Source organism: Hypanus sabinus, chromosome 1 (genome assembly GCF_030144855.1).
Source record: "Hypanus sabinus isolate sHypSab1 chromosome 1, sHypSab1.hap1, whole genome shotgun sequence".
In the NCBI taxonomy this organism is placed as follows: Eukaryota; Metazoa; Chordata; class Chondrichthyes; order Myliobatiformes; family Dasyatidae; genus Hypanus; species Hypanus sabinus.
In genome coordinates, this window is record NC_082706.1 from 27,354,332 (window position 1) to 27,426,420 (window position 72,089).

Here is a 72,089-nt window from a genome sequence, read left to right on the forward strand (position 1 = left end):
CGAGGAACTACAAAGAACAATGACACAAACTCATGGAGTGTACTGAATATAAAAAAAACGGGTGAGGGCGCTACTGCTGGCAACATCAATTCCCCACCTCAGCTCAGTTGGGGTCTGTTTTCCCTCCAGCATTCCAGTACACTGCAATTTCAAGATTCTTCAGCAGAGAACAAAGAACATTGTAGACGCTTTTTCCCACGATGGACTCTTAACCTACTCTAAGAACAATCCCTCCAACATAACTGTCCTTTGCATTTCCCCCCATGTTTTCATGAGTCGCCTAAACGTCCCAAGTGTAACTGCTACGACAACTACCCCAGCAGAACTTCCACGAACCGACAACCCTCTGGCATAAAAATATAGCTTTGACATCCATCTCCTCTTTCAATAGACAATAGACAATAGGTACAGAAGTAGACCATTCGGCCCCTCGAGTCTGCACCGCCATTCTGAGATCATGGCTGATCATTCACTATCAATACCCAGTCCCTGCCTTGTCCCCATATCCCTTGATTCCCCTATCCATCAGATAACTATCTAGCTCCTTCTTGAAAGCATCCAGAGAATTGGCCCCCACCGTCTTCCGAGGCAGTGCATTCCACACCTCCACAACTATCTGGGAGAAGAAGTTTTTCCTCAACTCTGTTTTAAATAACTGACCTCTTATTCTCAATCCATGCCCTCTGGTACTGGACTCTCCCAACATCTGGAACATATTTCCTGCCTCAATCCTATCAAATCCTTTAATTATCTTAAACGTTTCAATCAGATCCCCTCTCAATCTCCTCAATTCCAATGTGTACAAGCCCACTCTCTCCAATCTCTCCAATCTCTCTGCGTAAGACAGCCCTGCCATCCCAGGAATCAACCTAGTGAATCTACGCTGCACTTCCTCAATTGCCAGAATGTCCTTCCTTAAACCAGGAGACCAAAACTGTACACAATATTCCAGGTGTGGTCTCACCAGGGCCCTGTACAAATGCAAAAGGACATCCTTGCCTTGATCTTCCTCCAAACACTAACAATTATGCACAAGAGAATGTCTGCAAATGTTCGAAATCCAAAGCAACACACTCAAACCGCAGGAGGAACTCAGCAGGTCGGACATAATTTAAGTTTCAGTTGAAGATTCGAGACTCAGATGAAAGGGCAATATGGCAGAACTGTATTGTGAAGGGGTGGGGAGGAGTCTAGCTCGGGATGATATACGAAGCCAGGTTAGTGCGAATGGACAAATGCTGGAGAAAAAGAGTATCTGATAGGAAATGGGTGGACCACAGGTGAAGGGGTAAGTACGAAGTGTGAGGAACCAGTGGCAGATGAAAAGAGGTAAAATGTCAGAGAGGGGTATAGAGCAAGTGGGGGAGGTCGGAATCGGTAGTCATATCCCGACGAAACAGGTTCTATCTGATTGGGAAGTCTCTGTACTGATTCAAGGAAACTCGCCTGTCTATATATGACGAACTAGTCCATAGAACCATAGAACCATAGAACACAACAGCACAGTAAAGGCTCGTCAGCCCTCCATGTTGTGCTGACCAATATAATCCTTTAAAAACTTTATAATACCACGCTACTCCATAACCCTCTATTTTTCTTTCATCCATGTGCCTGTTCAAGAGGCCCTTAAACATCCCTAATGTTTTAGCCTCCACCATAATCCCGGCAAGTCATTCCAGGCACTCACCACCTTCTGTGTCAAATAAAAACTTACCCCTGATGTCTCCCCTAAACTTCCCTCCTTTAATTTTGTACGTATGCCCTCTGGTGTTTGCTATTGGTAACCTGGAAAACAGGTACTGACTATCCACCCTATCTATGCCTCTCATAATCATGTAGACCTCCATTAGGTCCCCTCTCATTCTTCTACGCTAGAAAGAGCAAAACCCCAGCTCTGCTAACCTTGCTTCATATGACTTTTTCTCCAATCCAGGCACGATCCTGGTAAATCTCCTCTCCACCCTCCCCACAGCTTACACATCCTTCCCACAAGGAAGTGAACAGAATTGAACACAATACCCTAAGTGCGGTCTCACCAGAGATTTTTGCAGTTGCAACATGACCTATCTACTCTTGAACTCAGTCCACCTGTTAGTGAAGCCCAACATTCCATAGGCATTCTTAACTACGCTATCAAACTCTGCAACGACCTTGAGGGATGTATGGATTTGAACACAACGATCCCTTACTTCATCCACACTCTTAAGTAACTGACCATTAATCCTGTACTCAGTCTTCTGTTCTGTCCTTCCAAAATGCATCACCTCACACTTCTCCGGATTGAACTCCATCTGCCATCTTTCTGCCCAACTCTGCAGCCTGTCTATATCCTCTTGTAACCTACGACCACCTATAGCTCCATCCACAACTCCTCCAATCTTCGTGTCATCCACAAACTTACTCTCACATCCTTCCATTTCTACATCACTATTCTACATCTTATAAAAATCACAAATAGCAGGGGTCCGAGGACAGATCCCTGCGGCACTCCACTAGTCATCCAACTCCAGGCAGAATACGTTCCTTCCACAACTACCCTCTGCTTTCTTTCTTTAAGCCCATTATTTATCCAAACAACCAAGGTTCCACATATACCATACCTCATGACTTTCTGGATCAGTCTCTCATGAGGGACTATGTCAAATGCTTTGCTAAAGTCCATGTAGACAACATCCACTATCCTACCTTCATCAAATTATTTTGTTACTCGTTCTGATGATTTCGGTTACTCTGTGATTAAAAAAATGCCCCCATTTCGTCCTTTTCGTCCTTTTCTTATTCGATAGTCCTACTTACTTAGCCTCAGCAGACGAGCTCAGCAGGTTTCCCTAGCTGAACACTGCTAAGACATTTTCCCATATAAATAATGTCACCAATCCACCTATAATCACTGTTGTGATATCACGTCTCTTGCAATAAAACATTGGGAAATTGCGCTGCCTCTCCTGTCACTTCTGCAACCAGGTATCAATCACGATAATAATGTCATACCCTCTTGGTTCTAATCCATGTCCGAAGCTCAAAAGCGTTTCCTACCATAATTTGTTCATTTAAGTATACACAACTATTATACATGCTCAGTCTCTCGACTTCTGATTTTGTAGGTTCGTTTCAGCCTGCAATTTAATTTATTCACCACCAGGTCAACACCGTGCAGCAGTATCAAACTGTTCCTTCCGTATAATCTTCATATTTATTGTCTTACTGGCACGTGTCACGGCGAACAATCCTAAGATCACAACTGTCAGGACGCTGGAGCAGCGAACCAATCGCAGACCCAGAACTGTGCACACAGTGATATTAATTGAGCGACAAGTCCCGAGGTGTAACAAAGTCAGCGCCAAAGTTCAGGCAGAGATCGAAACATGCAGAGAAATCCAAAAACCAGAATCGGGAAACAGGAAGAGTCGATATTCAAGATGCACAGAGAACGGATACTAATGCTGGAAGGCTCAGAGAAAAAAAAAACACTGGCACCATCTTGCAGCAAATATGTGAACACACAGAACTAAAATACACTGAGCAATCAAGCGAGAGGCTGGTGGTACGTAGAGAACTATCAGAGAGAATTGTCAGCAAAAGAGTTACTAATGAGAAACATGAGAGAAGCGGAGTCCTCCGTAATACAGGTGCCAGAATAGAGCACCAGCGGAGACAAGAGCACATGGAGCATGAAAACAAACACGAGCTCATTGCAATAATAAAAACAAAATCACAGACGGCGACTCGGAAGATATCACACACAAAAAAAAAACAAAGTTGTCCTTGAGGTGCTGACGCACAACCCTGGAATTCCTGTCTTTTAACTAATTTCCTAATTCCGTGAGCTCCGTTTGGAGGAAGTGATCACCCTTCTTAACATTACCGACGTGGGCCACAACCTACGGCTCTCCCACTTCCCACTTAATAATTATTCGGAGCTGATCGGAGCTTTCCATGATCCTGTCCTTTGAGAAATGACAATATCTTTCAACTAGACAGAAACATCTGACTGATCACTTAACAAAATGAATCTACTAGCAGTGCAGCACGCATCTTCTTCTCCCTTCCTTTCTAAGCCACAGATCCGCACTAACTGCCAGAGAACTGACCAGTCTACCTTTCCCTTAAATGATCATTCCCGCCGAACGTGTCCAAAGCAGAATAATTGTTGTTCAGGGGAGCAGCCGCGGGGGCACCCTGCAGTGGCTAACCATCCCATTTACTGTGTCCTGTGTCCTGCCCCATAATTGTAACGACCTACATGTAAGTCCTGTCGATCAGCCACTCAGCCTTCCGAACAATCGGGAATTCATCCAGTTTCAGCTCCAGTTCCTTAACACGGTCTGTGGGATACTGCAGCTTGCTGCACTTCTTACAAGTGCATGATCTGCGGACAATAAAGCTCTCTCTGCCTTGCACCATCCCGGAAGAGGAACATTGCACTAATTTACCCGGCCTCCACACTGCTCTAGTTGTGCAAGAAGAAAGAAAGTAAGACGATTTAATTTCTTTTTGAAAACGTAGAGCCTTCTCTTCTCTTCGCCATTATTACCCTGAGCCAGAGTCCGAATTTCCCACTCTGATATTGACCCACACATATATTGTCATCAGGTCTTTATTTCTATATTTCTCTAATGTCCTTTCCTTTCAACTTTGAAGTATCTTTTGGTATCTTGAACTGACAGTTCTCGACTTCTACTGTCGTAATGGGTAGATACAGTCTTTAGCACCTGAAAAGTAAATGAAAGAAGCAAGGCATACCTGAACCGTGTGCATCGTTCAAATTCTTGCTGAAGGGTGTATTCTCAATTTCTTCATAAATTGCTTGGTAAAAAATATCAGATGAAGCTCTGCCTGCAAACTCTGCGTCTGTTGAAGTGAGAATTCCGAAATTCATGTGCATTTAAAGTTACAAACTGAAGAATTAATCTCGTTATTAAAATTAAAATGGGAAATCAGTCATATATGACAGTTGATGTACGGGAACTTTGAAAATTCTGTCAGTATCATTCATAAAATCTGTTTGTAACGCGCTGTTAGGATTCTCTGCTAATATAATGGCTTCTGTGTTATGTTCACTGCTGAGGTAACCGTTTCTCTGTAACAACAATGCTTGGGTTATGGCTGGATATAACAGGTCTGTGGTATCCATCTTATCCAATCGGACATTGTTGCTCTGTATTGTGATTTATCTTTTTCGAGATCTTTTGTTCGGGAGGGATGAAGAGGGAAGACACGTGTGGAGAGAGCTAGTGGACCACCGGACGGAGTGGTCCGAATGTGGCAGAATGTCTACTGAGTGAACTCCAACGAGAATCTTTGACTTTTCTTTGAATTGGGGCCTTTTTTTTATTTTCATTACTAAACCAAATTCAAATTAAGATTCATAAGGTTCGATGATTCAGTTGCATATGGTATACTGTCTTATGTTTTGCACTGTGGGTTTGTAACCGGGCGCTGCATTACACAGCATCCAGACAATAGTGATTTCCCAGTTTGGCGGGGCCAAAGCCTGTTTCCCCGAGACGAACACGAGCTAGGCGAGCCTCAGGGTGGCATGTAAACATAGACTTATTACAGTAACACTAAATACAGGGCTTATTTAGATACATAAAACATATGCCAATTGAAGTTCCACACATTTGGTAAACTACATAGAAACTGATGAGACGCTGATGATTATTGCTATACAGGAGAGGATACCATCCCTATTGTATCGGATAATATCGCGACAGTCTGTAGAAAGACAACAATTACTCAACAAAATTTGAAATATTATTCCGAGCAATAATAATTAAATTTAAAGCTTGAATCTTGCCTCTTCTCCGCTTTATCACTATCATTGAGAATAACTCGCCCACGACAACGATTCCAAACGTCACGCAGACAGCAAAGAAGATGGAGGAGAACCTGTTTTCCAATACTTAAACAGAAATTCAGTAGGTAAATTAAAATTTAATTTTAAGGTTTAGACATTCACAAAGAGAAATGCTTATCTTAATTACGAAGTAAGTCTACATAATACGGAATTACTCATAGAATTAGATTTATATAAAGATGTCAAATACGTCGTGTAAAACAGCAGAAGTAATAATTATGGGTTTTGACGGTAGAGAAGAAAAAGCTTGCAAAAGGACACGATAGAACGGAACAGAGTAAACATTACAAATTACGCCTTCGGCGTTGAACATGGAAAAGTCAAAAGAAGCAAATGCTACAATGAGAGAATTATGGAGAAGATTCTTAAAAATAGAATCCATTTGGTGGATATCTTTGAGGTGGAAGACAACAGTTCTGAAATATATACTAGGAGTCGAACAGGATAATCTGTTTAAAGTCAGAATAATCTGCTCAAAACATGACGGCAATGAGCAGTTACATTATGGGTAATAGAGCTATTGCCAAGGGTTACAGAATTGGAGCTTAAATTTCTGCTGTGAAAAGAAACAGCATGCACACACGGAGTCCGATGGATGGCATGGACAAATGAATAAAGAGAAAAGTTATATCAGCAAGAATGGTATTAATCTTGACAATCATGTCCATTGCTCTAAGGTTGCTCCTGGTTTTGCATTATTCATGCCTATTCCAACACCGTTCAACCACAAACATCCATGTTCGCAACTCGAGATTCTCAGAAACTGAAGACATCAAAGTATTAGAATTACAGCACTGAATTCACAGTACAAAGCACATTATATGGGCTCGAAGCGTTTCCCCCTTTTCCTCATCTGTTGAAATGTCAGTTGCCTCATTAGTAGGTCATGGGCGGTCGATAACTGCTTGTAAACATGATGTTCTGTTAACTCAATGCAGCGAACAATTTGTGTTGAAGGTACGTCTCAAGCCATTCTATCCTCACGACGCTGCGCGCCATTTGTTTCCCCCATAATATTAAACAGTGGAATGACTCTCAATCAATCCTCCAATTGAAAAATTACCTCTCAAAGTCAGTAACGTCCTTTCTAAACTAAAGGAAATATCATCCTATCAGAAAAATCGATGTTTAATGTTCGTCAATCTTTAGTATCACTGTGTTTTCCTACATTTTGAACTATTTGATGTCAAATAGTTAGGAATATCCCTGAGATCAACAAGTCTTGCAATCAAGTTGAATGACTTGAATGATCACAATCAGCCTCCATAATGTACCCGTGAGTTAGAAATACACATATGTAGGCGGGGGTCGGGGGTGTCTCTAGTTTTCAGAGGAATAAGGATTCTTGGAGTAGCATTCAAACTCAGCTTTCGAAGCATTTAATATCTAGTTCGTTTTCATGTCAGTCTTGATCACTGCACTGCAAATATGCGGGCCAAGGTGCTCGATGAAGCACCGACATCTCTCCGTGCTGGAATGCGATAAATACAGGAGATGACTGCAAGCTGCAGATATGCCATAAATGACACATTTTAACCGACAGCGTAAAGCAGTGCTTAATGCAAAATATGCTTCCACACAAGCCAGACTAACAGCCTACCTCGATGATGGGTCAGTCAGACTATGAGGAGTGATTGATAATTTCGTGGCCTAAGGTAGAATGAGTCAATTTTAGAAAACCCTGCATATTTATTTTTTCAACATAGTCCCCTCCTAGATGTACACACTGAGTCCAGCGGCCGTGGTGAATAAAAATCGCTTCTTTGCAGAAGTGGTCCACGGTAGAGGGTGGGGGGTGGGGGGTAGGGGTGTGATTGACACGTTCGTGGCCTAAGGTAGAAGGAGATCAGTTATTAACTTCAAACTGTCTGCATTATCACTAAAAGAGTTGAACTGCACGTGCATGTAACGATAGCAGCTTGGACCCCCAGGTGGTCTGCACAGGTGTGATTGATGTTCGTGGCCTACGTTTGGAGGAATTGATCTATACAGCCCTCGTTACATGCACCTGCAGTTCAACTTTTTGAGTGAAATGCAGATATTTGAATTTAATAACTCACCTCATCTACAGGCCACGAATCTATCAATCACCCATGCTTTTGACCACTTCTGGAGGTCCAAGACGCCGACTTCTACAAGACGCGATCCGTCTGCTCCACGATCGGTTGAGTAAGTGTGCAAATGTAGGAAAAATAAGTGACTATGTTTTCGAAATTTGCCTCTTTCTACCTTAGGCCACGAAATTATCAATCACCCCTCCTATTTCACAGGAAGTGGAAAGGCATGCGCCGATTATTCAATTCATTCGGCACAGGAACTAACTAGCTAAAAGAGAACATTTCGGAATTCGAATGGGAATTTGTTTATTGTTGTCACGTGTATCGAAATATCGTGAAAAGTGTTTATTACATACTGTTCGTGCACTTAACATAATTACGTGGTGAGGGGGAAGATCAAAGAAGAACTGAATGCAGAAAAACAGGTACTGCTGTAGAGAAAATAACGTGCAGTTATACAATAAAGAGCAAGATCATAACGAAGTTAATTGGGAGAACGAAGAGTAGATAGTTTTCTACGAAGCATCAATTTAATAGGCTCATACAAGCGTGCTGGAAGCTATTTTGCATTCTGCTTTCAGGCTTTTGCAACTTCTGTCATTTTGAAAGAATGAATCAGAGAATTCCTGAGCTGGTTCGGGGCTTTGATTATGCAGCCTAATTTACTGTGGCAGTCCGAAGTTAAGTCAATAGGTCATAGAGGGAATGCTGGTTTCCCAGATCTGCTGAGCATTTATAGTTTTTCTATGCCATGGTAGGGCGGTGCCATAGCAAACCCTTATGTATCTGGATAGGATACGTTCTATGGTGCTTCATTAACAACTGGTAAAGGCCGATAGAGATGTGTAAATGTTTTTTTTTACTTCCTGCTAAAATAGTGGTTTCTGAGCTTTCTGATCCGTCCTATCTGCATGGTTAGAGCTTGATACACTACAGACACTTCCCACACACTCATAATCAATATTGTTGAATTAAATAAAACTCATCTCTGCAGTCACAAATACCCTTTTTTGTTTTGCTGAACTTGAGGGAACGGTTTTAATGACCCGATATCACTTAGCCTCCTTTCTCCTTCCTGTACACCTACTCCTGGTTATTGTGATATGGCTTTTTACGGTGGCATGTTGTGCAAACATGTAAAGGGATTAGAGCATTATGTGGCCACGCAGCAGTGAACTTGCAAGGAGTACGATAGGGAAAGAGAAGACAGAGTTGTGGAACATTGGTGGTTCGATTACGAGTCTGTTGGTCGGATTCCAACGATATACTTTTCGAGGGAGGTGTTACCTCGCAACGTCCGGAATATGGTGACGGATTTGCTTGGAAGTGCAATGCTGATATGAAATTCACTGGATATGACTCATCTCGATGATTTCAGCACGAACTTAGAAAATAGCAAATGCTTCAGCATTAACATATCAAGGACTTATATGCGCTTATTCTCCAAGTCGCAGATGATATTCATCCAACAAATTATATGTATTATTTGTAACTATCCACACAAACATCAGCTAAGATTTTCCTAATACATAGTGGAAATTCGTCAACGTTTCAGTTAGAACTCATTTGAAGGTACTTTCTGTATACTCAATAATGAGTCAATTCACCCGATATTCAGATAAGGTAATCTCCCCGATATATTTGGCAGGAGTTGGATATATTAGTTTTAAGAATTTTACAACATCCTGATCCAAACAGTTGCTTGGGCATTTAAGATTACAGCAGAAATGTTAACCGCTCCGGATATCATTTGTAATTAACAAAGGATACCCTGTGGGAAACTTCGTCACATGGTGCAACCAGAATCATCTGAAACTTATGTGAAAAAGACTACGGAGCTAGTGGTGGACCTGAGGAGGGCTAAGGCAACAGTGATCCCTGTTTCCATTCAAGGGGTCAGTGTGGACATGGTGGTGGATTAGAAATACCTGAGGATACGAACGGACAATAACTGGACTGGTCAAAGAACGCTGAGGCTGTCTACAAGAAGGGTCAGAGCCGTCTCTACTTCCTGAGGACACTGAGGTCCTTTAACCTCTGACGGACTATGCTGAGGATGTTCTACGAGGCTGTGGTGGCCATTGCTATCATGTTTGCTGTTGTGTGCTGGGGCAGCAGGCTAAAGGTAGCAGACACCAACAGAAACAACAGACTTATTCAGAAGGCCAGTGATGTTGTGGCAGTGGAACCGGACTCTCTGACGGTGGTGTCTGAAAGGTGGATGCTGTCCAAGTTGCATGCTTTCCTGGACAATGACTCCCATTCAGTCCGTAATGTACTGGTTAGGCACAGGAGTACATTCAGCCAGAGAATCATTCCACCGAGATGTAACACTGAGCGTCATAGGAAGTCATTCCTACCTGTGGCCATCAAACTTAACAACTCCTCCCTCGGAGTGTCAGACATCCTGTGCCAATAGGCTGCTCCTGGATTTAATTCCACATGGCATGATTATCTTATTATTTATTTATCTATGGTTTTATAATGTTATATTTCTTCACTATTCCTGGTTGGTGCCGTTGTAACAGAACCCAATTTCCCTCGGGATCAATAAAGTATCTCTGTCTGTCTGTCTATAAGAACGGAAAATCAGTCCTTTTCAGATCTAAATACCGAATTAAAAATCTAATTAAACAAGATTCGAGATCGAATAAAGGAAAAATGCCATAATATTAAATACCTGAACCGATTGGACCAGTGGGAGGTGCGGACTCTGTTGTGAAAAGAATTTTTGAACAAACATTAACAAATTCGTCTTCTTAAGATTTTCTTTCTCAATTGTTTATGATTACGATGTTTACAAATCAGTTGAATATAACGTGGAAATTGTCCAAGGACACCTACCTGAACAAACAACAAAGACATCTTCCTTATGATCACAGTCATGCTGACCGAGTGGAGAGGAAGGACAACTGGACAGGAAAGATTCACTTCCTTTGCATTTCACTTCGTCCAACCAAAGATCGCCGACGTCCTGGATAATTTTATCCGGCACTCCAGTCAAAAGGGCAGAGCCACAACCCAACTGCCTGCACGCCACATTGGCATCGGCCAGATCCCAGGAATCATCACAGATCGTGCCCCAGATATTATTGAACTTTATCTCCAACCTTCCAGAGCAATTGGTGTTGCCGCCAGAAACGCGCAACGTTGGTTCTAATGCAGAAGAAAACACTGATGTTGCATTAATCATAACTTCGAAATGGAATTTAAAAAAGATATTGCAACTTGTAGTTTAGATTACCTGCTGCATAAACAGGTTGAGATATATTGCGTGCTTTGCAAACCTTTACATTGGACCGGTCCGGTTTTTTGGCCTCTGATGAGAAGAGAAAAATATTGTCTATTTATTTTTAACAACGATGTTTAGAATACAAATCGCCATATAATGTGTTCCATCTTTTACCTTTACATTCAACACCTGCATGTGAGTTATATTGACAGTCGTGTTTCCCCCAAGGTTTTGCATGACACTGCCAAAGAGTCGACTCGTACGAGAGACATTTTATTCCATCCAGCCATATTGGATCAGATCCTTTTTCGTATTTCTGGGAGTAATAGTCGATAGATTCCAAGGTTCCGCAGTTCATTTGCTTGCAGATCACATTCGCAGCTTTACTATCCAGTTCTTCGGAACAAACTGTTCCCCATCTCCCATGGTACCGCACTTCCACTCTCCCTTCGCAGCTGTGTTTTCCTTTCACAAGGCGCATCTCTTTGTGTTCTGAGAACAAAGTAGTTAATGCAAACGTACTAATAATATTTTCGTACGGTAGAAAACTTAACTTGTTTTTATAAATAAAAAAGGCACGAGATAGATATCTGCGATACCTCAAAACAACTGAAATCGCTAGAAACACTCATAAGGGAACGTAACGTGTGGACAGGTAAGGAAATCAGGGAACAACAGACTACAGGGTGTTAAGAAAGACGTTGAGAAGCAGGACCTGAAAGGTATTAATCTCGGGATTACTGTCTGTGCCACGTGACATTGAGAAAATGAATACAATGAGTTGGAGGACAAATGCGTGGCTGAGGGTTTGGAGCAGGGGGCAGGGATTGTGATTTCTAGTTCATTGGGACCTCTTTTCGGACAGGTATGACCTCTAACAAACAGGACGGGTTGCCCCTAAATCCAAGGAGGACCAATAGCCTGGCGGGGAGGTTTGCTAAGGCTTTAGGGGAAAGTTCAAACTAGAAGTGCTAGGGTGAGGGGAACCGAAATGAAGAGACTGAGTAAGAGGAGGTTAGCTGACGAATAGAGAAAGCTTGTAGACAGTGCAAGAGGGAGGATAGGCAGGTGATAGAGAAGGAACGCGCTCAGATCGAAGGTTTGAGATGCGTCTATTTTAACGCAAAGAGTGTTGTGAACAATGCGATGAGATTAGAGTGTGGATCAGTACTTGCAGATATGATGTGGTGTTAATTACAGAGACTTGGATGGCTCAAGGACAGTAATGGGTACTTCAAGTATCAGGTTTAGATGTTTCAGAAAGGACAGGGAGGGAGGCAAAAGAGGTGGGGGCGTGGCACTGTTGGTCAGTTCAGTGCCTCGGTTGCAGAAAAGATGGACACCCTGGAGGGATAGTCTATGGAGTCTCTGTGGGTGGAGGTTAGGAACGGGAAGTGTAAAATAACTTTACTGGGTGTTTCTTATAGGCCGCCCAATAGTGACAGGAGCATCGTGGATCAGATAGAGAAACAGATCCTGAAAAGGTGTAATAATATCAGAACTGATGTGATGGGAGATTTTAAGTTCCCAGAAATCGATTGGCATCTCCCTGGAGCAAGGGGTTTAGATAGGTTGGAGTTTGTTAGGTGTTTTCAGGAAAGTTTATTGACACAAGATGTAGAAATTCCTGCAAGAGGAGAGGCTGTACTTGATTTGGTATTGGGAAAAGAATCTGCTCAGGTGTTAGATCTCTCAGTGGAAGAGCATTTTAGAGATAGTGATCATAATTCTGACTCCCTTACAATAGCATTGGAGTGAGATAGGAACAGATAAGTTGGGAAAAATTTTTAATTGGAGTTAGGAGAATTACGAGACTATCAAGGAGGAAATTGGTAGCTTAAATTGGAAACAGATATTCTCAAGGAAAAGAATGGAAGAAATGTGGCAAACGTTCAGGGGATACCTGTGTCGAGTTCTGCACAGGTACGTTCCAATGAGACAGGGAAGTTATGGTAGGGTACAGGAACCGTGGTGTACAAAGGTTAAAATAATTCTAGACAAGAAGAAAAGAAAAGCTTACAAAAGTTTCAGAGAGCTAGGTAATGTTAGAGATCTATAAGATCTCTAACATTACAAGCCAGTTCTCGATCCACAAAGCAATGTCCCTTTGGAACCCATGCCTCCTAACATAAGGCTAATAGGAAGGATCTTAAGAAGAAAATTAGGAGAGCCAGAAGGGGCCATGAGAAGACCTGGATGGGCAGTATTATGGAAAATCCCAAAGCATTCCACCAGTATGTGAAGAGCAAGAGGATAAGACGTGAAAGAATAGGACCTATAAAGTGTGACTGTGGGGAAGTATGTATGGAACCGGAAGATATAGCAGAGGTACTTAATGAATACTTTACTTCAGTTTTCACAAAGGAAAAGGATCTTGGTGATTGTAGTGATGACTTGCAGGAGACTGAAAAGTTTGAGCATGCTGATATTAAGAAAGACGATGTGCTGGAGCTTTCGGAAAGCTTCAAGTTTGATCATTCACCGGGACCGTACGTGATTTACCCCAGGCTTCTGTGGGAAGCGAGGGAGGATATTTCAGAGCCTTTGGCAGTTATCATTGTATCATCAATGAGGAGGGGAGAGGTTGCGGAGGATTGGGAACTGCAGATATTGTCCCTTGATACAAGAATGGGAGTAGGGATAGCCCAGGAAACTATAGGCCAGTAAGTCTTGTTTCAGTATTTGGTAATCTGATGGAGAATATCCTGAGAGGCAGGATTTATGAACATGTCGTTAGGCGTAATATGATTGGGGATTGTCAAAAGCAGCTAGTGCCTTACGAGACTGTTTGAATCTTTTGAGGGTTTGACTAAACACATCGATGAAGTTAAAGCCGTACATGCAGTGTATATGGATTTAAGTAAGCCATTTAGTAAGGTACCTTAGTCAAGGCTTATTGAAAAAGTAAGAAGGCATGGGATCCAAGGGGACATTGTTTTGTGGATCTAGAACTAGCTTGCCCTCTGAAGACAAACTGTGGTTGTACACGGGTCATATACTGCATGGAGGACGGTGACCAATGCTGTGCCTCAGGGATCTGCTCTGGGACCCCTACTCTTTGTGATCTTAATAAATGACCTGGATGAGTAAGTGCTGGGTTCTCTTAGTAAATTTGCTGATGACACAAATGTTGGGGTTGTTATGGGGATGTTATGGATGGCTTTGTGGAGGGCTGTCAGAGAATCTAACGGGACATTGATAGGACGCAAAGCAGGGCTGAGAAGTGACAGATGGAGTTCAGTCCGGATAAGCGTGAGGTGGTTCATTTCGGTAGGTCAAATATGATGGCAGAATATAGTATCAATGGTAAGACTCTCGGTAGTATGCAGGATCAGAGGGATTCTGGGGTCCGACTCCATAGGACACTCAAAACTGTTACACAGCTCTGTGATTAAGAAGGCATACGGTGCATTGGCTTTCCTCAATCGTGGGATTAAATTTAAGAGTCGAGAGGCAATGTTACACCTATATAGGACACTAGTCAGACCCCACTTGGAGTGCTGTGCTCAATTCTGGTCGCAGCACCACAGGAAGGACGTGGAAATCATAGAAAGGCTGCTGTGGAGATTTACAAGTATGTTGCCTTGATTGGGGAGCATGCCTTATGAGAATAAATTGACTGAACTCCGCCTTTTCTCTTTGTAGCGACAGAGGATGAGAGGTGACCTGATAGAGTTACAGTGCATAAGATGATGAGAGGGATTGATCGTCTGGATCGTCAAATGCTTTTTCCCAGGTCTGAAATGGCTACTTGCAGAGGGCACTGTTTTACGTTGCTTGGAAGTAGATACAAAGGAGATATCAGGGGTAAGTTTTTTTTTTACGCAGGGTGGTGAGTGTGTAGAATGGGCTGCCGGTGGAAGTGGTGGAGAGGAAAGGACTGAATATTTTAAGAGACTCCTGTATGGTCACACAGAGCCTAGAAAATTAGAGAGCTATGGGTAAAGCCTCGGCAGTTCTACGGTAGTGACATATTCGGCACAGCGTTGTGGGCCGAATTGTGCTGTAGCTAGTCCATGTTGCTAACAAAAATATATAATCTAGTTAATTACGGAATTTGGAGGAACGGAAACGTGGGACTGGTAGTACACTTCTGCTGGTCTTCAGGCAAGTTCAGGCACTAAATCTGAGAATGTTTTGTTTGAAAATGGGGAAGAGGTTTTTGTTTATTTTTCCCCTGCTCAGGTATGATAGCGAGAATAAGCGGAGCTGCAAGAAATAAATAGTCGGAAATAAACGGTAAAGGTCCATGCAAAATGTCACAATCAGTGAAAACTTTCAGCCTTTGGAACTAATTTCTCCTTCAGTGTCCATTCTGCTGACAGCCCCCATTAGATAATAGGGCGCTTCCTGATGCAATTGCTTGAGAAGCGACCTTGTTGTCTTCTCTATAACCTGTACTCAGTCTTTGCAGTTTACGCAAAGATTATCTTTCACTCTTTCAATTCTAACATCTTGCATGTACTATTGGCGTCGTTAACAATTGTGTCTCCTCTTCACAGCATGATCAGTCTGTTCAACATCTGCGAGCAAATGTGCCGTTCTGGTCCCCCTAATAATCAAAATGGCTGTTCCGCATCAACTTATTTTTTATACCCACTCGCCTCTTACTGCAACAGTATTGTCTGTGTTTTAGTGGCGGACGCGTGGAATTCAGTGCCAGTGTCGGTGGTCGAGATAGGTACATGGAGCTTAGAAAAATATAGGCTATTTGGTAGGGATATTGTTGGCAGTTTCTTGAGTAGTTTACATGGTCGGCGCAACAGTGTGGGCCGAAAGGCCTGTAAAGTGCTATTGATTTCATGGACTGTTTGAACTGCTTCCGTCTGGTAGGCGCTTCAGATCCCTCCAGACTAAGACTAATAGGCACTGGAGAAGTTTTTTCCCTACTGCGGTCACTTTGCAGAACAGTTAACTGCCGGTTAACTGTCGGCTAACTATTACTTGGATTGCACTACTTGTATGTATAATCTATATTTTCATTTTTTATTTATCATTATTATTGTTATGAGCAGAGAGGCAACATCTGCCGGAAGTAAATTCCTTGTATGTGCACAAGGTACTTGGCGATTAGAGTCTGATTCTGATTCTGAGATTTCTATGTTTCTGTGTTTACGTTTCAATGACCCGAATGTGTGCTATAAATCGTTTAACACGTCTCCAAAGTGAAGACTCCAATACCACGTTGCAGAAAATCGGCATCGTGTAATTACGCTTACCGGAACACTCCACTGTCACATCTTCTTTATGGCTGCAGTCATGATAGCCCCACAGCGCCGAAGGACATGTCCAGAGATACTTTTCATTACCCGAACATCTCACATCATCCAACCAAATTTCTCCAGTGCTTCGTCCACAGTTCAGAGTTTTTTTTTTCTCCAAAGCATAACCACACCTTAGTTGCCTACATACCACGTTAGCATTAACCAGATCCCAGGAGTCATCACAGACTGTTCCCCAGGATCCATTGTAATAAACCTCCAGTCTTCCAGCACATGCATCTTCACTTCCGAATAGCCTTAACTGCATGTGGTCTGTTGAACAGAAACATACAAGGTTACTCATTGCATCACAAACTGAACTCATCACCTCGTTCTCATTTATGAACTTTCTTCTGATATTAAGGTTTGAAAATAATTGTGCAATCATTTCACAGCATGTTGGAAGTTGAAGTTGCTGAAGTATAAATTCAAAACCAAAAGTTTGTAAGAATTTAGTAAGGCTGCAGCGCGGATTTGATCGTTCGACTGAACTGCGCGCACAGTCACTGGTTTATGTCTGAACCAGGTTATGGCACTTCACATTTACGCCCTGCATAGAACGTTGGGCATTCAATGTCCCAGGTGGAGCTTCTCTTTCACCATTGTTCCGCATGTAGTACCATAGATCAATCATGGTGGCAGGCATTTGCCTCTTTACTCTGCCGGAGGGGGGTGGGGGTGGCTGGTGGTATTTCTTCTAATCTGACATTTTCACTGTATGAAGCTTGGTCGATATCAGAGTGGTTCCCTGTAACTTGAAGGATGTATTCCTCTTCCAAAGCAGTGGAAAGAGCTTTGGACCATATCGCTGGGAGGAGAGAATATCACCACTGTACCTCCTGCCCAAGATCTACGGCTGTCCAATCACAATATCAAGTATGGGGTGATCCAATTAGTCACATTCTGCCAGGAATTGATAAGGAACTGATGTTCATGGACTCGTGTCTTACTCGGCATGATGTCTTCACATATACAGGAATTCAATCAGTCTACAACAGAACTACATCATTTTTTAGATTGTGATACATCATTGTTATCTGTATTTTCTGGGATGTTAAGTGAGTGCTTCGTTAATCGTGCAGCTAGGGTTCCGGTGTAAACTCTACTGAATAATGAATGATAGACTTTGCCAATTAATATAATTCATATCAAACAGGAGATCAAAGACCATCGTGGAAATTGAGTGTTGGAAATTATCCGTAGGATAGTCATCAGCCAAACCAGATCCTCATAATTCTGGAGAAAAAAAAAGACAGGGAACTGATTGCTTTTGATGAACAAACATATCGCTAGCTCTTTTGGCTGCCTCTTCCTTTGCTTTTTTTTTTCATTCCCAACGACGAGTGCACACAACTGCTGTGACTTTCCAGGGACGTTTGTGTCTTGCCAGCCATTTACATCCATACCTCATTAAGATGGAGTTTCAAATATTGTTTAACTTGACCTATATTTCAAATGTTGCAAGTGCTGTTTTAAGTGTAAATATTAACTACTATTCCTTGTGTTCAGACCAGAAAATATCAACTTTTCACAATACATTTGATGATTTTGTTGTTGTTGTTGCTGTTGTTGTTGGTTTCCCCAATTAATAATAACGTCTGTGCTCTTACTGCTACTACAGCCATCTCAAAATTTGACCGTTGTCTAGTATCCAAATACTATATATAATTATTTGGGGTGAACATCAATAGCGTTTACATTTTCAGAGTTTAATTAGCAGCTTGTCTGCTTGGTTCTCAATTGATAGCATGCTTTTGTAATGGTATAGTAAGCAACTCTTTCATGGACAAACCCAACCTCCAACATGGAATAAAAACAGTGCTAAGAAAATGTCAAAATAAACCAGAAGAACCTCATCCCTGGTAGAGGAAGGATCTTTGCTAAAGGGACGTATGAAGTCTCACGTAACAGCTCCATTTCATTATATCATCATAATGAAGATGTGCTTTTTGGGTAAGTATGAAAACGGTGGTAACACTTGGTATTCGAAGTAGTTTTGATCTATTTTTTTTTTTTCTGAACGGGACATTCACTCACAGATCAACCTCTCCACCAGTACTCCATTTCGGAAATCACTGTACTATATCAGCCCAATTATCGTCGCATGACTGCAAAATCGCATTACATTAAATATTTGAGTACAAAACTTATATCTGTGCAACATAAATACGAAATAATTGAATTCCGTGCAGCACTGTCAATGCACATCTGGCTGGATGAGCAAATTATATCATATTTCATTTTAAAGCAGTAGTGTACACAAACGCATACAAAGAAAATCTCTGAGAATTTCGCTCGACGTGAATATAATGGCAATTATCGGATAAACACTGAAAATTCGTAGCGTCACAATTGACCCATGTTTTGATCCTCTAAACATAAGTCATTTACCGTGAAATAAGTCCAGACATCAGCCGCTTAACTGTTCTGTTTCGTTGCTCTTTTCTTGGCAAATCTTGCACCTGCAGCATCAGGCTGAAATATCCGAAGTTTAATCCGAAAACTGCATTCCCCATGAACGTCAAGGTGATCAAAATTCCGCCCTCCTTAACCCGGAAAAAATACCTGCCACTTCTGGTCATTTCTCCAACAGCTGCTCTCTATTCTCTCTTTCTCCATTCCCCGTTCCCCGTTCTCCGTCCCCTCTGATACCTTCTCATTTGCCAGTCATCATCACCGTCTGATACCCGTCCTACTGTCATTGTTTCCATAGTCCACAGCCACCCACACACACACACACACACACACACACACACTAGTGAGTATTGGAGAGTATGTATTAGAGGTGTTGTCTACACGATAGGAGAAGTGTTCTGAGATATAATGTTTTTCTTTGATGAATATACAAATAGATGAACCCTCATTGCAGTCCATTCACTGTTGTTTTGTCTGCAGTCAAGCAGACATCTCTTTACGAGGGTAATAAACGCACATCTATTGACTGTGGTAATGCACACGCAAATAAAGACGGATAGTTTCACAACCAAACTAATGCAGTTTCTGCGCGCTACAGTATCACCGCTGCGCTGCCACCTACTGATATTTTTCCATAGATTGCGTTTTAATTGCTGTAACCAGCATCCCTTGAACAAAATGATATTTTCATTGTCAGCGAATGTATAAAATAGAGCACACCATGTTCACTGAAAGACCTCATAATGAGAGTTCAGTCTGAGAGTTTCCTATAGATAAATAGATAGATAGATAGATAGATAGATAGATAGATAGATAGATAGATAGATAGATAGATAGATAGATAGATAGATATAGATATATATATATAGATATATATATATATATACACACACACATATGAAACTTCATTCTCGTAACTATACAGCCTGCAAAATGGGCTTTCACCCTGTACTTACCCTCTGAAATCTATAAATGCTGTAGAGTATATGGACCGTGGTATTGGGAGGCGCTGTGTGTACGTGGGGTATGCGGTGCTGTGGTCGGGGTTCATTGTAGTATAAAATTGAAATACTTCAATTTGGAAATTTGCACCGATCTGGCTAGATACCGATCCGTATGCCTGAATGATTCCGAATTTCTTGATGCATTATTAATGGCCACACCAGTTTACAAGCTATTACTGGCACGTTTTTGACAATATTCACCTGAACACCGGACACCAACGCCCGTGATGTTAGCAGAAGACCTTTGCAAGAAAGAAGTTTTGCAGTTTCGCAGATACGTCTCATTTCCATCACATCGACCTTCGGTCACCAGAATGGGCCGTGCAGTTTCTCTGTACCTTGAGGAGTTGTAGACGGATGTGGCGAAGCCGCAGCGCAGTTCTCTACAGACAACATTTGCATCATTGAGGTTCCAAATTTTATCCTGCACTCTATGCCAGGTGCCATTATCATAAACTTCCAATCGGCCATCGCAGCGGCCTCCTCCATCGCTCAGTCTCAAAGACCACTTTTCAGCTACGATATCGAAGAAGTTAGATAAAACAGTTAATATCAATCGAGAGTATTCAACATATATTTTTTTCCGATTTTACAGCGGAGTTTGTTTTATACACAAATGTCCCCACGTGTGACTTAGCTTGCGAGCAACATCAGTAAAGTTTTTCAGTCCATTTCAGCTATAAACACGCTTTCTGCACTTCATCTCCGGAACTGGAAATATGAAGTATACTGTTTTAACTTCGAACATATTGATAACTACTGAATGTGTTATGTATTCTGATCCCCCGTCAAAGCTACGCTGTTGGCACTGATTTGTTTCATAAATCTCTTTATTTTGTTCCCGAACATTAAACTCAAGCATCCCACGAGCGTTTTTCTGCTTCTGTTTAGGAGACGTGAGGGGGAGGACCTCGCACACACAAAACATAATGGGACTGTTTTTCTTTCCCTCTTTGAGTGAAGCAGACCAGGCTGGGAATACATCGAGGTGTAAAAAATGGTAAGAGCCTTATGTAGTGTGGATAGACAGAGACTTTTCCCGAAGCTCAAAGGGGCGATTGCATACAGGATTAACCTTACGGCGAATCGAGGAAAGAAAAGGGAAGATATCAGAGCTGAGCTTTTCTTACGCAGAGAGCCGAGTAGTGTGCACGGAACGGCCTGCTACTGGTGCAAATAGAGGGAGATACAGTAGGGACATGGACGATAGAAAAATAATGAATGGTTGTACAGTCGCGAAAGATTGGACTGATAGTACAGTAGGTTAATGTGGTCGGCAAAACATGATGCTCCGAAGGAATAGTGTTTTGCTGTAATATTCTATGTTCTAAGTAACAATGCCAGACTCTGTTCATCCAGAGCGAATTGTAATGGGGTCCTTTATTTCTTATTGTCCTTTGTCTACTCATTTTTAAAATCTATATCCCAGGTAGTCTCTGCATAGATAATATATTCCTATATTTGTGTAATTTTACATTGTGCCAAAAACTACTATACTAATAAATATATTGTCTTATACACAATTAGACTCTAACTTCAGAATCATTCACTCTATACTAAAGCACTGTCTATTTCTAATAAATCTAAAATGGATTCATGGCCTGTGTTTTTAAAATTAAGGAGCTGTAACAATCGTCTTAATCTTAAACAGACGTGATCACAACTAAAAAACAAAATCGTTAAATGATTTAAAACATCACCTTTGTGAAAATTTCTACACCAATTAGTAGTTACTTTCTGTCCGACATTCTTTGTGACTCACCAGAGCAGATGAGACCAGCGTCATTCCAATGTGAACAGTTAACCTGACCCCAGGCTGAGACTGGACAATCAGTTAATCGGGTCTCGTTCCCTAGACAACGGTAGTCATCCTTCCACAATGGTCCTTTTCCTTCGCTAAAGGTAGCACCTCTAGGAGTTGCATTTACTGCTCCGCACTGTAGATGTTCACAAACCACGGCAGCATCTTCCAGGCTAAAGTATTCATCACAAAGTGTCCCCCACTGGCCTCCGTGCAGGACTTCCACACGGCCAGAGCATCTGCTCTTCCCATCAACCAAGCGTGGTCCATTCTTCCCTGTTTTAGTAATAATTGAAGGCAGTTAATTACTCTCAATAAAAACAGATTAAATAATAAAATTGAGAAACTGGTTGATTTTTCAACTTCTCCACATGGCTACCTGACAGCGGTTTCTCCGCAGGAAAATTCATCGAAATTGAACGCACTGAAGGTACATACTATGCAGATACGTTCATAGCCTCGTTGAACCAGAACATTTTTTCTCCAATACATTATGAGGTCTTATCATAAACATGAGAAAATCTATGGATGCTGGAAATCCAAACAATACACGCCAAATACTGGAGAAACCCAGCAGGCCAGGCAGCATCAATGGAAAAGAGTACAGTCCACGTTTCGTGCACACTTAGGGCGGCGTCCTTTCATTGGGACTGGGATAAAAAGATGACGATTCAGGGTAAGAAAGTGTGCGGAGGATAAAGCTCAATGAGATAGCAGCCACCAGTAGGGGGAAGCGGTGAAGTAAAGAGCTGGAAAATTGGCTGCATACAGGTCTAGAAAAAGGGGCAAGCTGATTACAGAGGACAACGGAAGAAAGCAAAGCGGGAGGATCATCCGAGAGAGGTGACAGGCAGGCAGGAGGATAAAGTGTGAGAGCGTATTGGAAATGGCGAATGGTAAAGGGGAGGAGAACACATTAGCGAAAGTTCGAAAAATTCAAAGTTCATGCCATCGGGTTAGGTTGGGGCTACCCAGACAAAATATGAGGGAATATTCGTCCATCCAGAGTGTGGCTTCATCGCGGCAGCAGGAAGAGGCTCATGGCAGAATGGGAATGGGAAGCAGAATTGAAATGGATGGCCTCTGGGAGACCCCACTCTTTTTTTTTTGAAGAACGGAGTGTACCTTCTCGCTGAAAAGGACTCCCGATCTACGCCGGGTCTTACTGATAAACAGCAGGACACATCGGAAGCACTGAATACAGTAGATGAAGCCAGCATACTCACAGCTGAAGTATTGAAGGACTGTTTGGGACCCTGAATGGGGTGTGGTAGATGTAGGGACAGGTGCTGCACTTCCTCCACTTACACGGATAATTGCCAGGAGGGAGATCAGTGGGGAGGGAACAATGGACAAGGGAATCTTTCAAACCAGGCTGCCATGTGGAACCTCATCAATGCCTTTGCTGAAATCTCATGTACAACATCACCTACCTTCATTTACACATTTTGTTAAATCTTTTTTTAAAAACCTTACAAAGTTCTGTTGAACACAATTTCCCATTCACAGCACCATTCTGCCTTCTAATCAGATTCTGTTGATAAATAAACGGTAGATAATAGACAATAGACAATAGGTGCAGGATTAGGGCATTCGACACTTCGAGCCAGCGCCGCCATTCACTGTCATTATGGCTGATCATACACAATCAACACCCCTTTCCTGCCTTCTCCCCATATCCTTGACTCCGCTACCTTTAAGAGCTCTATCTAACTCTTTCTTGAAAGCAACCAGAGAATTGGCCTCCACTGCCTTCTGAGGCAGAGCATTCCACAGATCCACAACTCTCTGAGTGAAAATGTTTTCCCTCAACTCTGTTCTGAATGCCCTACCCCCTTATTCTTAAACTGTAGCTTCTGGTTCTGTACTCGCCCAACATCGGGAACATGTTTCCTGCCTATAGCGTGTCCAATCCGTTAATAATCTTATATGTGTCAATTAGATAACATCTCATCCTTCTAAATTCCAGTGTATACAAGCCCAATCGCTCCAGTGTTTCAACATATTACAGTCCCGCTATCCCGGGAATTAACCTCGTGAACCTAAGCTGCCCTCTCTCAATAGCAAGAATTTCCTTCCTGAAATTTGGAGACCAAAACTGCACACAATAGTCAAGAAGGACCTCTTTGCTCCTATACTGAACTCATCTTGTTCTGAAGGCCAACATGCCATTAGCTTTCCTCACTGCCTGCTGTACCTGCATGCTTACTTTCTGTGCCTGATGTACGAGGACACCTAGATACTTCCCATTTTCCTAACTTGACACCATCAAGATAGTAATCTCCCTTCCTGTTCCTGCCTCTAAAGTGGATAACCTCACATTTATCCACATTAATCTGCATCTGCTAAGCATCTGCCCACTCACCTGTCCAAGTCACCCTGCATTATCCATTGCCACTCAGCTTAGTGTCATCTGCAAATTTGCTAATGTTACTTTTAATCCCTTCATCTAAATCATTAATGTATATTATAAATAGCTGCGGTCCCCGAACCAAGCATTGCGGTATCCCACTAGTCACTGCATTTCATTCTCAAAATGACCTGTTAATGCCTACACTTTGTTTCCTATCTGCCAACCAATTTTCTACCCATGTCAGTATCCTACCCCCAGTACCATTTGCTCTAATTTGGCCCACTAATCTCCCATGTGGGACCTTATCAAAGGTCCTCTGAAAGTCCAGGTACATTGTATCCACTGGTTTTCCCTCGTCCATTTTCATAGTTACATCCTCAAAAACTTCCAGAAGATTAGTCAAGCGGGATTTCCTCTTCGTTAGTCCATGCTGACTCGGACCGATCCTGTTACTGCTATCCAAATGTGCCGCTATTTCAACTTTTATAATTGACTCCAGCATCTTCCGAACCACTGATGTGAGGATAACTGGTCTATAATTCCGTTTTCTCTCTCGTGCCTTTCTTAAAAAGTGGGATAACATTACCTAAACTGCAATCCACAGTAATTGATCCTGAATCTATAGATCATTGGAAAATTATTACCAATGCGTCCACGATTTCTAGAGTCACCTCCTTAAGTACCCTGGGATGCAGACGATCCGGCCGTGGGGATTTATCAGCCTTCAGTCCATCAGTCTACCCAACACCATTTTCTGCCTAATGTGAATTCCCTTCAGTTCCTCCGTTACCCTAGGTCCTCTAGCCATTGATACATCTGGGAGATTGTTTGTGTCTTCCCTAGTGAAGACAGATCCAACGTACCTGTTCAATCCGCCTGCCATTTCCTTGTTCCCCAATAATAAATTCATCCGTTTCTGTCTTCAAGGGCCCAATTTTGATCTTAACTGTTTGTTTTTCGTCTTCACATACCTAAAGAAGCTTTGACTATCTTGCTTTATATTCTTGATACCTTACCTTCGTTCTCATCTTTTCTCCCCGTATTGCCTTTTTAGTTATCTTCTGTTGCTCTTTAAAAGTTTCCCAATCCCCTGGCTTCCAATCCATCTTTGTTATTTTATTCTTCTTTTCTTTTATTTTTATACTGTCCTTGATTTTCCTTGTCAGCCACGGTTGCCCCTTACTCCCCATAGAATCTATCTTCCTCTTTGGAATGAACTGATCCTACACCTTCTGTATTGTTTCCAGAAATATCTGCCATTGTTGCTCCACTGTCATCCCTGCTAGGGGATCTTTTCAGTCAACTTTGGCCACCTCTTCCCGCATGGCTCCATAGTCCCCTTTGCTCAACTGTAATACTGACACTTCCGATTTTCCCTTCTCCTTCTCAAATGTAGATTAAAACTTATCATATTATGGTCACTACCACGAGTTCCCTTATCAAATCCTGTTTATTACACATAAATTCAGAATTGCCTTCTCCCTGGTAGGTTCCGGTACAAGCTGCTCTAGAATCCATCTCGGAGGCACTCCACAAACTCCCTTTCATGGGCTCCAATACCAACCCGATTTTCCCATCTACCTGTATGCTGAAATCCCCCATTAACAACCGCAGCATTACCTTTGCGACATGCCAATTTTAACTCTTGATTCAACCTGCACCCTATATCCAGGCTACTGATTGGTGGCCTATATATAACTCCCATTATGGTCTTTTAGCCCTTACAATTTCTCAGCTTTATCCATACTGACTCTACATCTCTATGTCACCCCTCGCAAGGGACTGAATTTCATTCCTCACCCACAGAGCAGCCCCAACCCCTTTGCCCACATGTTTGTCCTTTCGATAGGACGCATACCCTTGAATATTTTTTCCCAGCCCTGGTCGTCTTGCAGCCATGTCTCTGTTATTCCTACAAAATCATACTTGCCAAGTACCAACTGAGCCTCAAGCTCATCCACAGTTTTTTTTCTTACACTTCCTGTATTCACGTAGAATACTTTTAATCCAGTACTCCCCTCAACTTTCACGTCGAATCCTATTGCACTTGGTCATACTCTCCAATCCCTTCCTGAGCGTTCTGCCCCGTTAATACTGTTGTGTTCCTTAATTTTTCTTGTTCTGTCATTCCCTTTAACTCCATCCTTATATTTCCCGTTCGTCTCCCCCCCCCCCCCACTACTTAGTTTAAACACCCCCGAGTAGCAGTGGCAAATCTGCCTGCCAGAATGCTGGTCTCTCGCCTGCAGATCCTGGCCATTAAAGTATCTTCCAGTAACTTCGCCACCTCTGAACTTCTCCACCTCTAGCTCTGAGGCTTAATGGCCTGTTCTAGGAAAATAATTCCGAGATTTAAAGGCTTATTATATGAAGAGCTTTTGATGGTTCCAGGCCTGTGCTCACTGGAATTCTGAAGAATAAGAGTTGACCCAAATGAAACCGATATTGAACATTCACGATAGAGTCGATGTCCAGAGGTGTGGTAGTCTAAGACCAGAAGACAATGCGTTGGCATAGAGGGTTGTCCTTTTAGAACGAAGATGAAAGAGAATTTATTTAGCTAGCGAGTGGACTTCGTTGCTTCAGGCTGCTGTAGAGTTCAAATCTTAGGGTATAATTAAAGTAAAGCTTGACATATTCTTCACGAGTCAGAGCATGAAGGGATATGGGGAGAAAGAAGGGGTTTGGGGCGAAAAAGGAAAATGGATCAGACATGATGAAATGGGAAAACAGATTCGATGGACTGAATGGTCTATTTCTGTTCCTATATCTACTAGTTTCGACTTATGGTTTCGCAAAGACGTTATCAATATTCCCCGGCCTGATCGTAATTTGCACGGAATTCATAAGGCATTTTGTGTTCCATTAACGGCTATGTTATTGGCTTCTCATTTTTTGCCTCTATGCATGATCAATGCGGACATGTGTTCTGCTCGGTTCTGCAGCGGGAAACTCCGATCGTGATGGTACAGAGGGTTTCGACCTAATTGCATTCCTCACTAATGCAGTAGATTGATGCTTGGAAATGACGTGACATAAACAACGTCTTCAGTTTTTGACACATTTCTCAATAACCTATCTTTCGCGGTTCTTTTTCCAAGAAAGGGGTAATGTCTTCAACATTTTCCAAGCATCTAGATATTAACTATTAACTAGTAAATCATTTTTACTCGATTGTCGCAGTAGTGATGAAAGGCTTTGGTTGTTAAATGGCTTTGGTACAAAAGAGTGACACAAATTGCTGGAGGAACTCTGCCCTCCAGCCAGCATCTATGGAAAAACAGTAAACACGGGACGTTTCCGGTCATGACCCTACGTGTATTTTGACTGCATTCGCTTGATTTCCAGAATCTGCAGATGATATCTTCTTTGGACTTCAGCGTTTAATCTGTTTCATGTTATTTGTCAGCAATTTGTTAGCGTTTAGAATATATAGTTTTATTTGAACTATTTTATTGTTTTCTTTCATTCTAATTTGAATTCAATAGCCGTGAGTTAATGTTAAATCAATACAAGACAGTTAGGCCCCACTTAGAGAACTGTGTTCAGTTCAGGTCACATCATTGAACATAGCAAGTCGAAAGCCTACAGCACAATACAGGCACTTCAGCCCACTGAGCTGTGCCGAGCATGTCCATACTTTAAAAATGACCTACAGCAACCATAGCCCTCTATTTTTCTAATCTCCATATACCTATCCAGGAGTCTCTTAAAAGACCCTATTGTATCCGCCTCCACCACTGTCGCCAGCAGTCCAATCCATGCACTCACGACTTTCTGCGTAAAATCCTGAGCCCTGACATCTCTGTACCAAACTCAAAGCACCTGAACACTGTGCCATCTCGTGTGAGCCATTTCAGCCACGGGAAAAAGCCACTCACTATCCATATGATCAATGCCTCTCATCATTTTATACACACTATATTACTGCAGGGAGTATGTGGCTGCAATAGAGAGAGTGCGGAGGAGATTTGCAAGAATGCTTCCTGGATTGGAGACTTATGAGATTAGGTTGAGTGAACTTATCGGTTTCCCATTGGAGCGACCGAGGATAAGAGGTGACCTGACAGAGGTGAATAAGACGATGAAAGGCATTGATCGTGTGGATAGCCAGGCTTTTTCTCCCAGGGCTGAAATGGGTAGTAGTAAGGGACATAGATTTAAGCTGCTTGGAAGTGGTCCTAGAGCAGTTGTTCCCAACGTGGGGCGTACGCCTCACAGGGGGATAATTTGATTTTTAAGGGGGGCAATCCGAGAATGAGTTATTAACAGTGAATTTTTTCTAGTAAGTCTGTGTGAGTATGAGTGTGTGTGCGTTAATACATATGTGTATATACAGTATGCATACATAAAAATACTTGTGTGTATGTACATGTGTAATTGCGTATGTACTGTATATATAGTGAATCACCATCATTACAACCATCAAATGGCATTCATAATTAAATTACTGAATTGACTGATGTAGGAAGGGACGAATGAACAAGTCCAAACGCGTAAGAAACTCGTACGAGGTCGCTCCAATGCTGCTTTTTGCATTAGGTTTCGGTTCTTGGTGGTGTGAAGGTGTCATTGCGTCATCTCTTTTAAACGGTGTATCTGTCTTTGTATGCTGTAGAAACGAATCGGCATTGTTTTATAATAATAATAATAATTATTATTATTATTATTATTACACTTAATGTTCTTTTTTTTACAATTTCTTAATAATTTCTTCCCCAGAATTTTAACAGTCCTTTGGTTCTTTTATTTTTCTCTTTCATGAATGCCATATTCTTTGAAAGCTTGTTTAAACCAAGTTAATGGTATTTTAGGCTTCCACCAGGTGAATAGGAGTGCACTTTTTGAATAATATTATATATCGCCACAGGGGTCATCAGGATTTTAGAGGTGATTAGGTGGGGCATGGCCAAAAAATGTTGGGAACCACTGTCCTGGAGGATGTCAGAAGTAGTACTTTCACACACAGCGTACCGGGTGAAGTGGAATGCACTATCTGCGATGGTGGTAGAAGGGGATACAAATAAGATATTTTAAGAGATTCTCAGATGGATCCAAAGAGGTTAGAGAAAGAGAGGGTCATGCGTTAGGAACATTCTATGCAGCTTCTCGAGTCGGTTACATGGTCGGTATAACATTGCGGGTCGAAGGGTATGCAATTGCCGTAGATTATTATGTTTATCTTCTATTACGATATCGTTTCTGATTTCATTTGAATGATGTTTTCTGAAAATATCGCCATTTGCCTCCCGTTCAATTTCAGAGTTCTTCTTGAACAACCTACTTGTCGTAGAGGGAATTTGTATCAGAACCCAAATACAGGACGCAGACTCTGCAGTGCTAGGAAAGGAGCAGGACGAGGGACCGAACAAGGAGCCTGGGGTCGACTCCGAGCACTAGACTGGACAAGGATCCAGAACCTGTGTCTTGCCTCCGGCTCGGACCCACAAACCCAGGCGAAGACATGACGATGCTTGGCGAGAGACTTGGTGTTCTTGAGGCTTGGCTAGAGAGGCCGGAGTCGAGGCTTGGCTTGAGGCTTGAAGAAGTAACGGCAGAATGGCCGGATTGACCCGACGGAGGCAAAGACAAGACAGAAACCCCCGCAGGGCAATGGCAGAACGGCCTGTCTTACCCCACGGAGGCGAGGAGAAGGCAAGACAAATTTCCCCCGCAGGGTGATAGCAGAGCGGCCTGACTTACCACACCGGGCGAGGACAGGAAGTGACAAACAGTCTCATTTGGACGACAGACAGTTCCATCTCTGCATCGGGTCTGCTGCTAGTAGCCGTTACGCCCAGCAACCTTGGCTGGCTACGGAAACAAGCGGATCTCTACCTACATCGGAGTGGCCCAGCTGGCTCGGGAAACGGCCGACTCCATACCGCAACGACAGCGCCGACTACTGTCAGCAAGGCGCCAAGAAGCAATGGTTCTCCAACGCAGCCTAAATATGGCAGGTGGCCGTACCATCCTTCGACAAGACATTTGCTCCATCAGAATCTTGCCAGGGAAGCTTCACAAGACGACTCCCCAACTACGCTCAATCCCAGGGCCACTAACATTCCCAGCCAACCAGATGAGCATCAGGTGTTTGCGGTTTAGTCCAACCGAGACAAGGGACAGTCGGAGGACTGGGAGCCCAGAGCCAAAGGACTGCGAACCAAAACGCGGACCCAGGACCAGACCACGACTCTACTTCCTTACAAACCTATAAAATCACAACATATTTTTGAGTACTTATCTTCATGTATTTTATTTGCATTCTTTTCTAAACATCATACTGCCTGTAGTAGGTTCTACCATGTCGTCCGTCCGTAAGATCTGCTAGTCAATTTCCCTCCTCCGTGGTCCAATATTCCTTTTTTGTGCAGTTACATAACTAAGTAAATCGGTGAATAATGCCCAAGTACTTTGTTAATATGCTAACTTATTGATCAATGCCATCGTAATTTATCAGCCTATTACTTAAGTTTTGATAGAAGATTCTTTTCTTCATCCCTTCGAAAGTCTCCAATTATAGGTATTCTAAATTTCCTCCTTCAGAACCCCACATTGAACTCAGTCATTAATGTTGCTTTCTTGTAAATCTTCAATGATCTCACCCCCACCCCTCCTTTACTGTCGGTCAATTTTACATCAAAATAATATCGAATGATACTGCAGCAATGCAATTTATGAAACACTATTTGGAAGAGTTATTGATAAGCGAACTTTGCCTTCAAAATACCATCAAGGCTTAATATAGATTTATTTTTTTCTGAAACCCGACACTCACCAGAGCAGGTCAGACTGATATCATTCTTGTGGTTGCACTGATGATGAGTCCTTAAATAATATGGACAGTCGTACAGGCTCGACTCATTACCTTGACATGCAAGGGTTTTGCTCCATACAGGTTCTTTCCCTTCTCCGAAATAAGCTCCCCTCAGCACCGAAACAGCGACTCCGCATTGAAGGTGATTGCACACCACGTTGGCGTTATTCATATCCCAGTGCAGGTCACACACGGTTCCCCAGGATTCACCAAACTGCAACTCTAGTCTTCCCGAACATTCGTCATTTCCGGACACCAACCTTGCAGTTCTGTGACCTGATAAAGATGTGAACAGCAAACATGGCAAAGAAAATTATAGCAATGTACAGGTAAAACATATTAAGTTCAGCATATATCAGGGTCTGATATCGTTGGGTTACAATCTGTTCTCCGAGGGATCACCGTATTTCAGAATGCACCGTATTTATTCATCTCTGGTGAATTAATTTTTACTGAAGCTTTTGCACACCCATGTTGGAAGTTAATTGTATGTGCGAACAAAACATCTGGTAATAATAATGGATCAGGAATATTCTAAAGTCAGTAACAAACAAACTTTTGATCGCCAGGTGCATACTCTATATTCGTCATTTGGTCCACATAATGCAAATTCGATAAATATTCCGTTTTCTCTGTTTCCATATAACCATATAATAATTACAGCACGGAAACAGGACATCTCGGCCATTCTAGTCCGTGCCGAACGCTTACTCTCACCTCGTCCCACTGACCCGCACCCAGCCCATAACCCTCCAATCATTTCCTGTCCATATACCAATCCAGTTTTACTTTAAATGACAATACCGAACCTTCCTCTACCACTTCGACTGGAAGCTCGTTCCACACAGCTACCACTCTCTGAGTAAAGAAATTCCCCCTCCTGCAACCCCTAAATTTTTGCCGCCTAATTCTCAACTCATGTCCCCTTGTTTGAATCTCCCCAACTCTCAATGGAAAAAGCCTATCCACGTCAACTCTATCCATCTCGCTCATAATTTTAAATACCTCTATCAAGTCCCCCATCAACCTACTACACTCCAAAGAATAACGTCCTAACTTGTTCAACCCTTCCCTGTAACTTAGGTGCTGAAATCCAGGTAACATTCCAGTAAGTCTTGCCTGTATTCTCTCCATTTTGTTGACATCTTTCCTATAATTCGGTGACCAGAACTGTGCACAATACTCCAAATTCGGCCTTAACAATGTCTTGTACAATTTTACCATTGCATCCCAACTCCTATACTCAATGCTCTGATTTATAAAAGCCAGCATACCAAAAGCTTTTTTCACCACCCTATCCACATGGGAGTCCACTTTCAGGAAACTATGAACCATTATTCTTAGATCACTCTGTTCTACTGCATTCTTCAATGCCCTACCATGTATTTGCGAGCAGGGTTTCCTCATTAGTTAAGGCCAAATACTCGATCGTTCACTAAACAGGGTTCTTTGCATTCGACAATCCCATCTGCTGCTCGACGTGCGTGTGTGTGTGCGTGTGTGTGTCACGAAAACAAAATTCCCAGCAATAATGTCTGTGGCACACCGCTGGTCAGGTTTGCTCACAAGAAAACCTTTCCTCTATTTGTCTCCTTTATCGTGCAGGACATTATGTCATTATGTTTCCGCCCGAACTTTCTGAGATATTGGCATGCGAAGACATGGAAAAACGTTCTCAAAGTTTACTTGTATGTCTTCATTGATATTCTCAGCTGCTCTTCAAACACTCAACTGAATTAGTGAGACACGTTGACCCCACACAAAAGTATGACCAATAATCTAATCTGCATCTGCTTTTCCTGTTTTTCTTCTTCTGGATGTGTACAAGTACAAATGTTTCGAATTCCACCCCTTTGCGCACTTTGTGAGAAGTCAACATTAAGGTCAGACGAAGGTGACCTCCAAATTCAATAATTTCAGCAATTTCCTTAATAGATGTTTTCCTATTTAAGCAACGCTGAATTAAATACATTACCTATTTTTTTTTTTTTTTTTTTTGCAATCACAGACGCTAACAAACCTGATGTTCCGGAAGTATCCTAAAACATACTTGAGCTTTTGGATGCAAATTACGAGAAGACCTTACCCCGTCAAACGCTAAGAATTCACAGCTCTACGGATTGTCCTATTGAATCCAGCATGCAATTGAGAAATGAAAGCTGTTGAGCTGTAAAACTGGGTTGCTGCCATGGGAACTGCATCGTTTCTAAAGGATGAGTGTTATAAATATGGTGGATACAAGCGTCCTTTACTTTCAGAAATAATTTATCAAATCCTGAAAGCATAGGTTTAGCGGAGATAGCAGATGTTTCACAAGGACCTGAGGGGCAAACTCGTCATCTACATGACGGTCTGTAGACAGAGAGCAGCATGCGGAAGTGGTTGAGGCAGGTAAAGTGTTAATATTTGAAAGCTATTTAGATTGGTAAAGGATAGGCATTGTTTTGAAGGATATAGGGACTCGTGAGGACAAACAAACGAAGATTGTTATGGCCGATTATTGCCTGTTTTCTTTTGGTGGGGGTGGGGGTGGGAGAACTGTTTCCGTGCTGTATCACACTACTAATGAACAGCTGGAAATGCTGGAACCGGGAACATTTCGGCGGCATGAACATCATCTGTCAGGGAAGATAAATTTTCGGCATTAAGAGAAGAGCATTAAAAACTGAAAACATAGGCTTAACGTGAGGGACTAAATAATTCAAAAGACCGGAGAGGGAACATTTACCGTGGTACTTGTATAGAAAGTGTTTGGCGGGCGATAGGACAGGACTGATTCAGTGACATATTGCACTATTAATCAAAGGCTGCAAATGCTGGTTGCTGGAACAAATAAAAACAAACTATAGTAGTAAAGAGGGTGACAATCATCATCTGTGGGGAAAGAAAATTCTCGGCGTTTATGGTCCTGATCTGTACAGTCCTGACGATATCTTTTTCTCTCACGCCACAAATGTTACTCGACTCTTTCGAGTAGTTGAGCTGACACCGGACTATATATGCACTTGTTGGTAGTATTTAATTAACATCACAGCAGAAGTACATAACAGGAAATGCAATTCCAACATGACGGGTATATTCCCGACGTGAATTGGATTTAGTTCGACATCACAAGCGAAGAGTGGTCCGCCCCGATTATTTGCTATCGGAGTCATACCGGACGACATCAAAATGGCGGGACCACAGGTATAAAAAACCTGATATTTACCTTCGCAAATAACGCCGACATCGTATGAATGTGAACCATAGTCAATCCATTCATTGATTCTACACCCTTGCAGACTGGCCTCTCTCCCATTGCACTCAACATCGGAATATAAAACGGGTCCGGATCCTTGCCCAAAGTGAGTATTGCTCAGGGTTTTCTCCGCGGCGCCGCAGCCCAGCTCCCGACACGCCACAGCGGTCGCCTGCTCGTTCCAGCTATAGTGTATCACAGTCCACCAGTATCCATCGTGGAGAATCTCTACTCTCCCGGCGCATCGACTGCCACCATTCACCAATCTTACCTTTGAACTTTCTGAAAAATAACAGAAAATAAAATATCATAGACAGCGACGAGTTAAGACGCCTCAAACATTAAAACTATTCATGAACAACGTGATGATCAACGGGGAGATCAGGCTGTGGCAAACCCCCAATAAGCTGCTTAATATAACGAAATTAATCAAAGGGTCAGATAACGTCCAGAGAACAGAGAGTCAACCAGTCATTCTACGGAAAGACATGGGTGTCTCCGAGGAAAACAAGATGATCTGCTTCAATGTTCCCTCTAATTTGTTTTACGGCTTTGCGGACCTAGCATGCTCTAATAAGAAAAGATTTACACACCCCTTAAAACTGTACACCATTTAAAATGTTTAAATGTAAAAAAAAAATCCAGCTCCGTGGCAACGAAGTCTAGGTGCGCGGCCGCGCACTCACAGAACTTATAGGGAACATTGACTCCTGTTTACTCTTCGGAGAGCTGATGATGAACTGCTCTTTCCGTGCCTCCACTGTAGTTAGTCCTCATCAATCAGGTACTCGAACACAAACATTAATGGAGGTGTGGAAATTTCCTGGAGAAAGAGTCGAACTGATCCTCCATGTGTCTTCAGCTCAGTACTAAAAGGATGGAATGAAAAACTGGGAGTTTTCTTTTCACTTTCAGAAATTAATAAAGTCAGCTGAAAATACTTTTTCTGCTGACTGCTCTGCATGAAGTTTGGTGCTTGTCGTTCCATGAAAAGAGCAGACACTTCTCAGCCAGAAACTCCGTAACAATTAGTTTCAACAACACAGACCATCACTCAGTGAAAATTAAGCGAGCTTACCTGACTGTTCGGTCTGACAATCCACTGGACGGCCTGAAATGAGAAATGTACAATTAGATTTCTCTTCGGAGTTACAGGGGTGGTACAATTATGGATTAGGAAGTCATGGTAAGAGGGATATGAAATTAATACGTGCTCAATGGTAAAAACATCCGCACCTCCCACCTTCCCGCCACCACCACATCCGCCTCCATCCCACACTCAGTACCGCCCTCCGAGCTCTTAGTTCCGCTGCATTGCTTGACTCTGTGGCTCTGAAGACGCCGCTGCGATTCTCACAATAAATTTAAATTCAAAAGCAAAACAACATGATATGTTCCATTTGGCAGACTAATCCTTGCAATCACATGTATTTGCCGCTCATGTATTTCAGGATATTACAAATGATGGGTTGTTATTGCTTCCACTAAACTTGCGAACACTCTCATTGCTTAACATTGCCTTCTGCCCAGAAGGCAACTTGAACGCAGACTAATGGGGTTACTCTGCCCAAAAATAAACTTGTTCTCCACTCTCTCTACTTAGGCACGACAAAGCTCATTTGTCTCTTCATATTCGTCTGTGCTATTGTTAGAATGATAGTCTAATGTTTATAAATACATTCGTTGATACACCGGGTTACGCACCTAAAACGGAAGACTGCTCCGTACAAGTCTGCTCCTGTGACAGGAACCGTCTGACACATTGCTATGTTCATGTGATCGATTTTGAACAGGTGGAAAATGCATGGTTATGTTCATGAATACAAGGCCTCTGTTATAATTTGTGAACGGTTTTCACGCCTTTTCCTCTGGTCCAGTTCAACCACACACTTCAACTTATATCAGAATCCGGTTTATTATCACTGGCATATGTCGTGAAATTTGTTAACTTAGCAGCAGCGGTTCAATGCAATTCTCAATGCAGAAGAAAAAGAAATACAATAATATTAATAGCAATAGTAATAAAATCAACAATAATTGCAGTATACGTATATTGAATAAATTAAAAATGGAATGGAACCTCACCTTCACGGCTAGGTTAGACCTACCAGAGAATGAATATAGACTAGATCTAGTCGTAGGATCGTGACTAGCTATGTCAAGGAGGTAAACATGCGTTGCCGCTTTGCAGGTTATGCCTCTTTAGACAAAGGCTGCACCTAACGTGGACGCCGGCAGCAGAGCGTCTGATTGTGTCTGTGGCAGATGTTTCCAAAAGAGTCAATGTTACAGTCACCTTGGTTACATGCGGATGAACCAAAGTGCTGGTCAACGGATGGCATCACTAGACTAATTAGGTGTCACTGCGGGGCAGCTTCCTTATCCGCTGAGTCTGTTACGATCCTGTGTACCACTTAGCATCAGATTTGGAAGCCCAGTGAGACTGTATGGCGGGGGCACGACACTGTCTGTCTTATTACTGTAAAAGGCGTTTTGGAATAGAAATCGATGGAAAGAAGAAGAAGAAGAAGAAGAAGAAGAAGAAGAAGAAGAAGAAGAAGAAGAAGAAGAAGAAGAAGAAGAAGAAGAAGAAGAAGAAGAAGAAGAAGAAGAAGAAGAAGAAGAAGAAGAAGAAGAAGAAGAAGAAGAAGAAGAAGAAGAAGAAGAAGAAGAAGAAGAAGAAGAAGAAGAAGAAGAAGAAGAAGAAGAAGAAGAAGAAGAAGAAGAAGAAGAAGAAGAAGAAGAAGAAGAAGAAGAAGAAGATTAAAAATCATGGGGAAAAACAGAATTGTAAAAATTTAAAAAGTGAGGTGTTGTTCAAGGAGGCCAATGTCCACTAAGGAATCAGATGGCAGAGTGGAAGACGCTGTTCCTGAATCACTGATATTGTGCCTTCAGGCGTTCGTACCTCTTAGCTGATGATAACGGTGATAAAATGGCATGTCTTGGGTGCAGGAGGTCCTTAATAATAAAGCTGCCTTTCTTGAAGATGTCTTGGATATTTTGTAGGCTAGTACCCAAGATTAAGCCGACTAAATTTACAACCATCTGTAGCTTCTTCCGATCCTGTCCAATAGCAACTCCCCACCCGCTCCAAGTCCCATTGCAGTCAGTAATGCAGCCTCTCAGCATGCTCTCCACGGTACATCTATAGAAGTGTTTGAGTGTTTTTGTCGACATAGCAAGTCTCCTCAAACTCGGAATGATATATAGTCGCTGTCCTGCCTTGCTTATAACTCATCAATATGTTAGGACCAGGTTAGGTCCTCATAGACCTTGCCACCCAGGAATTTTAAACTGCTCCCTCTCTCCACTTATGATCCCTTTATAAGGATTGATATGTCTTCCTTCATCTTATCTTCCTGAAGTTCACAGTCAACTCTTTCGTCTTACTGACGTTGAATGCCAGGTTGTTGCTACGACGCCACTAGACTAGTTGACATATCTTGCTCCTGTAGGCCCTCTCGTCAACATCTGTGATTCTACCAACAATGGTCGTATCATCAGCAAATTTGTAGATAGTATTTGAGCTATGCGTAGCAACACATTCATGGGTGTAGAGAGAGTCGAGCAGTGGGCCAAGCGCACATCCCTGAAGAGCACCAGTGTGGATCATCAGCGAGAAGAAGATTTCTTCCAGTTAGGAAGTCGAGGACCCAATTTTCTTATGTTGTCAATAGGCAATGTTTACGCTCATTATATTAGGTTTATGACTCATAAACAATAATACGAATAAATTAACTCAGCCTCAGAACTGGATAAAATAAAGAGTGTTTTTTTTTATTCAGCGGTAGCTAATGCGCATCGATGTAGAGTGCCAGCTTGGGAACACTTCCCTCCTCAAAGGAGTTTTTACATTCGCTCTGTGGTTGTGTGGGCTTCCTCATGTTTCCTACCGCATTCCAAAGGCGTATGCTTATGGCAGGTGAGTTGTTGACATGCAATGCTGCCGCCATGAGCGTAGTGATATTTTTGCGCAGTGCAGCGGAAGACTCGCTGAATGGATTTGACTCAAACATCATAGCTCACTATATGTTTCGATCTACATGTGACAAATAGGTAAAGATAATCATTTCTTTATTTTTCGTAACAGTTGAAACATTATCAATTCGCTGTTGTTTAAACCCATACGCTGTGTATTGAGAACTTTTTTAAAATTATTTTCTTATCGGATGATAAAAAAGAAACCCATCAAACTCTCTAATCGACGTACTTTTCCGAAAAAAATCAGTTTATTTCTTCTACTCATTATTTTCCTTCATCCTGCACTTATTACATCTCACGAAATCCCATGAGCTGCCCTTTGCATTATCGTTAGGGTTCCACCAAGCAATAGTTCATGGTATCCAATTAAACTACCAACTTACAAGCCATCCTATGTGGGAAGGTTTCAGAGTACCGAGAGAAGCAGGCGAGCTGACAGGGAAACATGCACTGAAGATCTCGCAAGATAACACCTTCGAGTAGACAAAAGTGTACGTTTCTGCAACTACACAGTTGCAGACGCATTATTACAACGCATATTACTTAAAGGATTCTTCTAGTATGTTGCATTAATAGAGACACCGCTCAGGCACATGTGATCGGCGTTCAGTTCTAAACTCAACTTCTCCCTGTGTGGAGTAGCAGGTACTGCATCGGAAACTCGGACTTTGCCCACTTCCCGGATAGAGTTTAATTTTAAGTTAACTGGGAACTTTAAAATATTCCTGGAATATGTCCACAAGCCAATAGACATAGGAGCAGAATTAGGATCTTTGGCCCATCGAGTGTGTTCCTCCAATTCATCAAATTCCTCTTAGAACCAATCTCTTGCCATTTCCCTATATCCCTTCATCCCCTGACCAATGAAGAATATAACAAGCTCTGCCTTTAATATACGTAACGACTCTCTTTCCAAAGCTGCATGTGGCAAGGAATTCCATCGATTCCCCATTCTCTGTGGAAGAAAGAAATAAATTACCCTCCGTATGCGTTTTATAATTACGCCCTTATATTCTGAGGCTCTATCGTCTGGTCTTTGACTTCACTACGACTGGAAACATACTCTACTCATCCGCTTTTTCAGGTTCTTTCTGTATCTGACAATTTTCAATTACATAAGAGCACTTGCTTCTGAATTATAGTGAATATTGTTTTGTATCTCCTTTGAACCCTTTGCAATTTCAGCATATCCTTTCGAATATAAGGGGCCAAAAAATGCTCACAATACTCCAAGTAAGGCATCCTCTTTGCATTATAAATTCTTACAATTAGATCGTTGCTTTTATGTTTTAGTCCTCTTGAAATGAATGTTAATATTGCAGTTGCCTTCGTCACCACATATTCAGCCTGCAAATTCATCTTTTGCGCCTCGGTTATTTTTTCGTATTTTCTTTTCATTTGGAAAGTAGTCAGCCTTTTCATCTCTTCCAGCAAATCTCACGAATCATATACTTCCTGTTACATAAATCCCTTTGCCATATCTTTGCCCATTCTTCTCATCTGCCGAAGACCTTCTGTAGCCTCTCTACTTTCTCGAAACTACCTGCCCCACCAAGTATATTCATATCATCCGCAAGCTGCAATAGCACTATCAATACCATCATCCAAATCATTGGCATTAAAAGCAAAAAGAAACGGTCCCAACACAATCTCCTGTGAAATACCAAAGTCGCCGGCAGCCAGCTGTAAAACGTTGCCTTTATTCTTACACTTTGCCTCCTGCCGATCAGCTATTTCTTTCTCCATGCTAAATTATTTCCTGTAAATCCATCGGCTCCTAACTTGTTATGCAGCCTCATCTCTGGCACCTTGCCAATTGCCTATTAAAAATCCAAGTACACAACATCAACGATTTCTGCTTCACTTATACTGCTAGTTATTTCAACAGAAAGCTCCAAAAGATTTGTCGGGCAAGATTTTCTCTTGAAGTACTATGCTGACTGCCGCCTATTTTATTATGTGCTTTCAGTTACCTTGAAATCTCAATCTTAATAATCGACACCAACACCTTCCCAACCACTGAGGCCAGCTAACTGTCCTATAGTTTCATTTCTTGTGCTTCTCTCCCTTTTTGATGCATGGAGTGACTTTTGCGACGTACCGGTCTTCCAGGATCTTGCCAGACTCTGGGGATCGTTGAATGATCATTACTAATGCCTCCACAATCCCTTCAGCCACCTCTCTCAGAACGTCTGGTGCCCATTTCAATATTATTAATCGGCTTACTTTCATATTCCCTCTTTACCTTTTACCGACTTTATAGTTGTCTTTTGTTGCTTTGAAATGCTTCTGAATCAGTTCACTTCCCACCAGGTTTTGCCTTTTATATGCCCACCCTTTGGTTTTTATGCTGGCTTTGACTTCTCGTGTTAGCCACGGTTGTATCATCTTTCCTTAAGAATACTTTTTCCTTTCTTCCTCTGCAGGAAGTATTTATCAATAGACAATAGACAATAGGTGCAGAAGTAGACCATTCGGCCCCTCGAGTCTGCACCGCCATTCTGAGATCATGGCTGATCATTCACTATCAATACCCAGTCCCTGCCTTGTCCCCATATCCCTTGATTCCCCTATCCATCAGATATCTATCTAGCTCCTTCTTGAAAGCATCCAGAGAATTGGCCTCCACCGTCTTCCAGGTAGTGCATTCCACACCTGCACAACTCTCTGGGAGAAGAAGCTCTTCCTCAACTCTGTTTTAAATAACTGACCTCTTATTCTCAATCCATGCCCTCTGGTACTGGACTCTCCCAACATCTGGAACATATTTCCTGCCCCAATCCTATCAAATCCTTTAATAATCTTAAACGTTTCAATCAGATCCCCTCTCAATCTCCTCAATTCCAGCGTGTACAAGCCCGGTCTCTCCAATCTCTCTGCGTAAGACAGCCCTGCCATCCCAGGAATCAACCTAGTGAATCTACGCTGCACTTCCTCAACTGCCAGAATGTCCTTCATTAAAACTGGACACCAAAACTGTACACAATATTCCAGGTGTGGTCTCACCAGGGCCCTGTACAAATGCAAAATGACATCCTTGCTCTTGTATTCAATTCCCCTTGTAACAAAGGCCAACATTCCATTTGCCCTCTTCACTGCCTGTTGCACTTGCTCATTCACCTTCGTTGACTGGTGAACTAGGACTCCTAGGTCTCTTTGCATTTCTCCCTTACCTAACCCTACACCGTTCAGACAATACTCTGCCCTCTTGTTCCTGCTTCCAAAGTGGATAACTTCACATTTATTCACATTGAATGACATCTGCCAAGTATCTGCCCACTCACCCAGCCTATCCAAGTCTCTCTGTATCCTCCTAACGTCCTCTTCGCATGTCACACTGCCACTCAGTTTAGTATCATCAGCAAACTTGCTGATATAGTTTTCAATGCCCTCATCTAAATCATTGGCATAAATCGTAAAGAGCTGTGGTCCCAATACAGAGCCCTGTGGTACCCCACTAGTCACCTCCAGCCAGTCCGAGAAACACCCATTCACTGCTACCCTTTGCTTTCTATCTGCCAACCAGTTTTCTATCCATGTGGAAACCCTGTCCCCAATGCCATGAGCTCTGATTTTTCTCACCAATCTCCTATGTGGCACCTTATCGATTGCCTTCTGAAAATCTAGGTATACAACATCCACTGGCTTACCCTCGTCTAACATCCTTGTTACACCCTCAAAAAACTCCAACAGATTAGTCAAGCATGATTTGCCCTTGGTAAATCCATGCTGGCTCGGCCTAATCCTATTTCTGCCATCTAGATGTGCCACTATTTCGTCCTTAATAATGGACTCAGGCATCTTCCACACGACTGACGCTAGGCTAACAGGGCGATAGTTCTCCGTTTTCTCCTTCCCTCCCTTCTTGAAAAGTGGGATACCATTAGCTACTCTACAACCTTCAGGAACTGATCCTGAATCTAAGGAACATTGTGTAAAGAGGGTTTCTTCTTTTTGTTAACTAGCAGGAATGGTAATTTACTGATAACGAGAATGGCATTCCTTTGTAAACCAAATGGGGATTAATGCTCTTTCTTCTGAGTCTGTAAGCTTTTGGGCAGATCGGCGCGAGGGGGTCGAGAGAGAGGACGCAATGCTCTAAACTGGGCGAGGATCGGGCCGGAAGATTCTCCGAAGGGGGGGGGGGGCGGATGAAGCTAGATGTGCTTGGTTGACCACTCGGAGGGTCCTGAGCTGTTTGGAGAGTCGAGGAGTTCGGAGGGTCCTGAGCTGCGAGTCGAGGAGTTCGGAGGGGAGCGAATGGTGGCCAGAAGACTTCAGTAATTGAGCTCCAACGGCTGTGCACGAAGTGGTTTGGACTTTGATAAGTTTGGCGCCTTTTCTTTAATTTTCTCTTCATATATACTGTTTCGTTATTAATCACTTAGTTATAGTAACCTTTATAAATTGTACTCATTTAATCGCATATGGTGTACTGTCTGTTTTTTGGCGAGGCGGGGACATCACACAGCATCCACACCAGCTGATTATCCAGTTTGGCGGGGCCGAAGGCTGCTCCCCCTAGACGAGAACGAGCTGAGCGTGCCTGAGGCGACCCAAGGGGTTACATTGTGGGGTGCTCGTCCGGGGATGATTTCTGTGGAAGCTGTGGGATCGCCCTCTTTGGATTGTGTCTGCGGCGAAGAGCTGGTGTGCCTTTGTGGGTGTGTGATTGCTGGTTATCGCTACGTGTGTGTTGGGTGGGGTGGTTGCTGTTGGTAGCCTGGAGGTCGTTGTTCGATTTCCGACTAGTGCTGACGAAATGGTGGTGGGACCATGGGCTGTCCGTACTGTTTGGAGAGTGAGGAGTGACAGGTTGGGATGTTTCAGCAGTGGTGAGCTCCGCCCGGTTGTTGGAATAACGTCCAGCCCTAAAGGGGCGGAGGTGTGGGCGGAGCGGACCCCTCATTTGTTGGGTGAGTGGCAGTGCTTGGCTGAGGGAAAGCGACATGGACGGGTTGAAAGTTTGAGTAGGCGGGCTGGTGACTTTGTTAGAACTGTCGGGCGCAATTACCTCGAAGTGACCGCTGCCAGTTCTGGGAAAGTGTGGGAAAATGCGTGTGTTTCGACTGGAAGTCTAATGCCGCAGCTGGGGGGCTTATCATATCCGTGGCAGGAGATTGGTGGGAAGTTTTTAGGGTATCTCTTTTTTCCTAGGGGGGGCAGATAAATTGCTTGTGGTGCCAAGGGGATCTGTCAATGGGATCAGTTGTTCCGTTGATTCGAGAGGTGTCGGGAAACTTAGAGGAGGCCCAGTGGGGGAACGGCTTGGGGTCTCTGGGGGAGCACGTTCCCAGCAATGTACCAAGGAACTCCCGAAAGGAACAGACTCTGTTCCTGAAGGCTTAGAGGGGCAACGCGCACAGGTGTTGTTACGGATGGATGGAAGTCAAGTTAAAGCCATCCTCGGCACCGGGGAGCCGGTTAAGTTGCTGTACAGTTTGTTTCATAACCGTTATTGGAAGCATTTATCCTTGACGACATTGTGGACACTGGAGATTCGGGGTACCAGTGCCGGTGATTATCCAGACGACGGTTGTTGGTCAGTGAAAATGGAGTTCTTGGAGGCAAATGTGGAGGAGACTGAGGTTCATGAATCGTTAATGCTGATGTGTCCGGACCCTGTTGAGACGGGCAGCGTTTCTGTTCTAGAGAGAACCAATATCCTGCTGGTGTGCTTGGGGGCCTGCCCGGAAGAGGCGGGTGAGCGTTGTTTGGAGGCATTGTCGATGCACCCAGAGTTTCGAGCTGCTTGTGTGGACGTGTGTAGCAGCATTGGGCTGATACCGAATTCAAACAAGAGCCAGTGGCGGTACGGCCTGGGGGAAGTATCTGAGGGTGAGACCCTCTTAGTGGACGCTGCGAAATACCACGAGGGAGCGGAGTTGACTGCTGAAGACACCTCGGAGAGAGAGAGGTTGCGGCGACTGGCCCCTGAAGCCGTGGAAGACGTAGGCAGCGTGTGTGTGGATTGTATTGCGTTGAAGAGGCGCACTGTCAGTGACCAGAATATGGCCCTGAGGGCCGGAGAGGCGATGGCCTGTCTGAGTGGTACGAAATGGTTTAAGGTGCTGGATCTGAGGAGTGGATGTTGCCAGATCCCGACGAGTGGGGCCGACAAGGAGAAGACGGCCGTAATAAATTCCTTAGGAGTCTTGGGGTCCGAAAAGATGCCACACGGCATATCTGGAGCCCTTGCAACCTTCCTGCTGGGCAGGTGGAAGACCATAAGGGATGTGGAGGCGTTTGGACTTTTGGTGTATGTGGATGATCTCTTGGTGTTTGGATTTGCCTCAGGAGAATATGAAGTGAGGTCGTTGCAGGAGCAGCTGAGAACTACCGAGTTAAAGTGTTTTCGGGACACGTGCCAGGGCTGGCGAAGGTCGCAGCTCGTGAGTGACTGTCTCTACGGAACCAAGTTTGAAATGAAGACGGAGAGTCTGGAGAAAGTGATCTGGAACCATTCGGAAGACTTACAAGTTGGAGAGAATGAAGAAAGTTGTCTGACTGAGAGTAATAGCAAACTGAGAACCCGGAGAGGGGAGTTTGCGGAGGTGAAGAAATTACAGACAAATCTCAGAAGAGAGAAGCGGAGGCTTGAAGGGAACCTGAAGGTGACCATCGACAGTTCAAATGAAGAGCAAAACCTGAAAGTTGATCTGGAAGAAGTCATGAAGAATAAAAAGCTGGAGAGAAGTGCAGTGAATACTGAACAGGAGGCTGAAGAGACTGCGGGAACAGTGCAGGCCACGTATTTCCGTTTGGAGAAGATCAAACAGCAGCTACCGATCACAGGAATGAGGAAGAATACAGATTCGATGGATGATGTGCTAGATGTGTGGTACATGCTGCCTTTTGCTGACTTTCCCTCGATTGAGGAAGAGACCTTTGGCCCTTCTCCCATTGAGTCAGTTGTAGCGGGGAGGGTTAGCTGTGTGCAGTGTGGGGCATGAGTGAGAGGTTGAGAGAGGAGTTGGTAGTGGGCCCAAGGTATCCCCAGTTGTGTCCGAGCCTGAAGGGTTTAGGTGAGGGGGTACGGAGGTCTCAGAAGGGTTAGGGAACTCCCAGATAGTTGGCCTAAATAGCGCCTGAAAGACAAGGCGTGAGGGTTACTGTGTAGGGAGGAGATGTCACTGTTGTGCTTGGGTTACGGTGTGTTGGCAGGAAAGGTGGCGAATTATTTAGTAGTCATGAGGACATGACTTTTATTTGGTGGAGGGAGAGTGTAAAGAGGGTTTCTTCTTTTTGTTAACTAGCAGGAATGCTAATTTACTGATAACGAGAATGGTATTCCTTTGTAAACCAAATGGGGATTAATGTTCTTTCTTCTGAGTCTGTAAGCTTTTGTTGACGGCCTTTTGGGCAGATCGGCGCGAGGGGGTCGAGAGAGAGGACGCAATGCTCTAAACTGGGCGAGGATCGGACCGCAAAGGGGGGTCCGAGGCCGGGAGATTCTCCGAGGAGGGGGGGGGATGAAGCTAGATGTGCTCGGAGGGTCCTGAGCTGTTTGGAGAGTCGAGGAGTTCGGAGGGTCCTGAGCTGCAAGTCGAAGAGTTCGGAGGGGAGCGAATGGTGGCCAGAAGACTTCAGTAATTGAGCTCCAACGGCTGTGCACGAAGTGGTTTGGACTTTGATAAGTTTGGTGCCTTTTCTTTAATTTTCTCTTCATATATACTGTATCGTTATTAATAACTTAGTTATAGTAACCTTTATAAATTGTACTCATTTAATCGCATATGGTGTACTGTCTGTTTTTTGGCGAGGCGGGGACATCACACAGCATCCACACCTGCTGATTACCCAGTTTGACGGGGCCGAAGGCTGCTCCCCCTAGACGAGAACGAGCTGAGCGAGCCTGAGGCGACCCAAGGGGTTACAATTGGAAAATGATTACCAATGCATCCGCAATTTCCTGAGCCACCTCTTTGAGAACCCTCGGATGCAGACCATCTGGACCCGGGGATTTATTAGCCTTCAGTCCTACCGGTCTACTCATCACAGTTTCTTTCCTAATGTCAATCTGTCTCAATTCCTTTGATATCTTATGACCCTGGCCCATCCATACATCTGGGAGATTGCCTGTGTCCTGCCTGGTGAAGACAGATCTAAAGTACGCATTAAATTCTGTTGCCATTTCCCTGTTTCCCATAACAATTTCTCCCAATTCATTCTTCAAGGGGCCAACATTGTTCTTAACTATCTTCTTTCTCTTCACATAGCTAAAAAAAGCTTTTGCTATCCCCTTTTATATTCCTGGCTAGACTGAGCTCATACCTGATTTTTTCTCTCCGTATTGCTTTTTAGTTAAGATCTGCTGCTCCTTAAAACTTTCCCAGTCATCTGAATTCCCACTCATCTTAGCCCTGTCATACTTCTTTTTCTTTAATGCTATACAATCTCTGACTTCCTTTGTCAACCACTGTGGCCCCTTCCCCCTCTTTGAATCCTTCCTTCTCATTGGAATGAACTGCTTTTGCATCCTTTGTATTATGCCCAAGAATATCTGCCACTGCTGATCCACTGTCTTTCCTGCAAGGGCATCCGCCCATTTAACTTTGGCCAGCTCTTCCCTCATGGCTCCGTAGTCTCCTTTATTTAATTGCAACACTGACACCTCTGATCTGCCCTTATCCCTCTCAAATTGTAGATAAAAACTTATCATGTTATGATCACTACTTCCTAATGGCTCCTTTTCTTCAAGATCACTTATCAATTCCTGTTCATTACACATCACCAAGTCCAAAATAGCCTCGTTCCTGGTTGGCTCAAGCACAAGCTGTTCCAAAAATACATCCCTTAGACACTCCACAAACACCCTATCCTGGGGTCCAGCACCTACCTGATTCTCCCAGTTCACCTGCATGTTGAAATCTCCCATAACGACTACATTACCTTTAGCACATGCCAATGTTAACTCCCTAATCAACTTGTACCCAATATCCACGCTACTGTTTGGGGGCCTGTACACAACACCCATTAGCGTCTTTTTACCCTTACTGTTCCTCAGCTCAATCCACACAGACTCTACTTCCCCTGTTCCCAAGTCACCGCTTGCTAAGGACTGAATCTCATTCCTCACCAACAGGGCCACCCCACCCCCTCTTCCCATATTTCTGTCTCTGTCTATCCTGTGTCTTCCGAATTGCTTTCAGAAATGCTTTCAGATCGTTATACTCTGTTGGCAGCCCTGCCAGTATTATTTTCCAATTAATTCTGGCTAACTACTATCATGCTTCTCTAATTCCTTTGCTCCACTATACTACTGATTCGTCTGAGCTGGACTCCTTCTTCTCAAATTTCAGGTTAATTCAATTATATTATGATCACTTCTCCACTGAGGATTTTTTTCTTCAAGCTCTCTGATAAACTCCAGTTCATCGCACAAAAGACAATCCCGAATAGCTGATCACCAAGTGGGCTCAACTATGACCGGCTCGAAAAGCCCTCTCGTAGACACTCGATAAATCTCCCCTACTGGATTCCAACACAAACATAACTTTCTCGTTCTACCTGCATATTGAAATCACCCATGACTATTGTAACCTTACCCTTTTGTCATGAATTTGCTACCTTACCTTGAAATTTGTAGGTTACATCCTTCATAACATAACAGCTCTGATGGGCAGAAGGGCGAAGAGTTGCCCATGTCCACCCGCGCCCCGGGAGAATCAGAAACCGTTACTGTTGCTATGCTGCTCATGAGAGAGAGATGTAAAAGAAAACATGCAAGAACATCTGCTACAGATAAGAGAGAGATAAGAAAGGAGAGAGAGACTTGTTGATTCACCGTATTTTGACTTCTTAGAGACTTATGACTTCTTCCAGGGTACTGAACTTATTATGGAAACTCAGGAAAAGTCTGAGGTATCTGGTTTAGTTGAGATGGAATGCAGTCCTTTTAGGTCAGATGGACTTGTTTCAGTGAAGAAAGGGTTAACCTTGGCAGCAGTGGAAAGTGAGAATTCTCAGTTGTTTGTGTTAGAAGGTGTGTTAAAAGTTAGTGAGTAGATGAAAGCTGGTGATGTGAATATTATTGAAGGAGAAGAGAAAGGTGCTGTTCCTAAATTGAATAAAGAAAATTTAAAGACTGAATTTGTTTCAGAAGGATTGACAAAAGGGAAGGGACAGTTAACTGAACAACGGCTTGTGAATAAGGTGCCTGTGAATCAATTACACTTTGTTTGGAATTTAAAGGTAAACATTTCGCTGATGTTATTCAAGCAGGTGATTTGGAGGGACAGAACCAAAACTGTTGTTTTGATAAAGAGGAATCACTTGCAGATATTAAACTGAAAACAAATAGAATGAAAGATCCTGAAGATAAAATTAATGACTTGCTTAAAAATAAAGAATTGTGTGGAAGTTCAGAAAATGGGCTTAGTTTGGAAAACATTGGTGATAAGATAACTCCTGTGAAAGGAGTATGTGAACGCTTATTCCACACTGGTGAGCAAGCTAACCACGTGAGAGTTAAGTGGAAAAGGGACAAAGGTTGACCAAATGCCACTTTGAATAACAGGATCTGGTTTTGAGGGAATTTGACAAAGCATGTGAATAATAAAGATAAAAACAGCATGGAACATTGACTGTTTGAATGTTAAGTTTTAAAGTAAAATAAAGATTAGTATTTGCACAAACTTTTGTCTTGTACTCTCTTATAATCACACATGTATTGGTTCACATTTTGGAACACTTAAGCTAAGATCACAACACTTTGGTATTTTTGGCTAATATGAAAAATAAAAATAGGAGGTTACTAAGTTGGAGTCTGATGCTACAGGAATTTGATATTAAGATAGAACATATTAAAGGGAGTGACAATGTAATCGCTGACTGTTTATCTAGATGTTAATTTGAATGTGTATCTGTATTATTTTTGTAGTTAAGTCCACTTCTGTATTTTGTTAGATTCTGTAATTCTGTAAGCTGCTGTATTATTTAATTTTCATCTTGTTGAAAATTCCCAGAAGGATGGGGGTGATATGAAGGATGAACAGCTCTGATGAGCAGAAGGATGCAGAGTTACTCATGTCCCTCCCCCCCACCGGGAGAATCACAAACAGTTACTGTCGCTCTGCTGCTCATGAGAGAGAGCGATGTAAAAGAAAACATGCAAGAACTTCGGTTACAGATAAGAGAGAGGTAAGAAAGGGGAGAGAGACTTGTTGATTCACCGTATTATGACTTCTGAGAGACTTATGACTTCTGAGAGGGTTATTAATCTTATACCATTCTGTTCATTAAAATTCTTCAGTGGACAGCCGGAGAGGGCTGGTTTGAAGGACACAGCCATTCAACATTGATTTACAACTGAGTCCCCATGAGTCTGGAGTGAGGTCTGGAGAAACACCCTTCAGACACACCAGGCGACACACTATTGAGCACTGATTGAGTGTTGGAACCCACGGAAAGGTGTGGGGCATCGGAGACTGAACAAAGAGAACGGTCAGTTAAACTCACAGCAGGGCCGGTGGGGACTTGTGTGTGTGTCCACTCATACCAGACTGACGAGTCCACCACAGTAGAACGCTCTAGCTGAAGGACAGAGGGGTCATTAACTGAATGACCACAACAACGACACGACGGGTCAAGAACGAAGAGGAATGTATGCCTGACTGTCGCTGTTACTGCTCGCTCGCCCTCTCTCTCTCCAACGATTACAACACAACAACCACTATCTACCTCAGCACGTATGAACAGAACTGAACTTTATACTTTTGTATGACAATTCATTATCTCCTAAAGATCGATAGAGCTTGTTTATTATTGCTTATTATTATTCCCACACTTTTAGGTTTATGATTGGTAACTTGTATTATCTACATATTTGCATTATTGATATTGATTTGCTTATTTTATTAATACACACTTTTGAATATAGTACCACCAGACTCCAACGGTTTCTTCTTTCTCTGCTGGTTAGACACCCAGTTACAGGGTACGTAACACAACTGTTTGAAAAGTTCAATGCAACTCCCATCAGGGTCATTTTTCCCTTCCAGTTCTTTAACTCTATCCACAATAAGTTAACATCTTCGGATCTGATTTCAGTTCATTATAATGCTTGCTTTTCTATTTTATCATCAGAGCCTTGACGCCGTCTCTGCCCTCCTGCCTATCCTTTCGATACAATATGTACCCTTCGGCATTTAACTCGCAGCTATAATCTTCATTCATCCATGATCCTGTGATGCCTACAATATCAGAATTGCCAATCTGAAATTGTGCTGCAAGTCCATTTAGTTCATTCCACATGCTGACCGCATTCAAATATTACACCTTCAGTGCTGTATTTACTCTTTCCGATTTTGTCCGGTTTTTACGTTCCAACTCATCCTGTTGTCTGAAATTTTGCCCTATCAACAGCCTCTTCTCAGTACACATTGCCACTATTTGTAAACCATCATCAGCACTATCATCGGATTTTCCTATGAATTTGCATGCATTGAAATACACGTGGCTCAGGACATTAGTGGCACCACGTTCAACTTTTTGATTGCTAATTTTGTCTAAGGTCATAACGACATCTCGCACCATATCAACTCCACTAACTGTTCTAATACTCAAATTGCCACCCCAATGCAATTCTAGTTTTAAGACCCACCATGCGTCATTAACAATTGTTCCCGCTAGTGATTGAACACTCCGTTGTTCAAGGCAAATCGTCCATTCTGTATAGGTCCCGTCTTCTCTGGAAGAGATCCTAATGATCCAAGTATTGTATGCTCTCCTTCCAATACGAACATTAGCCATGTAATAAATTGTTTAATATTCCAGTTCTGGTTTCACTTACACGTGGTACGGATAACAGTCCTGAGATTACAAATCAAGAGGTCCTGCCCGTTACCTAAGCACCTAACTCGCTAAAATCCCTATGCAGAATCTCGTAACTTGTTCTACCTATGTCACTGGTACATATATGAACCAGCACTTGTGGTTGTTCGGCCTCCCTCTTAAGAATGCTGACGACTCAATCAGAGATATTCCCGGACTCTGGCACCCGGGAGGCAATTTACGATCCGGTTTGTTGGTGATTGGAAAATCTATGGTTGGAGATTTAGAAAGAAGGAACATTTTAAATAGCATTCAATTGTAAGTTGATGTTTGCCGCTCGGCACAGACTCGAAGGCCGGAAGGAGCGAATGAGCGTTTGTGTGTGTGTGTGAGTAACTATATACGTAGCTCTACTTTCCAAGAGAGAAATTAATTCATTTCCATCCAGAAATAACACGAAATAGTTTCCATTCATTTAAGGCGTCGTGGAGAGAGTATATTTAAGTGTAAATGAATATTGAAGTTTATGAAAATCTATCGATATTCAGTTCGCATAGTTATTAGCTTAATCAGAATTTCTGAACTAAATTAGTTTTTTTCAATTGGAATCTAATTTTCACCACAGATTCATACCTGAATGTCTCATGTTATTATGATCTGATTTGTAAAGCGTATCTATATATAAATGATCTAGTACCCGATGGCAATTAGGATCCCATGAACCAAGTACTCAGGGATACATACGGTCAAATATTTTAACTTTCTCCATGTTCTACACCATTTCCCTGAGTTTAAAACATATTCGAATAAAAGGTGATATATGACATGCATTCGTTTTTAAATAAATAGCAAACAAGTATTCAGCAAACAAGATAAATTCAAGAACACGCGGCAGATTAGAATGTATCTGCGTAAAGAGAAACAGACAGTTTACTTCGTTGAGCATTCCACGAATACTGTGTACGCTGCTTTAATGTTAATTTATTTTGTCCGTCAGTGCATCTTGAAGTTCTCCGAGGTTTTTTTTTTCCGTTATACGGCAGTTACGCACTAAACATTTTACATTACGTAAGGGAGATAAAGAAAACATTTCCCACTAAAATTTGCACTATTAGTTTTACCTTGGAAAGAAAAGGAATAGAGAGTTCAAAATTCTAGGAACGGCAAATTCTCTCATACTTGCAATGGAACACGGAAGCACGCACTGCAAGAAAAATGTCTGGTACTTTTCTCCAGCCACTCAAAAATACAAAATACAAAATATCGTTTAACTGAAGATTCTAATTAAAATCATACACAATGATTTCAATAATGTAAAATATGAAAATAATTTCCAGAACCTGAGACTAAATCCACTGGAAAAACTTGTTCACTTAACTGTGCAACAGAGTGTTTTGAAAGAACTGATCATAAGCAGCGATAGGAATGAGTACGAGCGTCAAACAAGAGCAGCAGCTGTAACTTTGGTTGTTGCTCGCATTCACTGAATTATATACTGTGAAATCAGATTGGCTGTTTCCCAAGTGTGCCCACTATCCAACATCGATTAATAATTTGTTTCGAATATAAAATGACAACAGCCGCGTGTTTTCTAAAGCGCGAATTTTCGAGTTAAAACAATCAATCTACCCTTCGCTGCAACTTTACAGTGAAGTATTTGACAGAAACTCAATGGGAACTCCAGGTAATTAACAGAAGTACTTATACTGCAAAAGATAGAAATAGAAATTTGCTTAGAGAAAGGAAACACAAACACGAAATTCAATGCCAAATTACAACGGAGCATTTCCGTCATCGTTTCTTGGAAACAAATCGGCCGATTCCTAATCTATTCAACCAGTACGCTCCAAATGTTGAAGCACATGAAATATTGATTTCGTCGGGAATTCGCAGGGCGACAGATATGTTCCTCTGCTTTTTGTTTACCATATCAACATTGATTTATCAGAAAGTTAGAAGGGGAAACTGAACATTTATTTTTACTGTTTTCTTTCGATTTCACTCAATTTTCTGTAACAGTGTTGTAAAATTACGCGAGATTGGACATTAATGATAATGACCATGTCAATAAATGATCTAATATTTTCAATATTCTTAATGAACTCACAATTCCAGATCTTCAACACCATCAGTGCCAAGATAGACAACAGCAATCTCTCGGTCGTCATTTTGAGCGATCAGACCTGTATGTTCAACGAGCAGGCACAACAATACCTGAAGTATTGATCTGAAAGCAAATTCTTCGAGAATTTTTTGAGTATTCAATATTTCTCTCTCGACACCCAATAGCTTTCCCCTCAATTGACACATGAATTTTATTTTGCTGAAACGCACCAATGGGAAAGGACTTGTCCATTAAAGGTATTGATGCGTTCTGCATTCTGAGGACGCAATGAGCTGAGATAATGAGAAAAAGCAATGAGGCAACGACGTGGTATCTTCAACCAAAAAAAATATTCAGTCATAGAAGCTAACTGCGAAGGAGTAGGTTATTCAGATCATTGCAAAGGTTGTTACTTATTCGGTGGGTTTTCTGTGAGACCACATTACATATCTCCCTCTTTCCGAATATCAGGCAGTTGGACACTTTGGCGATTTGGTCAGTGATCTTGCCCGGACTCCCACTTACATCAAAAAGAGCAAATCAATTTTATTTTCTTGTCCATTTTACCAATCAATATTGTTCGTCGTCACAACAAATCTGGTAGGTTATTTGCATCCGAAAAGTCTAAACATTTAAACCAAAATGATGTTTTATCTCTCGGTGCTTATCCAGTATTCACTACCATTTTTTTTTTGCCTGAAATGTATGATTGTTCCATTATCGTGTTCTTTTAGTACCTCTCCTCTACTTTTGATGATTTTGTAATTTCTCAGAAATACTTATTTCAATGATATTCCCACTGGCTCATCCTGGCACTCAACCTAGTGAAAGTTTATCATCATCCCCACCACACCACGCAACACACACACACACACACACACACACACACACACACACACACACACACACACACACACACACACACACACACACACACACACACACACACACACACACACACACACACACACACACACATAAACACCGTTCACGGAGTTCTCGTTCTTCCTATTTCCGTGTCAGATTAGACAACCTGATACGTATAAGAACATTTTCCAATATTGTTGCAGTGCAGGTATATAAACGTGCTTGCAATGAGATGTACAATGGCGACTAGGAGACAACATGCAGTAAGCGCTTGTTTGAAGTGAAAATATGGAAGACCCGCAGTATCGCGGCAACTTTTTCACTCTGACGACTTGGGGGTGAAAATACGGTTTCTGGGTTAAGCAGTGGACTATGAATATATCAGACTTCTGGAAAAGGACGAAGAACAACAGAGCAAATCGAAGTTAAGTTACTTGTTTACTTCTGCTTAGTGAATACTTTGCTTCAATATTCATTGCGGAAAGGGATCTTGGCGATTGTAGGGATAACCTACAGTGGACTGAAAACCTTCAGCATGTATATATTAGGGAAGAGGATGTGCTGGAGATTTTGGAAAGCATCAAGTTGGATAAGACACCGGGACTAGACGGGATGTACTCCAGGCTACTGTGGGAAGCGAGGGAGGAGGTTGCTAGGCATTCGGCGATGATCTTTGCATCATCAATGTGGACGGATGAGGTTCCGGAAGATTTGAGTGTCGGGGAAGTTGTTCCCTTATTCCTGAAAGGGAGTAGAGATAGCGCAGTGAGTCTTACTTGAGTGGTTGGTAAGTTGATGGAGAAGATCCTTAGAGGCAGGAGTTATGAACATTTGGAGAGGCATTATATGATTAGGATTAGCCAGCATGGCTTTGTCAAAGGCAGATGGTGCCTTCCGAGCTTAACTGAAATTTTTGAGGATGTGACTAAACATTGATGGAATTAGAGCCGTAGATGTCGTGTATATGGATTTTAGCAAGGCATTTGATAAGGTACACCATGCCAGTCTCATTGAGATAGTAAGGAGGCATGGGATCCAAGGGGACACTGTTTTGTGGCTCCAGAACTGACTTTCCTACAGAAGGAAAAGTGTTGTTATACACGGGTAATTTTCTGCATGGAGGTCGGTGACAGGTGGTGTGTCTTGGTGATCTGTTCTGGAACGCTTACTCTTGGTGATTTTTATGGAAGTGACCTAGATGAGGAAGTAGAGGGATAAATTAGTAAATTTGCCGATGCCACAAAGTTTGAGGGTGTTGTGCATATTGCGGAGAGCTGTCAGAGAGGCATTAACAGGGTGCGAAGCTGAGCTGAGAAGAGGCAGATGGATTTCAACCCAGTTAAGTGTGAAGTGGTTCATTTTGGAATGTAAAATATGACAGCAGAATATAACATTGTGGAGGATCAGGGGAATCATGGGGTCCTAGTCCATACGACACTCAAAGCTGCTGCACAGTTTGACTCTGTGGTTAAGAAGGCAAACAGTGCATTGGCCTTTATCAATCGTCGCACTGGGTTTAGGGGCCGAGAGGTAATGTTGCAGTTATATAGGACCCAGGGCAGACTCCTCTTGGAGTACTGTGCTCAATTCCTGTCGCCTCACTATAGGAATGATGTGGAAACCATAGAAAGGGTGCAGAGGAGATTTACAAGGATGTTGCCTGGATGTGGAGTATGACTTACGAGAATAGACTGAGTTAGCTCGGCCTTTTGTCCTTGGAACGATGGAGGAGGCGAGGTGACCTGCTGGGATGTAGAAGATGATAAGAGGAATCCATCATGTGGACAGTCAGAGACTTTTTTTTTCCCAGGGCTGAAATGCCCAGCCCTTGAGGGCATAATTTTAAGGTGATTGGAAGTAGATACAGAGAAGATGTCAGGGGTTATTATTTGACGCAGAGAGTGTTGAGTGCGTGGAATGGGCTGCTGGCGGCGGTGGTGGACGTGGAAACGATAGGGTCTTGTAAGAGACTCCTGGATAGGTGCGTGGAGCTTAGAAAAATGGAGGGATATGGCTCCGCTAGGTAAGTTCAAAGGTAAGGACATGTTCGGTACAGCGTTGCGGGCCTAATGGCCTGTACGTATTATAGGTTTTCTTTATTTCCGTGTTAACTTCCAGACTTATTTTATTATTGGGTGAGCAGCAATACCATTCAATAGAGTGTGGTTCTCCTGCCAGTTATGGAAAATCAGGGGACAGTCCATGGTCCCCACGACTCTGTTCGCAAGAGATGTGTACAATTGCTGTTCCTGTGAGGAAGAATGATTTGTTTGGAGTAACACTGAGCCCATTGATCGTCATACAGGAGTTAGAGATTTTTGTAGAAGACAGTCAGCCATCTAGATAAGTAACCGAAAGGGAAGCATTGAGTGAATCCCAAGGGCTTACCAGATATGAAAGCACCATTGAAGAGATGAGTTGGGGTGTCCCCTCAGGAAAAAATAGTATCAGCAGCCTGAAAGAGCAATACATTCTACCGCTGTTCAGTCGTGGGGTACTGAGGCGATAGGAAGTTCTTAAAGCAGAGGTACAGGAAGCTGTTTCTGTGGGTACAAAACAGAATCCAGAATGCTATTTCTCCTCACTGGTCCCAAGGTCAAGTACGTCTCTGAGCGGGCATAGTACATTCTGATGGAGAGACTGTGTAGCAATTAGTCAGGCATCATTTGGCACCGAATAATTTGTAGATCTTCAAACAGAATTCTGTGACTTAGGCAGGAGCTAAAAAATACGAGGTCCCGGGCTGACATTGGAAGCTTACTGCTTCTGGCATATACTGCTGAGGTATCTAATTGAAAGAGAGTGCAGGTCATTGCATGTGTCAGCAGTTGGTGCAGTCTGCAGGCTTTAAAGATGTTGTTTATTAGGAGTTCCTCTGGGGCAGCTGCAACCCATGTAGAAAGATGCGATGCTGCAGGACAGATAAGGCACCGAGTCCCTTGTAGTAAGGTTCACAATTTGTACACGGGTGGGAATAAACCAGATTAACAGCGTATAAGCATGAACTTTGCAAGTTAGGTTAAAAGAACGACAATCTATTTTTATCATTGATACTGAACAAGAGGTTGAATAGAGTGATGGATTGACTGCTCAAGTATGAGAGAGTAAGTGCGTGGAACTAGACGATATGGGAAAGTACCAAATAAGTAGACAAGATTGTAATTTGTAACCATGACGATTGATGGTGGTTATGCTTGCATGTTGTCCATTTATAAATGTACTTGAAAATATCCATTTTGCTGGATTGATCAGGAAGACGAACGTGCATAGAAAGCACAGTTACATGATAGTTTAGAGTCTGAAACGGGTTGCACATAAATGGCATATTGTAGTGGTGAAAGGGATTATCTAGCTGGATATATGTATCATGGTGTCTGCAGAATTTCTGTTGATTTAGATATATCTGTTTTTATATTTTACTTGGAGGATGATATAAAAATGGTGGATGTGTGCAGGTGGAGCAATATCATCGCTGATGCAACAGGATATGGATCATTAAAAGTTGCTGGCAGAAAATGGCAAATCGTGTTCCACTTGGACATGAGGCAAGACAATGGGAAGGCAGTCCGTCAATGATAGATGGTTAGGTGCACTATTATACAGAGATATCTGGGGGTTCAAGTCCATCCCTTCCTGAAAGTGAAAATGTAAATTCAGTGGATGGAAAGGATGAAACCTTGCACTATAACAACATTGCAGAGGCCACCGAGGATAAGAGTCAGGATTACATGGTGTAGCTGTATAAAGCGTATGTTTGGCTGCACCTGGATACAACTTTCCATTTTCATCAACGATTTCTGAAACATGTGGAAGTTCTGTACATGGTGCAGAAGACTCTTAACCGAATGCTACTGGGATTATGAAGCTTTACTTGTAAGGATAGGCTAGATAACCTAGGATTATTTCAAGGAGGGACAAGATAAAAATTCATCAACTTATATGAGACAGGTGATAAGTGAGACAGATAGCCAGAATTTCGTTCCCATGTTAGAAAGTCAAATACTACGCTGCATAGCTTTAAGCAGAGGGGAGTGAATGTTTAAAGGCAGTATGTCGGGCATGTTCATGACACAACGAAGATGAGTACTTATAAACGTTGTCAGGGCTGCCACTGGAAGCAGATGTGTTAGTTGCATTTAGGAGACATTCATCTGGGCACCTGAACAGATATGGGGTAGAAATACTTGAAATGGGCAAGAAGAATGCATGAGTAGTACTTGATGTGGTGTTCCACACAGATATTATGGGCACAAGGGTTGTTCCACTTCTGTATCATTTTATATTTGATGCACCTGCAATTTTCTTCAATGTTTAAGGTATATTTACTTTCAAAGTGTTTCTCTTTCAGCATATAAAACACTAAGATTTTTTTTTTTCAGGGACACAAACGCTAATCCAAAAATCACAATACAAGACAGAAAAAAAAACTAGCGTGCAAAAGACAACCAATTGTGCAAATGCAAAAGATAATAATAATAATAATGACTACAAACAATAAGTAATACATTTTAATAACATCAAATGAAAAGCCCTTGATTAGTCATTGTTAAAATGAGTTCATAGGCTGTGAGAGCAGTTCAGCGATTGGACGAATGAAGTTGAGTGATGTTATCCTCTCTGATTCAACAACATGATAGATAATGGAAAACAGCCATTCCTGAAACTGATGGTATGTGTCCTGATGCTCCTGCAGTGTAGTTCCTAGTGGCAGCAATGTGGGAAGAGCATGACTTAGACCGTGTATGTCCTTGATGATGGAAGATGGTGCTCAGTGATGGTTAGGGCTTTAGCAGTATTGGTACCAATACGGACTGGGCTGTATCGTGTTTTGGATGCAGGATATTCCATTCAAGAGCATTGGTAATAACATACCAGGCCGCGATGCAATTAGTCAATATACACCTCTCTGATCATCTGTGGAAGATCGTCAAAGTTTTCAATATCATGCCAAATCTTTGGGAACAGAGATGCTGCTGTGCTTCATCACAATGGCCCTTATTTCCTAGGCCCAGGACAGATCCTCTGAAATTATGACTCCGAGGAATTTAAAGTTGCTAATCCTCTCAGCCTCAGAATACCCGATGTGGACTAGCTCATGGACCACTGGTTTCCTCCTCCTGAAATCAGTAATTCTGCTGACAATGAAAGGAGATTGTTGTGCCACCACTCAAGCAGAATTGTGATCTCCCTTCTATATTCACTGACATATCCCACTTACAGTGTGTTTGTATGCGCTCGATGTGTTCTTTGTCATCATCATTGTGTTCCTTTTTACGGACTTGTTTCCAGACATGTATCCCAAGAGTGTTTTCTTTGCCTGTTTATGTGCCTTCTCCTCGCTGTGCGTTAAATGACTGTCCTGAGAATAGTGGGAATTCCATCTCTGGAAGGTGGCTGGCAATCAACTTTTCTCTGGAAATTAGAACCGAATAATACATACTCACGTTCCTAGAAGTAATCACAACACAAACTGAAAGGAGAATATAGAGATTTAATGAAAGACACTGCAAGTTAAAAGAAGAACAAATCACATAAAAAATTCTAGTAGCACTCAACAGACCACTTAAAGACTCGTTCAACTGTCACAAATGTCATGAATATGAAAGGTTACAAGTAAGTGCTCTAATGAAAGACCAAAGTGTAAAGAGAAGAACAAAGAGGCTTACTGGAATGTGGAGCACAACTCTGAACCTACATACAGAATAACATAATCTTTTATCTTTTTTTAAAGTTGAGCTCTGTTTACAACATAAACTTCCTGAACTCAATGCTGATTTAATTAAAAAAATGTCTGACATACTCCCATTGAAGGGATGGAAATGTACAGATACAAAATGAAGAAAGAAGAGCGATGAAGAATAGGACAGAAATTACTTGTTACAAAATTCAGTGTGCCAACTTTCAATAAAATCAGCTAGGTCTCAAACTTTTGCCTACACTCTTATCAATTTTCACATCTCCATCTTGCATGCCATCTTGGACAATGACTCCCATCCACTCCATAATGTACTGGTTAGGCACAAAAGTACATTCAGGCAGAGACTCATTCCACCGAGATGTAACACTGAGCGTCATAGGAAATCATCCCTACCTGTGGCCATCAAATTTTACAACTCCTCCCTCGGAGTGTCAGACACCCTCAGCAAAAAGGCTGGTCCTGAACTTATTTCCACTTGGCATGATTAACTTAATATTTTATTGCTTATTAATTATTTATTAACTTAATAATTATTTATGGCTTTATATTGCTATATCTCTTCACTATTCTTGGTTGGTGCGGCTGTAACAAAACCCAGTTTCCCCTTGGGATCAATAAAGTATGTCTGTCTGTCAATGTGAATCAGATATTTTCTATTAATTTAGTAGAACAATTTGGACTATGTTGTAGAAGTTGTCCATTTGGAGTGAACTATTTGTTTCTTTGTCAGATTTTATACTCAAGTTTGCTCTGCTCTGCTGGAAGCAGAGATTGTTGTGGTTCGAAAACTTCCCACACTAATTGATTTTGCCAGACGGTTGACTCTCAGAACATCTTCAAAACAAGACAGATGTACACATTTTGTGTACTTGTGGTCATTTCCCAAGTATTTTAGGAAATGCAATCACCCACACACTTGCTTTACAGTATTGAAAGATTTTCAATATAAGATAACTGAGTATTGTTTTCCTTACCAACTATATGCAAGCAATTATTGTGGCATTAATAACTGAACATTGTGCCCAATACTTCTTTTCATTTCATTCACTGTATACAGAGACTGCTGCAGCATTCTGCAACAGCACAGCAATGTCTCTACAAAACTGTTATCGGTAGCTGTTAAGCTAACAGGAAACACCTGCTATGGCAGATTTTATTTTTGTTCAAATCTGAAATATGGAAATGCCAACTCTATATTTGGTAGCATGTTGTATTCTGACTCAAAAAGGTTTTTGGATCCATTTTCTGATCCAGATACTTAACACATGAAGCCATTGCTAAAATGTATATTTTTGAGAACAGAATAGTAGGATGTAAATACTGACAAACTTCAAATCATGAACGGAATAATAACCCTTATCATCCCAACTCTGTGGTCCTTAACACTAATACAGACATCCTCTCATATGATTTCACAGAAGAGGGGAATAGGTAGACACATGGCAGGACTAAAATTGACATTTGATCAATATTATAAACCCATACTGAGTTTTTCCAGTCTTTCCTATGTAGAAATTCTGAGCTGGTAGTGCTCCTTCGTAATTAGTAGAGTCAGTCTGGAACCTGAAATGTTACTATCCATTCTTTTTAATTAATCTATTTTATTCCTTTGCTCAGCATAACAAAACTTCCAATTTCCAGATACAGTTGCATTTATATTTCTTCCCCTCACAGATATCAGGTATCAGAACACATCCATCAAAATATATATATATATATCACCACAACATCCTATACAAAAGCCCTTATTAGTATAGCAGACAGGTTTACATTTATATACTGCAGAAAAGCTTGCCATGTTTTATGAAAACTATTTGTTTTTGAGTGTACCATACATGTCAAAAAGTCCAAAGGAATGTATTCTGTGATTATTTTTTGCCAACCAAAAAGTCAAGGGGCCTTATCAGATATCCAACAAAATAAAATGTTCTTCCTCGCACAAAAAGTCAGGATGTTTACAAGTTTCTTCTGATGTGCATAAATAATACACCTGCTGGGTAAGCCTAAGAGAAAAGACACTGGGTCCAGTTCAAGCTCCATCTTCAGAATCTTTTCCATTTCACCCAGATTATCACTCAAGTATGCCTGAAGTTCGGGACAAGTCCAAAGACAATAGGTGAAGGTTCCAGTATTTATTTTATATTTAAAACACTTTGGAGAAACCCCCATCTTAAATTTTGAGAGCCGATCTGAAGTCAGATGGGTTCTATGCAGAATTTTGAGTTGCAATGGTTTAGTTCTATTGAAAACTGAAATCTTCTTTGCATTATCACAGTTGTCTTCCAAGCTTTCAGCTGCAATTTCTACTCCCAACTCTTCCTCACAGAACCTTCCCAGCAGCTGAGCCTCTCCACAAGAACATTCCCTCAGGATGCTGTAAAAGGTACTAATGGATACTTCACTCTTAGAATGAAACACTCTCTTTTCTATGTCAGAACTATAGAAATCAGTTACCGATGATTTTTTTTTTCAGTTTATAGTCTCTTATCTGAAAGAAACAAAAAAGATTCTTGTTGTTATGTGAAATTTCTGTACTATTTGACTAAAAGACACCATCGTTCCTTCATCAAACAAATCCCCTAGATGGAAAATACCCTTAGAAATCCAAAGGTTAAATCCAGACTCCATTATGCCAGGCTAAAAATCTGGACTGCCAGTTAGAGGAGTGAAAGGTCATATTTTCGCTGCGGTGCCCACAGTATGTCACACCACCCTCCAAGCCCTGACTGTATTAATTGTTACTGGATTGCGACAATATTCCTAAAATAGTTGCATATTATTCAGGAAAAGCACATTAATAAGAGGGCATTTTGCTAGTGAAGCTTCAATGTCTACCCAAATTGAGGAGGGGCCCCGGCAATCCCAGTCAACTACATAAAATAAAAAGGAACTTAATTGATACTTTTTGATGTCTGGAAAATCCAGAATCCCTGGACTACTAGGAAGATGTAACTTAGACTTTTTAATATTGGGTTTTGTTTTTGCTCTAGATGAAAGAAAAAAAAGTCATTTTTTAAGCACTTGTTGGGTAAAAATGACTGGAATCATTTGTATTGGGTAGATTAGATGAGGAAGACTGTTCATTTGAGCAAGGATATTCGGCCAAGCCAAGAAATGGGAAGAGTGCTCCATTGTTAAAGGTCCTGTTTGATTTTGTCAAATAACAGTGTAAAGTTAGCTTTGAACAATTGATCAAATGTAGGTGTAATAAATATGCTTAAGTAAACAACACAACTCTGCGACCAGTGGCAGGCAGGCAAATCCAGGACAAAAAGCAAAAAGACTTTTCAACATAATTGTATAAGAGCTAAGAGTGTGATGAAAACAAGCCTGAAGGCTTTGTGTGTCAATGCGAGGAGCATTCGTAACTAGGTGGATGAATTGAATGTGCAGATAGTTATTAATGAATATGATATAGTTGGGATCACAGAGACATGGCTCTATTGGTGACCAAGGATGGGAGCTCAACATCCAGGGGTATTCAATATTCAGGAGGAATAGACAGGAAAGAAAAGTGGGTGGGGTAGCATTGCTGGTTAGAGAGAAGATTAACGCAATAGAAAGGAAGGACATTAGCCTGGAGGATGTGGAATCGATATGGGTAGAGCTGCATAACACTAAGGGGCAGGAAATGCTGGTGGGAGTTGTGTACAGGCCACCTAACAGTAGTAGCGAGGTTGGGGATGGCATTAAACAGGAAATTGGAAATGCGTGCAATAAAGGAACAGTAGTTGTAATGATTGACTTCAATCTACATATACATTGGGTGAACCAAATTGGTAAGGGTGCTGAGGAAGAGGATTTCTTGGAATGTATGCTGGATGGTTTTCAGAATCGACATGTCGAGGAACCAACCAGAGAGCAGGCCATTCTAGATTGGGTATTGAGCAATGAGGAAAGGTTAGTTAGCAATCTTGTCGTGCGGGACCCCTTTGGTAAGAGTGACTATAATATGAAGGAATTCTTCATTAAGATGGAGAGCGACATAGTTAATTCATAGTTAATTCATAGTTAATTAATAGATAATAGTGACATAGTTAACAAAGGTTCTAAACTTAAAGAAGGGTAACTTGAAGGTATGAGACGTGAATTAGTTAAGATAGACTGGCAAATGATACTTAAAGGGTTGACGGTGGATATGCAAAGGCAAGCATTTAAAGATCACATGGATGAACTACAACAATTGTTCATCCCAGTTTGGCAAAAGAATAAACCAGGGAAGGGAGTGCACACGTGGCTGACAAGGGAAATTAGTGATAGTATCAAGTCCAAAGATGAAACATAGAAATTAGCAAAAAAAAAAAGTGGCAGACATGAGGACTGGGACAAATTCAGAGACCAGCAGAGGAGGACAAAGGGCTTAATTAGGAAAGGGAAAAAAGATTATGAGAGAAAGCTGGCAAGGAACATAAAAACTGACTGTAAAAGCTTTTATAGATCTGTGAAAAGAAAAAGATTGGTCACAGGTCCTTTACAGTCAGAAACAGGTGAAGTGACCATTTGGAACAAAGACACGGCAGACCAATTGAATAACTACTTTGGTTCTGTCTTCCCTAAGGAGGACATAAATAATCTTCCGGAAACAGTAAGGGACCGAGGGTCCTGTGAGATGGAGGAACTGAGGGAAATACATGTTAGTAGGGAAGTGGTGTTAGGTAAATTGAAGGGATTAAAGGCAGATAAAACCCGAGGGCCAGATGGTCTGCATCCCAGAGTGCTTAAGAAAGCAGCCCAAGAAATAGTGGAAGCATTAGTGATAATTTTTCAAATTTCCTTAGGTTCTGGATTAGTTACTGAAGATTGGAGGGTGGCTAATCTAACCCCACATTTTAAAAAAGGAGGGCGAAAGAAACAGGGGAATTATAGACCGCTTAGTCTCATAATGGTGGTGGGGAAAATGCTAGAGTCGGTTATCAAAGAGGTGATAACAGCACATTTGGAAAGAGGGGAAATCATCGGACAAAGTCAGCGTATATTTGTGAAAGGAAAATCATGTCTGACGAATTTTTTGAATATCTATTAGAGTGGATAGGGGAGAGCCAGTGGATGTGGTATATTTAGATTTTCAAAAGGATTTTGCCAAGGTCCCACACAAGAGATTAGTGGCAAACTTAAAGCACACGGTATTGGGAATATGGTCTTGATGTGGATAGAGAATTGGTTGGCAGACAGGAAGCAAAGAGTGGGAGTAAACGGGACCTTTTCAGAATGGCAGGCAGTGACTAGTGGGGTACCGCAAGGCTCAGTGCAGGGACCCCAGATGTTTACAATATATATTAATGATTTAGACAAGGGAATTAAATGCAGAATCTCCAAGTTTGCGGATGATACGAAGCTGGGTGGCGGTGGTAGCTGTGAGGAGGATGCTAAGAGGATGCAGGATGACTTGGATAGGTTAGGTCAGTGGGCAAATTCATGGCAGATGCAATTCAATGTGGGTAAATGTGAGGTTATCCACTTTGGTTGCAAGAACAGGAAAACGGATTATTATCAATGGTAAAATACTAAAATTATCCGACCTAATAGCCTTAGTGAGAATCGCAGCCAAAGGGTCTTTGTAAAGAACCTTCACTCACTTATAAAATTATTGCCCAAACCAAATCATTCTAAAGTAAAAAAAAAATGATACGGCCATTCGACACAATCAAAGGCCTTTTCTGCATCTGAGGAAACCATAAAGCCTTCCACTGCCTGTTGCTGACATGCCTGAATCACATTAAGTAATCTTCTGATATTGTTAGATGACCTACGGCGTTTTACAAGACCCATTTGATCCTCTTTTATGATCAAAGGTAACATAGATTTTAATCATAACACTAAGGTTTTAGATAAGTTTTTAAAGTCAACATTTAACAATAAAATAGGCCTGCAGGAAGCTCTACCTTCAGGGGTCTTTCCTTTCTTAAGAATTAGGGAGATTTAAGCTTCCCTCAATGATGGTGGGAGGAGAAAACAATTAAATGAATGGTTGACAATATTTAGCATAGGCTCTGATAATAACCCTGTGAACTCTTTATAGAATTCACTCATTAGTCCATCAGGACCAGGTAAGGACTACATCCTAGATTGTCCATCAATACATTGCTCAGATTGATACAGTTTAGAATAGAAATTCTCAAACACAACATTAATCATTTTAGAATTACTAGTGAGGAATCCAGTCCCATCCCTAATTGAAGCAATAGCCTGGGAGGTATTTTTCTTTCTAGATAAATAAAGCCAAATATCTACCTGGGTTTTCACCACGTTCAACCATTGTATAGCAAAACTCAATTTTCTTTTGGCTGCTTGTGTGTTTAGAGTACAGTGTAGGGTTGTGATATTCTGTAACTTGGCTGCAGAAGGCTTATTAATATAATCCTTTTCAGCTGCCACAATCCTTGATTCCACAAGACGCTGCTGTTCCACAGCTTGTCATTTCTTACAAGCAGAGTAAGAATTATTAATATTCTTCACTACGCCTTAGTGTTTTCCCAGTGCATCGATGGACTGCTAGCTTATTTGGAATTAAGAGAGAGGTAAGTTTTGAATTTGGAAGTAAAGTAGTCTATAAATTTATTATCTTTTAAAATAAAAGTATTCAGCCTCCATTGTCTAGATCGTGCTGAATTATCTTTGGGCTTAATATACTGCTGCATGGTGATAAATAGCGATATTTCCAATTTTGCAGGGTACGTCTAAATCTAGGAGCATTTCAGCGGTTAGAAAAAAAAGTCTATTCTTGTGTGGATTAGACAAACAATGTGAAGTCTTTGTCCGAGGGATGGAACAACCACCAGTCATCCACAAGTCCTAATTTTCCACATAAGCCCATGATTTGTTTGGACTGTGATGACAGCAATAGGGACAATTAGACATTCTGTCCATCAATGGGTCAATGAGACAATTAAAATCCCCACTTACAATAGTGTTTGTATTGAAAAGCTTGTAAGTTCGGAAAAGCATCTGTTAGGAATTTGAGAAGATGAGCTAGAGAGCAGCAAGGATTGAGAATACCATATTCCTCTCCATATATTGAAACCTTTACAATCACAAATCTTCCATATTTATCCTTAATGCAGTCTAATAACTTAAAAGGTAAGTTCTTCCTAATTAAAATGACCATCCCCTGGTATTAAAAGATGAAAAATAGACTTGATCAAACCCACTGTGTTGTAGTCTTAGATGTTCTTTATCATTTAAACGTGTCTCCTGCAATAAGGCTACAACCACCCTTTCTTTCTTCAGGTTTAGTAGGATTTTCTTTCTCTTGATTGGTGAATGACTCCCCTTAATGTTACAAGTGCACAACTTTAATATATTACTGGTCATAGCCCTTTATAACGAGCATGTGACTCCAGAGGAGAAGAAACGCGATTTAAGATCGGCTGAGCAGCAATAACTAAATAAATCACATGCAAGAACAAAGCCCCAACAGCGCTGAACAAGAGGACTGATTCCCACACTTGAAGGGGATATTTGAAACTTCTAGCACCCCATATTCTCCCCATTGCCAATGTGGCATTTAACAGTCAAAAATGAAAACAGGTCATAATTTATCAATCCACCTATTTGTTACCGTCATGTTTAAAACTTTTCAGACCGGAGCAGCACAGCTAATTTAAACAAATAATGAAACTGTAGTAATCAAAATAAACGCGTTACCCATCCTATAAGATATCTTACCGTCGAGTAATGAAAAGGTAAAAGAAAACGACCGTCGAGCATTTTATCGTCCATAACCAGGGCTACACAATATACTGCATACATTCTTTGCCCAACGTGTCCATAAAAGTTTTAGTTTTGCCAGAAGAATCATCTATTTTGATGGTGCCGTTGCAGGTGATTTTCAGCGCCGCTGGGTATAGTATAAAGTACTGGCTTCCAGATTCTCTCAGTGCTTCCTTACCTGGTCGAATTCCTTGCGCTTCCGAATAACGGCTGCCGAAAAATCTTTTAAAAGCATAAGCCTGGTTCTCCCATATATTAAAGCCTGGCATCAGTCCTGCGGTGCCTCGAAGCCTCCATCACTCTTTGCTTATCCTGTGCCCGGTTTTGGCGCCAGCATACGATGAGATCTTTCCGCTTTAATGCGTCTAACTTTGGATTCCAAATCAAGGAAATTAGGCAACCAGCCCTAAAAAAACTTCGCTGGCTGGCTGCCTTCTGTATCTTCAGGCAGTCGGATAATTCGTATATTCTTTCTCCTACCTCTGTTCTCAAGGTCATCGATATAGTTAGGCACACTTTGAACTTGCTTTTCTAGTGCCTAGATGCGGCTTTGGGCCTGATCAGTTTTAGTTTCTACCGCGGAGACTCGGCCCTCGGCTTCGGTCGTTGTTGTATCAAGATTTTTAAGCTCCAATGGGTGGTTTTGGAATGTTAGAGAGTGTGGAGCCAGCTTCTCGTGGAACATTTTGGATACGTTCTCCGTAACTTCCTGAATTACTTGACGAAAAGCAGACTCCAACGTGTTAGCATAGCTAGCAGTATCTAGCTCCTCAGCCCCAGGAAAGCGCTCTGTGCCGACCATCTTGGCTACCTTTTTAGTACCTTTCGAAGGCATGGTGTTGAAGCATCTCAAAAAAATACGCATCAATGTTCATGTCATTAAATCCGACACGAGCATTTCAAAAGAAAAACTTGAAACGGATAGGTTTATATGCGAAATTATCAGTGTTGCGGTGCTGAGCTCAGCAAAGCAGACTTTTCACTGCGCCGCCATCTTGAAACCCCGCGAAATGTTACTATTCTTTGAAAGTATGGCATTGCAACCTGTGTTGCTTCTGCGGTGAAGTGTCTTAGATTGAAGACACAGAACTGGAAAATTGTATTATATTTCTATCCCTTCACCTGGGTCATTTTAGTACTGATTATTTTGTAAAGTTAGACTGAAAATTAAGTCTCCGTAATGAAAATCTTGCACCACAATGATGTTTGTGATACCCATATGATTCGCCGATGTCCAAAATCCATCATCATTCAGTTTCTTGTGTGATTTTGTCTCAGGATGCTTTCGTGAATCTGAAAGGTAGATTTCCATGCAACAGCTAGTAAGCGTTCAGTAATTGAACTGATTACGAACGCACACATGCTTTCTAAATCCAGATACAAACATCTATGCAAAATGTTTTTACGTTATAATTTATGTAAAGCAATTCGAGGCTGCATGCGGATATCTAAAGGTTGCTATATAAATAGTTATTATCATTGCTGCTGTATTTTTCTCACTCACGCTGGTTAAACCTCGGATACTGTCATAGCCAAGTACAGTCGCTTTTCAAATGTTATAAATCTTCCGACTATTTCTTTGTTGATTTAATATTGTCGCTTTCCGGAAATTTACATAGACATAGCTGCTTTGATTTAATGTGCAATGATTTTTGGATCATATCAGTTGTGGATATTACTCTTGGGAGAATGTATACAATGTTCATGTACCATAATCTTTAAATTTCCTCTAATAATTCAGCGCATTTCTGGTGTATTTCACTTACTGATTTCTGTAAATCATGTGTGTTTGGAATGGCTGTATCTATTAAATTAATTGTTCTGAAGCACGGGTGTAGCCAGTCGCACACGCTTGTCAATTTTTAGGAACTTTCGGGCTATTCTACAATTCTACGGTGTTTAGCCTTGAGGCTTTCTGAAGATTTACGTAGTTACTACTGTGAAATTGTTGATGAAGTGTCCACTCTATCCTGTCATGTCCATCTCATGTTCCATTGCTCGGTAATATATACGCATTATGAATGTGTTTATTTCTAATGACAATTCCACGCATGCCTTTCTCCTCTTTACTGCTTGAGTGATCGCAGTTGTAACTGGACCGCTCCATTGAGAAAACTTGCAGAAGTCACAGCCGGTGATGTTGATGGACTACTTTGAATGTTAGCACAATATTTCTCAGGTTTACTGGTGCCTGCCCGCCTTTTGAGCAGTACACCATCTGTCTGCTCAGATCGTGTGGATGTTCTGAATATAGGACCAGGTTCTTCCATTGGATAACTTTTTCTCAACAGTGATCATCTCTTCATATATCTGCGTTGCGCTCTCATTTAAGTTAAGTGACGTATACTTTGGATCAAAATTGCATATATCTGTGAGGAGAGCTGATTCCTGTTTCCGTTGATGGAAATATATCCTTAGAAGTTTTATTTGACGGGTGTCTAAAATTTAAGGGACTGTTATGCATTCTGTCATAGGTAATGCTAATCTAAGCGCATTCGAATTTATATGATGTTATCCGAAATGTGTCTTTTCATTTCTTCTTTTAGTAATTTTTCCAGATTGTTTTAGAACCAAGATATTATGCAAAAAATACATTAATATAAGTGTAGAGAAACGGTTTACTTCATTTGTTATATTTTTAATATTGAGCTCCGATTGGAAGATTTTTTAAGCCTTGAAGTAAATTCTGTTGAACGTTTTTCATTTATTGCACTATGATCTGTTTTCTTTCCTTGTTGATCACTAGATACTTAGATGTTGCATATTCATCCATCGGTTTTATTGTGTCTTGAACTCTATTTTGTATTCCACTAACACTACTGCAGATTTCCTTATGTTTAATGTCTTGCATGTATCCAGTTCAAAGTTCATGCTTATGAGTCCATGACACTATCAGATATAGAAGCATGAGTTGGCCATTTGGCCAATCCATGAAACATAGAAACGTAGAAAAGCTATAGCGCAATATAAGCCCTTCGGCCCAAAAGGTTGTGCCGAACATGTCCATGCCTTATGAGGCTCACCTATAGCCCTCTATTTTACTAAGCTCCAAGTAGCTATATAAAAGCCCCTTCCAATATTCTATCGTATCTGCCTCCACCACCGTTGCCATTCCACGCAGTCACCACTCTATCAGTAAAACACTTACTCCTGACATCTCCTCTGTACCTACTCCAAGCACCTTAAAAGTGTGCCCTCTTGCTTTCGCCATTTCAACCATGGTAAAAAGCCTCTGACGATCCACATCATCAATGCCTCTCATCATCTTGTACACCTCTATCAGGTCACATCTCATCCTCCTTCACTCTAAGGAGAAAAGGCCGTGTTCACTCAACCTATTCTCATAAGGCATGCTCCGCAATCCAGTCAACATCCTTGTAAATCTACTCTGCACCCTTTCTATGAGTTCCACATCCTTCCTACATTGAGGCGACCAGCAATGAGCTCAGCAGTCCAAATGGGGTCTGACCAGTATCCTGTAAAGCTGCAACATTATCTCTCGACTCCAAAATTCAATTCGCCGATTGATGAAGGCCGATACACCATACGCCTTTTTTTTTACCACAGTGTCAACCTATGCAGCTTAATTGAGTGCCCTATGGACTCGGACTCCAACATTCCGCGATCCTCCACACTGCTACGAGTCTTACCATTAATACTATATTCTGCCATCATATTTGACCGATCAAAATTAGTCACTTCGCACTTAAGTGATTTCGAACTCCATCTGACACTTCTCAGCCCGGTTTTGCCCCCTATCAATCACCTGCTGTAACCTCTGACAGCTTTCCACACTATGCACAACACCTCTAACATTTGTGTCATCAGCAAACTTACTAGCCCATCCCCACTTCCTCAAACAGGTCATTTATAAAAATCACGAAGAGTAAGGTTCCCAGAACAGACTCCTGAGGCACTCCACTGGTGACCGACCTCCATACGGAATATGACCCGTCAACAACCATTCTTTGCCTTCAGTGGGCAAGCCAGTTCTGGATCCACAAATCCATGTACCCTTGGATCCCATGCCTCCTTACTTTCTCAACAGGCTTTGCATGGGTTACCTTAACAAATGCCTTGCTGAAATCCATATACACTACATCTACTGCTCTTCCTTCATCAATGTTTTTAGTCACATCCTCAAAAGAAATTCAATCAGGCTCGTAGGGAACGAACTGCCCTTTACAAAGCTATGCTGACTACTCCTAATCATATTATAACTCTCCAAATGGTCATAAATCCTGCCTCTCAGGACCTTCCCCATCGTCTTACCAACCACTGAGATAGGACTAACAGTTCGATAATTTCCTGGGCTATCTCTACTCCCTTTGTTGAATAAAGAAACAAAATCCGCAACTTACCAATCCACTAGAACCTCTCCCATCCCCATTGATCTTGCAAAGATTGTTGCCAAAGGCTCCGTAATCTCCTCCCCTCGCATGCCACAGTAGCCCAGGGAACATTTTGTCCTGTCCCAGCAACTTATTCAACGTGATCCTTTCGAAAAGCTCCAGCACATCCTCTATCTTAATATCAACCTTTTCAGTCTGCTGAAAGTCATCACGGGAATGTGAACTGAGATTATATTTTTTCAGGAAAATGTACTGTGGACATGCGGTCGATGTTTAAGGATCTATTGCAGGAAGTTAGGGGTAAATTTGTCCCGGTGAGGAAGATAAAGAATGGTAGAGTGAAGGAATCATGGGTGACACACTGAAGTGTAAAATCTAGTCAGGTGGAAGAAGGCAGCATACATGAGGTTTAGGAAGCAAGGATCAGATGGGTCTATTGAGGAATATAGGGTAGCAAGAAAGGAGGTTAAGAAGGGGCTGAGAAGAGCAAGAAGGGGGCATGAGAAGGCCTTGGCGAGTAAGGTAAAGGAAAACCCCAAGGCATTCTTCAATTATGTGAAAA

General features: G+C 41.9%; 1 protein-coding gene across 1 annotated transcript; it reads right to left on the reverse strand.

Annotated features, from left to right (window-relative positions):
• Positions 1-5,735: 5,735 nt before the first annotated feature.
• LOC132379261 (scavenger receptor cysteine-rich type 1 protein M130-like) lies at positions 5,736-30,866 on the reverse strand. The gene is made up of 8 exons (XM_059947347.1): positions 30,762-30,866; positions 21,592-21,906; positions 20,031-20,345; positions 16,369-16,683; positions 11,324-11,641; positions 11,162-11,236; positions 10,762-11,073; positions 5,736-5,905 (listed from the first exon to the last, which is right to left on the reverse strand). The coding sequence occupies exons 4-8, from the start codon at positions 16,676-16,678 to the stop codon at positions 5,736-5,738; spliced, it is 1,185 nt and encodes a 394-aa protein (XP_059803330.1). The 5' UTR covers positions 16,679-16,683; positions 20,031-20,345; positions 21,592-21,906; positions 30,762-30,866.
• Between the last annotated feature and the right edge of the window lie 41,223 nt (positions 30,867-72,089).

What these genes read in the sequence shown, in the direction of transcription:
- LOC132379261 (XM_059947347.1), bottom strand. Translation starts at nt 16,678, where the DNA reads ATGCAGTTAAGGCTATTCGGAAGTGAAGATGCATGTGCTGGAAGACTG. An exon ending in TGCAGGTGTTGAATGTAAAG is followed by an intron (nt 11,237 to 11,323) that starts GTAAAAGATGGA and finishes TCTTCTCATCAG; the next exon opens with AGGCCAAAAAACCGGACCGG. An exon ending in TCAACCTGTTTATGCAGCAG is followed by an intron (nt 11,074 to 11,161) that starts GTAATCTAAACT and finishes CTTCTGCATTAG; the next exon opens with AACCAACGTTGCGCGTTTCT.